Raw genomic sequence first — 70,178 nt, forward strand, 5'->3', positions numbered from 1 at the left:
TAAATCTCCACCACACATTTTAAAATATGTGGTCTAGATTTAATCTAACAAAACTATCATTTTATCATATAAAACTATCATATTTCGATTATATAAGGGCAAAATTATCATTTCGTTTCGAAAGAAAACGTGAACTAGACGCTGAATTCAATTTCTCTCACACTCAAACCCTTCGAATCGCATCCAAACCCTCCGAATCGCATTCAAACCCTTGTTTCTTCAGTTTCGAAGGAAAAACCATCCAAATTCTGGAATATGACGACGGAAAACGCTCAAGCATCATCCAAGAAAGGTCGGATGAAGTGTTTTACTTATTTCACTTTTGTTTTTGCTCGATTTTATCATTTTGCCTGCGATTCTCATTTTTTTTAGATTCTATAGTTTTTTAATGTAGATTTAGAGTTACATATGACAACATGATGAATTTACTTTGAATTTATTTCATACTTGGTTTTGTATCATCAATTCATACCTTATTCCATATCCTAACCTCCTGACCTTTTACACTTGAGAAGCCATGATCTGCTACTATTAAAACGCTTTGGTTTAGAAAATTGTATGCAGCAGTAATGCAGATTCGAAGCAGTTTACTTGAGTGTTGATTTTGTGTAGTGTTTTGTTCTACTTAAGTGACAAGTTATGCTCTATCTGCTGTTTTGAACTCATTGAAATTTAGTAAATGATAGTTTCAGAAGGTAAAATGATAGTTGCACTTAATAAAATGATAGTTTCAGGGGATAAAATGATATTTTCAGGGGATAAAATGATAGTTTCAGGGGATAAAATGATAGTTGCACTTGATAAAATGATGGTTTCAGGGGGATAAAATGATAGTTTCAGGGGATAAAATGATACATTGACTTTATATAATGACATTAATCGTTTAACACACTGAAATCTTTTGTGTATTAGGAAAGAACATTCGTGATACTGCTGCTGCTGCTGATGATGATGATAGACTATTAATGATGGTTTCAGAAGGTAAAATGATAAATCTTTTGTGTATTAATGATAAATCTTTAAATTGAAAATGATAGTTTCAGAAGGTAAAATGATAGTTGCACTTGATAAAATGATGGTTTCAGGGGATAAAATGATAGTTGCACTTGATAAAATGATGGTTTCAGGGGATAAAATGATAGTTTCAGGGGATAAAATGATAGTTTCAGGGTATAAAATGATAGTTTCAGATGGTAAAATGATAGTTTCAGAAGGTAAAATGATAGTTTCAGAAGGTAAAATGATAGTTGCACTTGATAAAATGATAGTTTCAGGGGATAAAATGATAGTTTCAGGGGATAAAATGATACTTTGACTTTATATAATGACATAAACCATTTAACACACTGAAATCTTTTGTGTATTAGAAAAGAACATTGGTGATGATGCTGCTGCTGATGATAGACTATTAGCAGATGAAATAGAATGCATAAGAAATAACAAGAAAAGAAAGAATGATGATGCAAGTAATAGTAAGGCAGCTTCAAAGAAGGGCAAGAAAATAGTTGTTCAAGATGATACAGCCATTCAGACACCGACTTTGGCAGGAAGAAGGAATACTGACTTCTTCGTTGACATGCTTAAATCTCTAAACAAGAATCAAAGAAGAGCTGTTCGAGAGATTGGGTTTGGCGCACTCCTAAACTTCAATATAAGTTCCCAAGATCATTGGCATATTATCTGATTTACAACTTTAACCATAAAAGTTCATCAATTATATTGAACATCGGGGAATCACTGTTTTTAGATGATGAAGATGTTCACATAACTCTTGGGTTGTCGATCGGATCTTTACCTATGAATAGGATCAAATTTCAGAAAAATATCAACATCAAATCTCAAATTGCTAGATTCTGTAAATGTGGAGAGAAAAAAATGGTGTCAGCATATGTTGTAGAGCAGATGATGAAAGACGAAGATGGTGGTGAGTGGTTCAAATGGAATTTTATGGTTCTCGGGGAGTATGCTTTGATTAACACTCTTGTTGATGGAAATTTGAGTCCACAAATTTTAGATTACATAGCTGATGTTGAGAAGATCAAACAATACAATTGGTGTAGCTATGTCATATCTAAATTGCTTGAAACACAAAAAAGATGGAAAAGAAACACAGCAAAGATATTTACCGGACTAGTTATCTTTGTAGTGGTAAGAATATATTTGTTTTCCATTGTCTGTGAATCTATTTACAGAAAAACTAATATTTAGTTTTTGTTAATGTAGGCTTGTTACGTGGACATAATTGTCTTTGAAAAAAAATGGTGCCAAGATGTTATCCAACAGTTAAAGGATGGACTGCCGAACTGTTGAAAGAAAGACAACGAGCAGAAATGAATGATTCAGATTTTGGTCTCGGTCATAAGTATGACCGATATAAAAAGCAACCACATGAAGAGAATGATGAAGATGATGAATCTGAAGATGAAGATGATGAACCTGAAGATGTAAAAGCTTTGAAGATGAATGATCATGATGAAGAGGGGACAACCAGTGGAAGTCAAGAAAAGACTTTCATAGATGAATGGAAGGAAGCTACCAGGGATTGTAAAGGCTCAATGTCGAAGATGCTTGATGTCCTTGAAGCAGCGCCGGATAAACTAAGGAACCTTGATGGCTTTAAGATAATCTGTGATACAACAAGAAATGCATTGGGATTGAGAGAGAAATGTTTGCAGAATGTTATAGAAAGTCAGAAAACAATGTCACATGCTATGAGCAATGATGAAATTGATGATCCTGAATGGATTGATATCATGATTGAGCTAACTAAAGCAGCTGAGAGGACATTTATACTGAAAAACAGGAATGAGTTCCCAACCTTCACTCTGATACCGGAATATGACCACACTCCTGATGAGAATCAAAATTTTAATCGGAAAAGGATATGGAGAAGTAAAACGATGATGAGGTGGAAAACGAGCAAGAGAAACAGAATGAAAGCGAAAAGGAAATGGCTAATAAAGCAACTCGAGAAGAGAAGGAAAAAGTTCTAGAGAAAGAAGTTGAATTTTTTCTCAATGATGAATATGAGGTAACTTTTAAAAATGATAGTTTAAGTACATAAAATGATTGTTTATATGGTTAAGATGATATAGGTTTGATGATGTTTTTTGGTTGTTCTGTTTTATTTGAAAAATGATACTTTTGCATCATAAAATGATAGTGTAAGGGGATAAAATGATAGTTTCAAATGATAAAATGATACTTTTGCATAAAATGATAAAATGATAGTTTCGGTGAATAAAATGATAGTTTCAGTGGGTAAAATGATAGGTTCAGTGATAAAATGATATTTTTGCATCATAAAATGATAGTTTCAAATGATAAAATGATACTTTAGCATAAAATGATAAAATGATAGTTTCGGGGAATAAAATGATAGTTTCAGTGGGTAAAATGATAGGTTCAGTGATAAAATGAAATTTTTGTTTCATAATGATAGTTTTAAATTTTTGGCTGATAAAATGATACTTTTGGCTGATAATATGAGTTCCATTGGGTAAAATAATATCCCTTATGTCAATAACAATTTATATTTTTGAATGAAAGCATGACAGAGTATGTACCATAATATCCACTGTTATGGAGGATATACATGGTGAAATAGGAGATGATGAAGTTTTAAAAGAGAGAGAAGAAATTTTGAAAAATGCCAAAGGGAAGAAGATGGTTTCCCAAGAACCTCCCGTTGAAAAGGAGAAAGTTGCCAGAACCACAAAGAAAATTGTTGAAGCACTGTGCTCTCCCTATAATGTCAGAGCAGTAAATATAAAAGGAAAACTGAATAAAGAAGAGAAAGAAATAATGTACTGGTTGATGACACATGAAGAAAGCGAATAGTAAATTTTGAATTACATAATTATATTCTTACTAAATTCTTTTAACTAACATTAAATATGATTTTGAAATCAGTTATGAGATGGTTTATGAGAACAACATGATGAGCATGTTCAAGATTGATTTCCACAGCCTTGCTCCACGTACATACGTCAGTATCAACATCATAGATGCATGGGTTGTGTACCTCAACTACCATGAAAAATTCAAATCAAAGGCATCACCGAGTCGTCTTTTCATCAACACCACACCTACGGTACAGTAAACGAGTAAATAAATAATAGTGTTACATTAAAAGTTAAATTTATTTACAAAATGTAAACATGATAGGTATACAATATTACTGCAAGAAAATCTGAATGGACTGAAGCCGAGGCTCAAGAAAGATTCTGCTCAGCGTTAAATGAATTTGTGTCAAAGATTGAAAATTTCAAATGGGAAAATTATGACATGGTAAGTCATAATGAGGTATACATTACAGAACAACATACCTATATTTTTGAAAATGACATTTGTATATAATGTTTTGAAAATTAGATATTCTTTCCGATCTGGGCGTACGAACATTTTTATATCATGTGCTTCAATCTCAAAATGCAAATGATGGATGTGATTGACAATGCTCTGATTAGTGAGCAGTTGATTAAGAAGAAATATGGAGATGCACCAAGTATGCTGGTATATTTAGTTAAATGCATTCAATATTTATTAGTTAAAATGCATTGAATATCATTTAGTACGGAACATAATATCATTTTTACCAGTAATAAATATCATTTTTAATCAACCTCATGTATGTTTTGTGTTATTTGAATAGAAACATTTCTTCCGCATTTATCTTGGAAATGGAGTTAATCCATCAATGGAGAGAATTGTCAAACTGTCAAAAACCAGACACATGACTATGCCATGGCAGAACGATACAAATAAAGTTGACTGTGGAGTTTATGTGATGCGCCATTTGGAGACTTACATGGGTGGTGCTGTTCGTAACTGGAATTCGGGTTTAACGAAGAAAGGGACAGAGGCTTTCATAAAACTCCGTGCCAAATATACTGAAGCATTGCTTATTGGAGATACTAACAAGAAGGCTTTTGAGACATTTACAATGATACAGCAGAAGTTTCAGAATGATGGCAAAAAAGGGGAAATCGATGTTGAAAAGATGATTAGAGAATTTGAACCCCCTAAAGAGAGCTAGTAGTGGTAAGACTAACTTGTATGACTTGATACTATTGTTTTGTAATAGTGGTGTCGAATATAATCACCTAAGATTATCATTTTATCAGTCAGAAGTATCATTTTATCGACTGCAAGTATCATTTTGTCATTTTATAGGTCAGAAGTATCATTTTATTTGCTGTGAGTACCATTTTATCAGCTTATATATCACTTTTTCAGGTTAAACTATCATTTTATCAGTTTATATGTCATTTTGTCACGTTAAAGTATCATTTTATTAGTTTATATGCCATTTCATACCAATCATTGGCTTCAAAGCATCATCACAAACAGGAATATACATACCTACAAATCAGTAAAAGTATCATTTTATCAACTCATAGTATCATTCTATCCGGCAAAACTATCATTTTATGCAGTAAACCTAACATTTATAAGCCAAAAGTATCATTTTATCAACTCAGAGTATCATTCTATCCGGCAAAACTATCATTTTATGCAGTAAACCTAACATTTATAAGTCAAAAGTATCATTTTATCAACTCAGAGTATCATTTTATCCGGCAAAACTATCATTTTATACAGTAAACCTAACATTTATAAGCCAAAAGTATCATCTTAACACTAATATAATTAAATAAGAAGTTCAATACATCATAAACATAAACCAATCGACAACTAATATTAATCTAATATCAAATTCAATACATGAAGCAAAACAATCAATAAATTAAAATATGAACACAATCAATAAGCTAAATAATAGATAATGATTGTTACTTTCGTTATTTGCTACATACTCCATCGAAGCAAATTCTGACAACAATTGAATAGGTAATAAATGAAAATAAGAACGCAAAATTGAAAACATCTCACCGGTCACAATTCACAATTATGCCAGAAATATGGAAACAAAATCTGGAGATTATGGAATAATGAACCAAATCGGAAGAAAATCTGGAAACAAAATCGATGAGAAGAGGAATATGGAAACAAAATCGCTGAGAAGAGTAGAGAATCGAACTGAGGGAGAATGAAAGAATGGAGCGAAATTCAGAAATTAAATGAAAGAAATGACATATTTACCCCATGCGCCTTTTTTATGAAGTAAATCTAAGTTTGAATCTCAACCACAAGGTTAGAAAATATGTGTGGTTTGAGGGTTATTATGTGATTTGAGGGTTATTATATGATCACAACTCTATATATATATATATATATACATACAGGAAAATGATCAATACAAAACTTGATCTCAATACAAAATCCAGACCAAATCCTGACCATGAGATTTGACAATCCAATGGTCAATAATTAAACAAAAACACGGAGGGTCATTGTAAAGCAGTTTTAGGTCATATTATAAACTTTGAGTTTGAGGTCATGTTAAGATCATTTCATGTCATCCTTACTATAATGACGTAAAAATAAGCTTACAATGACCTAAAAATGACTTTTGTATGCTTGGTTCTGCATTTTGTATTAAGAATGGTTTTGCTTGGATCAAAACCCTATACATACATGCTAAAACATCTCAAATTTTACAACAATCAATCATTCGATAATTGAGAACTAACGAATGAATTATACTAAATTAACAAAGACAATCCCAATAATTCTATAAACATAATATCTATAATTTTAAGATTCTAAATAACCAATGCTAATAAAACACAAAAGGATCAATATCTAGAGTCTAAAAGTCAATATTGACTCCGCTAAATATTCACTTGCTTTAAATGGATAACAATTTCAAAGTTTCGTGATTGAATTATTCTGGCATCACGGGCATGGGTTGGGCCTGCATAGCACATTTGACCAATTTATCTTCACTATCAAATCATCCATTTTATTAAATATTATCTTCGTCTATAAAAACTAGTCTCACGTCTCTATTTCCGACCATCCATAAAAACTAGTCTTATAATTAAAATGAAAAATGACTTCTATTTATTACTCACTTTTTATCTTGTTCTCTTTTACTTTATTCACATTTGATCTTGGTCTTTCATATTTTACTCATTTTATTTCTTTATGTCATATTATATGAAATTCGCATCGGATGCAATTTGCAAAAATGACTTTTCCATAGTTAGCGCAAAGTTCGGTTAATAAAAGGCAACACAAATTGAACCAAACAAATGTATACATTGCTTCAAAAAATCTTATTAACACATTCATCTCACTGATTAAATCAATCGAGCATCAATGCAATAAGATATATACCATTTGTTTTAGCTTTTAACCTTTTTCAACCATGACAACTATGATTTGACAAATCTAACAACACTTTTATGTCATATATCTCATACTATAAATCTTGTATTAATTAGGGGTGGCAAATCGTGTGTGTTGGGTCGTTATCGGGTCGACCTGTTAACCACCCAACCCAATAAGGACAAACACGAACATGACCTGTTAAGAGATTCTCAAACCCGAACACGAACACGACTTGCTGCCTTCAAACCCGAACACGGCAGGAACCCGACACAAACCCGTTAATGACACGAACTACCTTGGGTCAACACGACACGATAACAATACGTACATGACACGACACTATAACAACACGACCTGCTAACACGGTTAGAACCTGATAGCACGGTATGAACCTGATAATAATTGTTCTAGATTAACAAAAGTTACATATCCTTGAATCTAATTATTAAGAGTCTAATTAAAAACCTAAAATCTAATTACATAATCTGATCTGATGAACACACATCAATAAATTCACAGCAATAAAATCTAACGAAAACCAACAAAGAAATATTAATTTTAAAATATAAGAAATTAATAGTATTATATAATATTATTTCTTAACGGCTAACAGGACCCGACACGAACACGACACGAAATTTTGGTGTTCTTAATGGTTCGAGCCGATAAGGACACGGACCCAATAAACTTTGACCCAAACCCATTAATTTCGTGCGGATTCATATCGGGTTATCGTGTCGTACCCAAAATTGTCAGCCATAGTATTGATATCCAATAGTGCATGCTACTATAATTATATAGTTAAAAAAATTCATAAAAAGGGGAAAACAAAAATTTTCGCAAGTTGGCCTTTATATATGTATAGATTATATTATAACAAAATTTATATATGTATAGATTATAGTTTAACAAAAATTTATGATAAATTATAAAAAAATTACAATTTTTTTTAAAATTAAAAACTATAAGTTGCAACAATTAAATACAAATAATATTGGGATGACTGAAATTTGGGAATTAGAAAACATGTCATTCTCATCATCCATGGTGAATAATTTTTTTATAAAAAATGAGAAATAATAAAATTGAAGACAGATTACATGTAGAGAGATATAGAGATTTTTTTTAATAGAACTATAGCAAATGTGATCTCAATTTGTAGAGGATGAAAAAATATGAATTTGGTATATTTTTTTTATATATTTCATTTAATATATAAAATATATTTGAATAATAAAAAATATTTATTGACCTATGAGAATGTAACAAATGACATAATCTCATTAGTCAATAAAATAAATTGAGAGAGACCACCTGATCTTATTTTTATCCAATGATCAAAATAAGTGTGATTTGACTAATTGACATCCCTTTATTCTCTTTATCAAATCAATTATATATTAATATTGTATATTATATGCTAATACAATTTTTTAATATACTTATCAATTTTTTATGAAAGTGGAAAAAAAACTTTTTCATGGCTTTTATATACGTGTAAGATTCCCCAAAGAAATGCATATGACACTTTAAGTTTAGGCACATAATTTATTAACTTATCATGATTCAATTGATATTGATTTAAATGATAGTAATAATTACTAATTGTATAGTAATTATTATTTTATTCTAATTATGAAAACGAGCTAGCCCATCACCATGCATGCATACACCCGTTCCAAAGTTTTTCTCAAATAAAATAGGAGAGACTAAAAATCTTAATTCTTATAAAAAATGAAATATATGTATCTTATATTATCATGCCCCAGTTAAGAATACAAATCATTTAATTTGAGACGAATTGGCAATAATTTATCTCTTCAAATTGCAAAAACAAATAAAGTTAGAATATCTTATGATGCTGAATAACACAAAATTTGATTATCATTATTTTATAAAAAGGTAACTGAAAAAATATATTGAAGATTATATTGTTGTACTGTGAAAGGCACGTCATTGTAATATCGCACTATAATCTCAGTAAATATTAGGTAGATATAATTATCGAAATAATAAACCACAATTGTGTCCCTTGTATATATTGGAAGCGATGGACTTCAAGGGGACACATATGAAACGTCCTAAAAAACGAAAGATTAAGATAATTTGTCATCAATTTAGGATGTTTTCTTTTGCGTATCAAATTGTACTCCCCTCATCCCAAAAAAATAAAGACAATTGAGACGGCACGAGAATTAATGCATAATTGGTAAAATAAGAGAGATGAGGAGAAATGTAGTTAAAATAGTATTAGTGGATAGTATGACCCGCATTATTGTTAGTCTTTAATAATGGACCCTTTGTAAATAAATTGATGTGTATCAGTAATGGTTTGGAAGAACGTTAAGTGTCCTTATTTTTATGACGAAGAGAGTATATTTTAACACAAGTACGGCGTCTCTGTTTTTCTGTCCTTAAAAAATTGCCGGAACCAGTGCCATTGCCATCATCGCTGCACCTGAAAAAAATACTCTTTATGACAATTATACCTCATATTTGAGTCAAATCATCTTCTCAAATAAGTAGAAATACATGATGATCTAAAGATGATTGAACATTAAATAAGATAATAAATATATTAATTATTATTCGAATTTACAAACGCACACATTGTGGCTAGTCATAATGTAATTGCATGACTTCTATACATTTATATAGAGAAATAAAGAATGTATATAAGCAATAAAATTATTACCATTATGTGGATCGACTTCTTCAAGGTTAAACAATACAATTATGTATACATAATTGAAGAATGCTCAATTACTTTATTGAGTTACTAGCTCTAATACACACATCAAAGTTCACCGAAACAAGGAATATCATTAATATCATCAAATAATAAGTGGCTTGAAGAAGAGTGTGTGTTCTGTGCAATATTTTCTAGATTTGCGAATAATGTTTCATTAGCCACACCCTCCATTTCACTTCTTGATCCATGATCGTCGACTCGGTCTTTTGATTTCTCCTTCATAATTTCGGGCATGGACCCGAACCGACTTGTCTTGTGGCTTGACCCCTCACCATTGGATGACTGGTTAGCCATCCTTGCTTAAGTAACCATCCCTGATTCAGTAACCCTACCCTCCATCTCACCATTCGATGAATGATTGCGGACCCACTCTTTGAATTTGGCCAGCATGACCTGTGGCATGCGCCGGAACCGTTTCCCCTTGTGGCTTGACCTCTTACCATCAGATGACTTGGGATCCGTTTCGGTTGACTCTGGGTCTTTGCAGTCAGCTAGGTGAATTTTCTAAAAGTAATTTTAAAAATTAGGGTTTTCTCAATATACTGTCCCATTTAAATAATCTTCATCAAGTTTACAACCATTAGTTTTTAATAGAAATAAAAAAAAAGTTAACAAGTAAAATTAATTTATCTAAGAGTGTAAGAGAGAATATTAGTTCCAAAAAGCTAGCAAAACAAGTAGGCTATAAAAATTGAAATGTCTAAATATTTTAGATATAACTTATTGTAAGTTTAAGTTGTTGAAAAACAAACCTGAAGATGACTTGCCACTTGCATTCTTGTTAGTCCAGGCACATTCATCTTCTTCACTATCTCCGTTGGAAAGATATCTAAATTGAAGCAATTATTAAATACTAAATGTTAGCTAGTTTCAATAGCATGCAATATTCATGTTTCAAAATTTTATATTTGTGACTACATTAGTGTTAGGAAAAAAATTTTACTTCCATCCCCTAGTTGATAACAAGCCTCACAAAATTTCCAGCGTAGCTCATCAGTCCAATGGATGCACATCTTTCTTTTCACATTTCCTTGGCTCATCATACTATCATCGAAGCTATGTTCGTTTTCAACATATTTTTCGTTATAGTAATCGTTTCGTTTACGCTTCCCTTTGTCCATACTGAACAAGTTGTTAGGGTTTTCCATTTCCCGAAACTCGATGCCACATGGTGGCGTAATGTAGCTGGCCGCCAGCCTTTCGCGCTCTCTCATCACGCGCATGGTCTCCCTCGCCACATCCTGCCATAGGTATCTTAGCATCTCGGGGTTCGCTGGCCTCTTAATGTAGAGAAAAGCCCCGTTCTCAATCACAATCTTGGCCATGCTCGGGTCGTCATCGTTCGACATCACTAGATGTGTACAAAATGAAATATTAGAGATAATTAGGTTATGAATTGAAATAAATATTGATATGAAAAGGTCCAAATATGTAGAAAATTAAATAGCTTACAAATTGTTGGTATTTCCATGCTTACTGCTAGTTGAAGAAGGTTGCCTACTTCAGATGAGGTGATGTTTGCTATGATCAAATTGATTTTCGTATTTCCATTTGTTAACGTGAAGATAGCATCGCCACCGGATTGGAAATGAGTAACTAATGTACCAAAAAAAGATGAATAAAATAAAAAAGAAGATAAATTTAAGTTAATTGAAAATATTTAGGGTTTCAAATACATAATTATAGATTGAGTTAAGCTTATCAAATATACATAAATAGATTTTGTAGGTGAAAATCAAGATTATTTATAGAAACTATAAATTAAAATAATCATTATATATCTAAAATTTATGACATATTATTGGATCTATTTCCTTTTTTTTATATGTATACAGGTGTGTAATCCAAAAACAACTCAATTCAAAAATTGTTTAATTGTTACCGATATCTTTTTCTTAGGATTATGGACGATCATCGCCAATGCAAATTTTCTTTATATAGCAACTTATAAATCAATACTTTGCAATATTAAAAAATTGCAAAAAGGATGATGTTGATTCTGATAGAACCAGAGACACGTTGTGGAGAACCAAAAACCAAGTTCAGCGATAAAGGTCTTAGGTTCGAATTCACCATGATGAGACCCCTTAAGTTTATTTCCACTTAACTATAAAAAAGAGCATATATATAAATATATCGATAGAACATACATAAATAATTAAAACATTAAAAATATAATTACCTCTATACTGACATGCTTCCATCAGGTTTGCGGTGTGTAAAAAATTCAATTCATGGTCCACAAGTACAGCATTAAGTTGATTCCTATGAATCGAAAGATATGATGTCATTTCGAATTAGGCTTTTTGCACTTAATTTATTGCAACAAAAATCTGCAAAGAGGCAGATAAAAATGTATAAGTTTATATTGAAATAAAAAGTTAAAAAGACAAGAAACTTATGCAAGAAAATATGTATTAAGACCTCAAGAGAATTGAGTTCTATTTTTTTTGTACAAATAGAAAGTATGACAAGGTGGTATTTATAGTGTGTTGAAGATTTCAAATAACTGATTAAAATTGTTTAATTAATTGGGTGTTTTTGCGTTTAGTTATTTTCTACTCGTTTTCACACGGCTGCTTTTAATAAAAGTTATTTTTTTGAGGTAAATGACAGTACATAATTATACTTACCATTATAAGTATAATAACTTTTATTTTATATACTTACCCTTCAATGCAACAACTTTTGCTTACCTAGTTCACGATATTAGTCGCAATTCTTTTGTCAACTTTCCTTGTAACGGGATAATTTGCATTACCTTCATCAAATTATAGTTTTGCTTAACATATTTGAAATCCAACTATAGATGACAGAACTATTAATATATTTTGATTTTACAAAAAATTAATATTTCGGCGTTAATATAGCTTGCATTATCAGGCGTCAACCAAATCATGTCATGTTTTACGCAATGAATTAATATCATTTTATATTTAATTAAATAATTTATTGTTAAAGCATAGTTTATGTTAAGCCATGTCAACACCAAAATTGTAATTAGTTGTAAAAACAAAACAAATCAATAATTTACTAATTTATAGTCAGATTTCAAAGCTTCAAAGTTGGTGTAAAAAATATGAATTTGACAAAAGTTTATAAAATATACAGGAAAATATCCTAGAAAAAGTCTAAACTGTTTTTAATATATTTAAAGATCTAATAATCAGTTGGTAACCTAAAAAATTATTATTATATTATATTTTGATTTAATCAATGTATAAAAGATGTTCTAAATTCATGAAATTGAAAAAGTAACACCTACGCATGTTTAATTTCTTCGTAATGTTGAGATTTTATATATAAGTCTTGTATTTCTCTTTTTAATCAATCAATTAATCTTTGAATTCTTGACACAATTCTATATGAGTGTCGTTAGATTATTGATAATCTACAAAATAGTGCTAAATAATTAAAATCACATTTTATCTTCCTTCTAAAATAAGGTCTCAAGTTATTCGACACTTTTATTTTAGGCACAAAGTTAAGTAATTTATCAAGATTAAATTGATACTAATTTAACTAGTTCTAGTCATAATTATTATTTTATTCTAATTATAAAATTCTACAGATTTTTTCAAATAAAATAAGAAAACTAATGAATAGGAGAAATTAAAAAACTTACTTTTTATCAAGTTAAAGATGAGATGTATTACTCCCTTAGTCTCCCATTAATTGGCACGACTTGACACGAGTTTTAAGAAATGTATTGGAAAGTTAGTTGCAAAAATTAGTGAAACATGAGTCCTACTTTTATATATTGATTTTATAATAAAATATGAGTGAATGAGTTATTGAAATATGAGGTTTATTATCATATGTTGTAAAAAGGTAACTAAAAAAATATTGAAGACCATATTGATGTAATATGAAAAGGTATGTCACTAATATCGCGACTATAACCTAAGTAAATATTAGGTTGATATGATTAAAATAAAAAATCGAAAGTAAAGCCGAGCAAAAATTTATAGTCTTACCATACCTCAGTGGCATAATAAGTTAGTGTGTCACACCTAATTCTCTGACAAATGGAAGCATAATTGGACTCAATACAATTATATTAGAAATAGCATAGTCTTAAAATGGAAATTGCTAATTGATGTGTTAGCCTTCCACGTATAATACTGGCCTCATAATATATAAATTCTATATTACACATATTAAAAATAAACATATTTCAGCACTTTTGATGCCAATTAAATTATAACTATAACTTAATTTTTGTATATTAATAATTAATTTAAATTTTCAATATCTTTACAGTAGCATGTCAAAAATCAAGAAATATCTCAAACAATTACTAAAATAAAAAATAAAAGATGAAATATTCTTTTATATATATACTTTATAAAACAAGAAAAAAAAATTCATATCTATCAAATCCCAAACTAAGTACTCCTACTATCAACGTGTTGTAATATGATCATTTCTTGTTGTCGCGAAGAGTGATGCAAAATTAATACTCTTTTTTTTATGAAAGCCTCTTACTTCTCCTTTAGGATGTAAATCCATATTTTCCTAGAGAAATCTTCAATTATGCTCATGTAATATCTTCCACCTCCAATGGATTTCACCTGAGCATGCCCCCACAAATCACTATGGGCATAGTCAAGTGGGTTTGTAGATGTGTGTATTTCCTTCGGGGTAGGTTAGTTTCTTTGCCTTTCCCAATATGCATTCCTCACACTTTACCGAATCACCATCACTATCATCACAATGCACAAGTCCTTTCTTGATCAGTTCCTTCACAGTACCTATAGCTGGATGATCAAGTCTTGAATGCCAGGTTTTCAGACTTTCAGTCACTAGAGCACAAGCTTCCTCTGTACTTCCTCTCATGATATTAGCTATCATGTAATACAAACTTCCTTTCCGTTCTACTTTCATCAATATGTTTCCTGGCCTACTGATAGTCATTATTCCACCTTTAGAAACAAATTTGAACCCTTTGCTTTCAAGAGAGCCCAGTGAAATCAGGTTTCTTTTCACCTCAGGAACATACCTGACTGAGCTCAGAACAATACTGCATCCATTCTAAACTTTCAATCTAATGGTGCATATTCCTTTTACTGAACATATTTAATTATTCCCCAAAATGACAGATCCAGATATTTCCTTTAGATCTTCAAACCAAGACAAGTTGGGGCTCATATGAAAACTGCAGCCCGAGTCCATGATCCAAGATCCACCTTCCCTCTTATCCATCACATAAGGCTTCTGGAATCTCATTCTCTTCAACCTCTTCGGCTGCATTTACCACCCTCCCTCCATTTTCTTGTTGTTTCCACTTCCAAGCATAGCAATCTTTCTTCAAGTGGCTGAGCTTCTAGCACCAATGGCAAGAACAGTCTCCTTTTGATCACTATATGTGTTTTTGGAGGTTTCATTGAACTTCTTGTATAGCTTCTTTCCCTTGAACTTCTTCACATTCAAGCTTTCAGACATTGAGCTTCCTGCTTTCACCTCCATATTCTGCCGCTCCTTTGATCTTAAAGCAGACTGCACCTCAAGAAATGTTACAGTTTTCTCACGGCCATACAAGATCACATCACGAAGCTGATCATAATTTGATGGGAGTGCATTCAATAACAGAATTGTCTTATCCTCATCACCAATCGACACATCTATATTCTCCGGATCGTCGACGGTTTTATTAAAATCCTCCAACTGTTCTAATACCCCCTTCCCTCCAAAAACTTATAGGAATATTGTCGTTGCTTCATTAGAAACCTATTTGCAAGCGATTTAGTAAGGTACAAGTCTTCCAGTTTAGCCAATATACCTGCAGCGGTCGTTTCTCTTGTTATTTCCAGCAGAACCTTATCATCGCGGCAAAGAACGATCGTGCTAAAAGCTTTCGCCTCAATTTCCGCACGTTGTTGAACATTCTTCTCGTCAAGATCCTCATATTTGGTTTCCTTCCCCTTAATCGACAAAGAAGAAGTTGGTCTTGTTGAGTGAGCATGGCACGCATCTTCATTTCCAAAGTGCGAAATCGTTGTTGCCAGTAAATTTTTCTTCTTCAAATCTTGATGCCATCGTCGTCGCAGATCTGTCTCCTCCAAAGAAGATTTATCCCCAAAATCGATTCCCACAGCGCCAATTGTTAGAATTGAGGAAATTGTGTGCGTGTGTGTGTGAATCAGATATGGTGAGAGAGATGAATTGACGAAAGGAAATTTTATTCAAGACGCAAGAGAAATCGAGCTACAAAACAATACATCTGACAACATAATACAACAAACTATTTATACACTATTGGGTCCCAGTGGTGCACACCCGAACTCCACATTAATATGATATTGTTCGTTTTGGGCAAAGCACTCACGGTTTTGCTCTTGGGGTACTCCCCAAAAGACCTCATACTAATGGAGTTGGGATAACCCATTTATATGCTTGCAACTCTTGTTCATTCTCTGATGTGGGATATGATTTGCTTCACCACATACGCATTTCAAACCCAACTGTCAAAATGAAACTAACGACTCAGATTAGAAGACCTGGATGAAAGCTTGATCCAACGATCACTGAAGCTTGTCAGCAGTAGAAATGATCTTGCAATCTTCTTCAGCTCCTATCCGAACCAATATGCAGCTGATCCATCAATACTTCCACCTCATGGATAACACTCCCTTTTAAATAAAGTAATAAGGTCATCGATATTTAACTTGCTATGTACATTTGCAAAATTCTTCGAACCAAAAACTTTGGACATGTGGCAAAGCCACGGTTCAAATAAAAATCGGTTTATTTACAATATTTGATTCACCTAGAAAATATACTTATGACAAGACACCCTCTTATTTGAGTCGTATCATCTTCTCAAATAAGACGAAATAGATAATGTTATAAAGATAATTGAACATTAAATAAGATGATTAATTTATTACTTATTCTTTTTAATAAATTTACAAAGACATATATATGTTGTGGCTGGTCAATAATGTAATTGCACTACTTTATTTTTATTAAATATATTCAGCTAACTTTCCACTATTTAAAATTCTTTTTCGAACTTTTCCTTTTCTTATTGAGAAATAACCCACACCCGTACAAACATTAATAAATGTATAAGCAATAAAAAATTGTCGTCGCAGGACATGAGTGTTAGGCTCCATTCGGTACTGTGGAATTCGAACTCTAGAATTGGAATTGGAGGCTCGAATTCCAAATCTGATTCATTACAACAAAAAAAAATTAATATGGTATTGAATTCTAATTCCATCAATTCCATATTTAACAAGAGAATTGTAATCCAACTAGGGTCATATAAAAAAGAAAAAAATATGTTGTGTGTTTCTTTCTCCTCTCTTCGCTGCCGTAGCCCTTCTCTCTCTCTCCAACAACTACTTCATCTTAAGCAGGTAATAATCCAAATTTCTTACCATCAATCCGATTTGTTGAGTTTCGTATATAATGAAAAGTAGTTGGAAATCGAAAGTGAAATTCTAAATCTTCTAATTTCGATGTATTAAATCTTATTAGCACACTCTTTCTCTTCGGTAGAGATGAGGTTTCCGTTTCGGGAAAGGCTCCGGATGAGCACCACGGGCTTGACTCCACCTGATTAATATTCTAATAAGGACGTAAGTATTTACTTTGAGGTATATGATAATAAGACATTGATTTGAGTTTTCAAAGAATAAAATGATCAATGAATCAGCTTAACATTAATCAATCTTTTAACTTAGGATTATTTTTATCAATACATGATACTCCCTTGGTCCGTGAATAAGAGTGCCATTTCTTTCCTGTGCGAGTTTTAAAAAATGTTAAAAAATAGATGGAAGAAAGTTAGTGGAATATAAGTCTCACTTGTATATATTAACTTTTAACGCTATGTGAGTGGAATGAGTTAATGGGATATGAGGTCTTTTTACCATTTATGATAATTATGAATTAGAACTCCTATTTGAGGGCGGAGGAGTATCATTTAAAATGAACTCTCCTATAAATTGATGGTTTTTTTGATAATTAGTTATCAAAAGTGGTTAGAAAATTCTTGAAAATTACCGTCATAAAGATCTTTTTTTTCTTTTAACACTACAAAAAAATCATCATTTCATCACACTTAAAAATATCAGGATATATATTTTTGAGTAAAGGCTAAAATTGGTCCTGAACATATGTCCATTTTATCATTTTGGTCCTAAACTTTATCTTTTGAATTTTTTGGTCCTGGACATTTCAAATCGGATCACAATTGGTCCTCCGTCAACAATTCCGTTAATATTTAACGGTCAACGATTTTAATCACAATTTTAACCAACCTAAACAGTTTTTAATTATTTAATCATCAAAATTATTTTTTTAAATAAAATCATAAATTATTTATTAGAAATAATTAAATAATTTTTAAATAATTAAATTATTTATTCCAACTTAAACAATTTTTAAATAACAAAATTATTTATGATTTTATTTAAAAAAAATTTAATGATTAAATAATTAAAAATTATTTAAGTTGGTCAAATTGTTTTTATCATAAAAAAATCATAAATTATTATTACAACTTAAACAATTTTCAAATAATTAAATTATTTATGATTTTTTTTTAAAAATAATAATTTTGATGATTAAATAATTAAAAATTGTTTAAGTTGGTCAAAATTGTGTTTATCATCAAAAAATCATAAATTATTTATTACAACTTAAACAATTTTTAAATAATCAAATTATTTATGATTTATTTTAAAAAATATTTTTGATGATTAAATAATTAAAAATTATTTAAGTTGGTCAAAATTGTGTTTATCATCAAAAAATCATAAAATATTTATTACAACTTAAACAATTTTTAAATAATCAAATTATTTATGATTTTATTTAAAAAATATTTTTGATGATTAAATAATTAAAAATTGTTTAAGTTGGTCAAAATTGTGATTAAAATCGTTGACCGTTAAATATTAACGGAATTGTTAACGGAGGACCAATTGTGATCCGATTTGAAATGTACAGGACCAAAAAATTCAAAAGATAATGTTTATGACTAAAATGATAAAATGGGCATATGTTCAGGACCAATTTTGGCATTTACTCTATATTTTTTATTACACTTCATCTATAATCACAGTGGGTGCAAGTGTGATAACGAAAGATGTAATAATAGTTTGAGCGAAAGGATAGAGGGTCTACTATTTCACTTGAAAATGTAATGTAAAATTACTTGTAGTGTCATTCGAGAATGTCATAAGACATAATCTGAGATTACACTATCTTAGTACGTAAGAAAATATTTAAAAATACCACATGTGAATGGTTCTAATTACATTACCCCCTGATTGTATGTAATTTACAATTTTCACCTATGAATTTCCATAATTTATACATTGGTCCTTCGAATATTAAAAAATATAATTTCATCCTTTAAATGCTTAAAATTATATTTTTTTAAATATATAATTATTTTTGTTACTTCCATATACAAAATACAATAATAAACTAAATTTAATAATCCAACAAACTTTTATCAACAAATCATGTAAATAAAATTAACATTCAAATATACAAAAATCCAAAGTATTTCAAAACTCTAAACATGCATTCCAACAATATGAAATGTCAATTCATTTTCTTCTTAAACTACGTGAGCATACTAGTACAGACTATAAAGCATAATCTATTATAAAGAGCATAACACATTTGTAGGTAAATTGCTTCTCTCTTTATATATGTGAGCCTCGTCTTCCTATTGGTCGAAAGAACAAGTTCCTCTGCAATGTGCCCTGCAAAAAAATTTAAAAATTTTAAATTACTATCATGAGTTGAAAAAGTTGAAAAGTTACATGTGTTCTATAGAATAAAACCTCAAATAAATCAACTTCCTAGAACAAATTAATTAACATTGAAAGAAACACTAAACAGAAAAGTTAATTAACATTGAAAGTCTACTTAATATTAAACATCTAAACAGAAAAGCCTACTTAATTAAAAAAATTAATTAACATTGAAAGAAACACTAAACAAATAAAATATAAAATATTGCAGTCATAAATAAAACTGGTGAAAAAAAGTAGGACTTAACATGAATCTGTAATATAAGTAACATAATTAAAAGTATAAACCAAGATTGATCATGTAATCAATATAATTAGTTAACTAATTAACAATAGATTACCTTGAATCCATATGTGAATCAAGAAATTGTCACTACTCAATGGGAGTCGCCTACATATATAAGATGAAAATATACTTAGAATCAAACTAAAATGCATTTAGTAATACTATAGTAGTAGTAAATAATTGATAGAGAATACCAAGGAACATGGCCAAGCAATCATATCACCAACTGTCTGGGAAAGCTCTTGAAAGTTGTCGTAAGGCCTAATCAATTGTTCCTTTGGCTCAATCACAACTTTAACATTAATTTCACACCAATTCAATCCTAACATTTGTACCCCAACTTTTTTATTTGGTGCAATGCTCTGAATAAATCCTTTAGCAACGATTTTCTTCGTGAGAATACTTCTCAAAGAAACATATTTTCCAACCTCCATGAAACCAAAATAAATAAATAAGTATTTTAAATCTATATATATGACTGCGATATATATTTCAGAAGTCAGAACTGTAAAAAAAATAAAGATACCTGATCAGTTTCAGCCGTCGTAGAATATAGTGGAAAAACAATGCGCAAAATGATTAAGGATATATCTCCTTGCTACATTTCACATTCAAAGTAAAAAAAATCAAGTTCTGCACTCCATCAATTAACAACCATATAAAACTAGCAAATACATCTCAAACAAGACACCCACGACATGAATCCATCTCTTTTTCACTAAACGCATTCAAGAAATCATCAACATCCAAAACACAAAACCCACATATCTACAAACAGCAGTGTAATGTGTAAATAACCCTATTTGGAAAAGAATATCATACAGCAAAAATCAAATAAAACCAACTGATGAGCATGAGCATGCTCTATCCAATTGTCTTTTTACCTTCAAGATTTGTCAACCTTTGATGTGATATATCTTATTCATCTTGTAAACGAACATTCTTTTTACATTGCCTTCGTCCTTTAGAAGCCTTAACTGCATATATTACAGCAATAAAATAAGCATAGAAAACTTTTAGGATTGAACGATTAGAATACTGAAATGAAATGGAGGACTATAGTTGTCGCCTTATTGAGTCTCTACAAATTTCATGCGAATTGAACGATTCAAAAATTCAATTACACAACAAAATGTAGAGAATTAAAAAGAAGCGTCATAACAATCTGTAAATAGGGCAAGGATGATAAAAATACCAGAACACTCCTCACCTTTTCTGAGTAATCTGAAGCTTTTTTTTCAGCCGAGAAGGTGCAGAGACAAGACGAGAGAGATAGGGTTTAGGGAACTGTAGGCGGCGTGATAAAATATTGATTAAGTACCGCCACTATTTCTAATTCTATTTTAGTGGGAAAACTGCCACCACTATTTTTAATTATTTCACGCACTTTTTAAATTCTCTATTCCTTCAACATATTAGTACTTAAATGTTAATATTTGACGGATTGTCACTTTCTAATTCCTATGTAGTACTCCCTCCGTCCCAAAGAAGATGACCCCTTCTTTGGGCGGCACGGAGTTTTATTCAGTTTTATTTTGTGTGTTAGATAGAGAGAGTAAAGTAAGAGAGTGGGAATAAAGTAGAGATAAGGGTGATTCTATTTATGGTAATGGGTCATCTTAGAGGAGACAAACCAAAAAGGAAAGTGAGTCATCTTTAGTGGGACAGAGGGAGTAATATTTTTAGTGGGAAAATTGCCGCCACTTTTTAAATTTTCCACTCTTTCCACAAATTAGGGCTTAAATGTATTACTACTATATATAATAATTGACGAATTGCCACTATTTCTAATGCCAACGTAATATTTTAGTGGGAAAATTGCCACCACTATTTTTAATTGTTTCATGCAGTTTTAAAATTTTCTATTCTTTCATCAAATTTGTGCTTCAGCCTTCACTGTACTATTATAATAATTGACTAATATACATATTATTATTATCACTAATTTATAATTACATAAACTTTGATTCGGTTTTTTCATTTCCAAATTTTAAATGAATAAAACACATCAGATATATTAATAATATAAATAATGCAATTAATTGTTAGAGTATTAACATCAAAATAAATTTATATACAATAAAACAAATAATTTCTACTTTATTTATTTTTGTAATTTCTACTCAATTTATTTTTGTCAATTATCTTTTTAATAAGTTGTTTTAATTAATTTCTTCTATAATTAAACTTCATTAGTAATTTGAAATTTTCTTTTTAGAATCATGTTTAAGTATTTGCATATAGCAACTTTTGTGAGTTATAATAGGAGCAAATCACCATTATTGTACTCAATAGAAGTGTGAGTATAGGACTGTTGAACTGACATTTAACTCTAGTGTAACATTTAACTCTAGTGTAACATCAACTGTATGATATAAATGTGAAGAAAGATCAATGTATTGTTTGAGTATATATCCTCACAGTTTTAATAAAATGTGATTAATTTAATGTGATAACAAGCCATTTTTTTAGTAGTGTAAGTTGGATTCATGTAGTACCATATTAGTCTTGGGCATATTCTTTATTGGAATGTTTTACTAGAGTTGTATCATTGGAAAAATAACACACTTATCTATTTTACTTTATTCTCAATCATCCCACACAATTTTTAAAATATGTATTCCTTAATCTTCGTGCTCAAAAAATGCTCCTACACTAGTGGCATGGATGGAGTTAACTAAGCATTAAAACATGGGGAATTCACCTGTAAATTCCTAAAGCTTTGTCATATTCTGGTTTTGAATACCAATATTAAAATTAGTCTATAAATTGTGTGATTTATTTTGATTGTGTGACCAATCAAAATTTTGTCTTTAATATGCCTTATTGTAAATTCATAATTCAACAAATTAGTCATTTATGTTAGTACTAAGATGGAGTTTTGCTAACTAAAACGTGACATTATTTTAGTTGACATCCAATAGTGTTACATAAGTAAATCATCAAGCTCTATGTTAGCATCGAAATCTCGTTGCAAAATAAGATGATCGATACACAGATTTTAAAGTTGGTATGCAAAATAATAATTTAGCAAAAGATTAAGAATTTACATGAAAATTACCATTAAAATGTTGAAAAAGTAAGAAAGAAAGATGAATTAGAAGATGCAATGGGACCTTAAGTGGTCTAAGTCGAGCGTTGTAAATATCGTATTCAACAGCATGGGCCATACAGTCAGTCCTGTTAAGGATCAGTCTGTCTGTCCCCAACTCGAGTGGTGCAAAGGGTGGATCATTCTCAATCTCAGACAGCCCATTGCTGGTGGAGTCATCCCATACAGCTTTGTTGTTAGGCATCAACTGTATGTGCATCGCAGAGAAATTCCTGCATTTTTGGAATGGATCTCTCAAGAGCCAAGTGAGAACACGGACCTGGGGTTTCATTGGCCGGGAATTTTCACCGGGAATCCGATATTGAATCCATTAAAAAATCCAAATTTGATTTCATGGTTTTCTACATATCTCTTTGGCATCATCTCTATTGTAATATGGTTATTTATTTAAGATTAAGTTTGAGATTATTTAAGTTGGAAAGGATAACTATAATTTAGAGTAAAGGTCATTTTTGGACCACTCCGACAAGGATTTCATTTGTTATGGACCTATTTTTCAAAAAATTAATGTATTGCACCAAATTCGTATTTTGGTCATATGTTTAGCACTAAAATTGACCTTTACTCTATAATTTATTATCGTATGATTCACTACAAAAAAGGAAATTAGTGACGGACAATGAAATTTCAAGAATTAGTGACGGAAAATGAATGAAAAGCGTCAGTCACTAATTCGTGACAGAATATTCTGTCACTAATCTGAACTTACCAAGGCAGCTGCATACCACTTCCGTCATTGTAATTTTAGTGACGGACGAATCCGTCACTAATATTTTTTAGAGACAAGAATTTTAATGACAAGCACGTATCTGCAGATCCGTTATTAAAATTCTTGTCTCTAAAAAATATTAGTGACAGATTCGTCCGTCACTAAATTGCAATGACAGAAATGGTATGTAGCTGCCTTGGTAAGTTAAGATTAGTGACAGAATATTATGTAACGAATTAGTGACTTACGTTTTTCATTCATTTTCCGTCATTAATTCTTGAAATTTCATTGTCCATCACTAATTTCTTCACTAATTCCCCTTTTTTTGTAGTGATTATCATCCATTTATAATTAAGTGTGAGATTTAATTCCATACAAACAAATATAATGCATATTTAATCATGAGATATAATATTTTAATCCGAACAAGAATTTAAAAGGTTCTAGCAGCTCAAGTAAGCAGGAGAAGCAACATTAGGCTTCATTAGGATATATATATAATATATATATATATATATATATATAATATATATATATATTAATATATATATATATATCTATATATATATATATATATATATATAATAATATATATAAATAATAACAGTTGGCCAAAATAACATAGTAACAAGGCACAATTGGAATACAGTACTTATTGTAAACTACATAAATTTAATTAACAAACCTACAGTCCTTCCTAATTTCTTGGCCTCCATTGAGGCTGCTCATTTTGATCATAGCTTTGGCAAAAGCAGTGTGGAAAGCCCTTTTGGAGGTTGCAATTTTTAAACCAAAGCCTTGGTTTGCGGAGAGGTGAGGGTGACTGATCGAGGCGAACAACGCCTGCCGGTTGAGTATGAGCTGTAGTGGTTGGTGTCGAACGTCGTGGAGGAAGGATCCATGGCGACCACCGCGTTTGGGGCCTTGTTCTTGAGGAGGCACACACCCCTCAGCGCCCTCGCAAAGGAGGGGCGGATTGTGGGGTCCACGTCGTGGGTGGAGTTGAAGTTGTGGATCCTCTTCTCGAAGGAGGAGCAGTGCGGAGCCGAGCGTGTGCGAGCCTAAGAGGGCGACTAGCTCTTGCGGGGAGAGGCCCCTTAGGGCGAATGATTTTTCGAGCTGGGAGACATTGAAAAGTGGGGATGGGAGTGTTGAGGTCTCGCTAGCTTTCGATGTCCTCCCGTCTTTTCTTCCTTTCGATACATCCCATCTCGGCCCTCCTGACTACGAGTAAAAATTTAGTGGTTCAGACATACTGCTACTAATTAATTTGCTAAAATAGCATTATTTTAGTGTTAGTAAAAGAGATAATTGAACAATAGATAATGGAAAAATAGATTAATTTTATGTGAAAATTGAAAGGGCTATTTTTTAAAATGAAGGCACTATAACATAGCATGTTACAGTACTATCTTAAGTTAAACTTTAAAAATACAAATTGATTTTATAAATCAAGGTCATTTCATAAATAAAATGTATTGATATAATTATAGGGACGTGAGCTACGACATAAGACGTTTGAAATAAGCAAGCATCGTTTACTTTTGGGGTTTTTTCTTTCTTATTTTGACATTGAAGTTACTAATGATAGAATAGAATAAAGTTTGTTAGCATATTGTAAAGGACATTGATCATTGCAACTCTTTTATTCGCGTGCTTTACCATGATTGATAATTGAATAGAACATGCAACTATAATGAAATTGCAAAAAAAAAAAGAGAGAACGTTGCTAAGTGATTATTTCATATATGATTTTTCGTCACTAAATCTTGTAGTATGTCAGGATCCATCTTATAATCTCTCATCCGTCCTCTAAAAATATCATTATACAGAACGAAACGAGTTTAACTCACAATTGATAAGTTTAATTGCGATAAATTAATATCTAATTGGAAAAAAAATATGTGCAAAATAAAATGCTTACGAGGACGACGCATCTCTAGCGGCGAAGGCCAAAATATCAGCACATGATACAACGGCCGGGCATACAGCTTCAACAGCTCTCTTGGCACCTTCAATCACATAAAATGCATGTAGAGATTGTTTGGTGGTGCATCTCTTCTGCTTATTTCCGCCTCGAGACTCCAGCAGTATCGATCCATCACAACCCTATTAATATTTTCAAAACAAATAAATAAACTAGTTCTAATAACTATTCTCCGATATGTATTGGCCCTGTAGTGCAATGGTTAATGCCCGAGGCGACAGGTGATCTCAGGTTCGAGTTCACAAAATGCTAGTAGTAGTAAAGTACTCCCCCGCCCAATAATACATGTACTCGGCACGAATTTAAAAAATGGAAGGAAACATTTAAATGAATACTTACCCTTATGAAGCAATCATGAAAATGCATTCTAAGAAGTGTTGCAGGAACTGTTTTATCTCTAGAAGTTGCATCTCTTACAACCTTAGCAACAATAGCCTCAACATTGGGACTGTATACATCGTACCTATTCATGCTCAATGCACTCCCCATTGAAACATATGATACTATTATTAAAATGTAGCACCAAAGGCCATACTATATACATATTCTCTAATTTTTCTTTGGTTGGAGAAGAGGGAGCTTCTTCTTGATATATATATTGTTGTGATTAACAATCATGGACTAGTATTTATACATAAAGGAAGAGAAAATGATAGATGGTGAACCCAAATGATGATCATTGAATTAGATTAGTAGCATGCTACATGCATTGTTTGATGAATTCGTGATTTCTAAGTAAATATTAATTGGTTGATTGGGTATTTTACTTTATGCATTATATCTGTCACTAATTTGGCTGGGCATGCAAACATAATCACTACACCCATGAAAAAAGGAGCATATATCTTTGTCGATATTCATAGTGTAGCTAGAGAGGAAAGAAATTAATCATCATACATAAGCATGCTCTTTGCTAGGTAACTACTTTTTAAATGTGTGCTAGACTAGTAGTAGTATTAGTGAGTGTTTGGCCTTATTTCGTATTGCTTGTAGTTTAAGTGGATATTTAGATTTATAGTGTTATATAGTATATATATAGCTTTGTCTAATGATTGCTTAAGTGGAAGCGATAATTAGTTAGCTAATCTATTAACGGTTGGGAGCTTATTAGTTGGACAAATAAATCTCGTTGTATGAAATGTGGTGACTTAGTTATTCGCATATTATGAAAGCATTTACTTTGTTGATTATGACTTGTTAATATTAATGCAAGCTAGTTGTACGAGGCTATATCAATTGTATGAAGAGAAACGTGTATTGTGTGCAGTATGTGATTATTGTTCAATAACACTTAATTAAAAAGTACAAGGGATTTGATCAAAATATAAATTCTAAATATTATACCAACTTCAAACCATGATCTGGACCGTTAGAAGATGTCAACATATGACAAAATAATAGCGACAAAAAATGCCAACAGAGTGTCAACAGTTGATGTTGTGTTGACATTTTTTGTTGATATTATTTTGTCATCTGTCGACATTTTCTAACAGTCCAGATCATAATTTTGAGTTTATACAATATTTAGAGTTTGCATTTTATTATTACCCGAAGTAGAACATGTAAACAATACACAGAGTGGTTCGAAGTAAATCCTCACACGTTTGCGATCCACTATCATCATATAATCCACTAGTAGGGATCTTTAGCTTAGAGATGCAAGGAATTTAACTTCATGTTTGATTGGAAAGTGCTTTTAGTCAGCAAGCACGTACTTTCTTCATCTCATGTTACTTGCACTTTTCATTTTAGGTCGTAAATTTATGATTAATTTTTTAGTATAATTAATTTAGTATTTTTTTAAGTGTATTGAGAGATCACTTAATAAGAGAATACTTAAATAACTCTAATATATTAATTAAATAAGAGTATCCTAATTCTTACTTAAAATAGAAATATGTAAGTATTTTGGGACGAGCCGAAATAGAAAAGTGTGAGTAACATAGGACAGAGAGAGTACCATATTATAGGCTCGATGTTTAGGATAAACTCTATTTCTTTATCATCGTATGTCTAATTAATCTGTTGACTCCATAGACCATAGGCAATAATAACAACATTTGTCATCTTATGGAAGAGAAAATTTGCATGAATTGGTTATTTCATACAATCAAGACTGAACTTGCACGCACAGTGCTTAGTGCGTATGCATGGGATGAATTGGTAAAATCTACATGTGACATGAATCATGTATACCATGTCTAGGTGCGGACAATGTCGGTGACAACGTGCATTTATGGGTATGTGGTATGAATTCGGTCAATTCATACCACGCATGCCAAACCTACCTTGGCTAGCGCTGAGGATGGTCGTATGTGCGCAACTTTGGAATACAAGTGTAAATCAACCAATTCGTACCACGCATACCAAAAGTGGTGTGTATGATTTGAATTTGGAAAATTTATCAAATAAAATCATTCCAGATCCGGAATTCACAATCATTGAAAAGAGAATTTATACAGAGAAGATGGCCGAAACCCGAAAATAACAAAAGGTTTTGAAACCCTATTGTCGTCGATGTTGTCTCGAAATAGAACTCAAAAAAATTGAATAGAGATATAGGAGCATTTCATAAATTTGAATTGAGATGGGTAGCGTAGCGTGGTGAAAATGGATGAGATGTTGAAATTGACAAGTTATATCTTTTATATATATATATATATATATAGTGTAGTGCTCTAGGGAAAGTGCCCACTAATGACATAACTAGAGAACAAATCACAGCCACAAGATTAAGAAAATCAAGGGCTAGTATTAATACATGTAATTTTAGAATTTAAAGGAGAAATTAGTTCTCTCTCTCACAAATTTACTCCACAATAACCAAGCGGGGTATAATGGTCATTGTCGGCATTCTCCCTCCATTGTTGAATATACATGGACTCGTCTTCTTTCCACACCAATACTATACTATTACTAGCCTCTCTCTACTGAATAATCCTATGATTAATTCATAATTTCAATCAATTTCTACTCAATTTGTCATTACTCAACCATGAGGCCTCTGCAGCCGCCGCCGAATCGGCCAATCCGGCAACGGCGCCGCCCTGACCTAACCCTGCCGATGTCGCAGCGAGACACCTCCCTGGCCGTCCCCCTCCCTCTGCCGCCGAGCTCGTCCAATCTCCAATTAGAGCATTCGGAGCTGGAGCGCGTGAGCCGCATCGGGAGCGGCGCCGGCGGCACCGTGTACAAGGTCCTCCACATCACGATGACGAAAGCAAGCAAGCAGAGTGATTGCCTGAGAGGATGACATTGACAGGTTAAAGGAAGAGAACGAGAAGCTGAGCCAGGTGATTGAAGCCGAGACTTAGGAGCATGTGTGTATGAATAGGGAGCTTGATTTTACTGTTTTATTGTGATTGAATTCTGCACTCGCCTCTTATATATTTTTCGCTCTTTACATTATAGATTTGATCACTACTTTGATCAATCTATTTAATCAGCCAATAAAAACACACAATCGCAAACATATGTGATTAAAGTGAATAATTATAACAATGTTGTCGGTTTAAAAAATGATACTCCCATATACTCATATGTAAACAATATCCTATACATAATTTTACTTCATTTTCACCATAGAATACTTTATTACAATCTGATGTTTTTTGTAAACAAGAGTGAAGTAAAATCATAATACGAGTGATGTGTTTTGTAAACAAGAGTGAAATAAAACAGAATAAGAGTGATGTGTTTTGTAAACAAGAGTGAAGTAAAATCACAATGAAGAGTGATGTGTTTTTGTAAACAAGAGTAAGTAAAATCAAGCTAAAGAGTGATGTGTTTTGTAAATAAAGTGAAGTAAGATAATGCTAAGAGTGATGTGTTTTAGAAACAACAGTGAAGTAAAATCATGCTAAGAGTGATGTGTTTTGTAAAAACAGTGAAGTAAAATCATGCTAAGAGTGATAACGTTTGGAGTTTGGAGGCGCATGAGCCAGGTGGAACCAGCTATTAACCAATGGGGAATGACTACTGATCGGAGCTTATTGGAAAGATTATCGCGAGAGAATGCAAACATGTTTTTGAAAGGTTTGGAGACTGTGGTGGATGTTGCCGGGGCCGCGGCGCGCTGGCGAGGCAGTGGCGGCCGGTTTCCCGGCCATGTAAATTGTGTTGTGCTTGATCTTCCACAAGTGGTTGATGGGCTTCAAGGAATTTGAGAATGTGACTTTGTGGAGTGGAGATATGTTCAAGTAGTGTTCCTCCTGCCTGACGCTGTTATACTCAAGGTATGAATCAAATCAACCAACTCTATTTATTTCAGGTCAATGCTACATGGGTTAGCAGATTAATAGGGTACGGGCTAATCAAGTTGTGATTTATCGAGTTAGAAACTTTCTACCCTAATCTTACACGTCCGGGGTTTGAGCTAATTGGGCTGCTAACAATAACATTAACATATGATGAATCCAATACAGAACAATGAAAATTATTCATATATAGTGGTGTTCGGTTTCCTAAATAAAATAATATCAAGATATAATCTAGGATTGAGTTGTGAGATTATTTTAGTCATATGGGGTTTGCTTTGACTAGTTATCTCATGATTTTCCATCTAGGATTGAGTCGTGGGATTGAATCTCATGTGCCAAACACACTACATATTTAATCATAGGATACAATCTTGCAAACCGAACACCCCCTATATATATTAGTGATTAATCTAGCGCATATGTGGAAAATTATTTTTTTGTATGTTTATTTATATTAAACTTCCTCCGTCCGAATGTAGTTGGGGTATTTCTTTTTGTTCATAAGATTTAAGAAATGATGTGTTAAAGGTTAACGTAGAGAGAGAAAAGTAAGAGAGAGAATAAAGTGAGAGAGATGAAGAGGAGTAAAGTATGAGAGGGAATGGAGTTTTTGCCAAAAAAGGAACTGACTTAACTATCTTGTGACAACCCATAAAGGAATACAACTCAACTACCTTGGGACGAGGGAGTAAAAATTATTAACCAAGTGTCGAATTAGTTATCAAACAAGAAGGAAGAATAGACAATAGTTACACCTAGGTCCAATCCACCAGGCCAACCCATTAGAACCTGTGCAAGTCGAGTTACAGGCTAATCGGGCTAGAAATTTTCCAATCTCAAACCCTTAAATTTAGCGGGCATTTTAGGCTAACCCAGATTTCAGGCTGCACTGACATCTCTATTTGTTTTGTCTTTTGTTCAAATATTACAGTGGATACTTCACGACTGGAGTGATGAAGATTGTCTAAGAATTTTGGAGAATTGCAAAGAAGCAACCGCTGCAGGTAGTGGCAAAGTGATTATTTTGGATATGGTTGTGGATTGTGAGAAGCAAGAACACAAGGCCATTGAAACTCAATTGTTTTTTGATATGGTGATGATGGTTGGGCTTGGAGGAAAAGAGAGAACTGAGAAAGAGTGGGCTAACCTATTTTCTATGGCTGGCTTTCAAAATTATAAGATCACTCCCCTTTTAGGATTAAGGTCTGTAATCGAGGTGTTTCCTCGATGATTGTTTGTTAGTACCAAATAATATTTCATTTTGGTATATTGTACTGCATGTTGCCATATTTGATTTGTCATGTATTTCCTCCTATTAATAAGATTGCCATCACTTTTTATGGGCATGTCTCACTTTATATTTCACTTTTTGTTGTTTCATATAAAATACTCTAAAGGACTTATAGAATGATAAAAGATAATGAATAAAAAAATTAAGTGAAATATGAGTATTTTTTTTATAGTACTTATAGAACTAAAAATGAAGACTTAGTAACAACAGCGGAACTGGAATTTACTCGTGGGATCGAACACAATGAAAAATATTCATATGATGTTTTGATATGATGTCATCCACTTTGTCGGCTTCCTCAACTATCATATATCGTCCCTGTTATCCACACTAGAGTAATCAATTATATTGTTGAGAATATCATTGTCGTTACAAACTTTTCTTTTTCGGCTAAAATGCAATGACGAAATACGTGACTTAGAGAATTGCAATTTGCCTCAAACAAACATGTTTCAATTTGAAATTATAAGATAAAAATTAAAAATCCCATGAAATGCGCGGATTGAGTAATATATTATTTTGTCTTCTATCATGTCAGTGCATGTTGCTCATAACGTGGTCATGCTGTATACATTTATTATTCTGGGATTATAGGTAAATTTGGCTATATAAATTAATGGAGGCCATTTTAATTTTGACACCTTTATGATTAGATATGCCCACAAACCTAACCACGAAAAAACCTAACTATGAACTTATCATATATAGGCCATTAATTATTTGTCACTAGACTTACTACCCATCCCAAAAAGAATGTCTAATTTGCTGCTTTTGATATTCAGAATTTAAATATCACTTACTGTTCTTTTTTTTTTGACCCCTCACTTCATCAGAATCAATACTCATATTCTATATTAAAATATATATCTCTATATATCTATACATGGTTATACTAAAATAACAACCATAATTAAATGACAACGTACTAAGAGAACTCTTAGATTTAAAAGCAGATTCAACCTTAAGTGTGTCGCATGGTAGGCTTGCTTGCCTATATCGCAGATTGTTTGATTGTCTCTGATTTCGTATCATATATACCGAGTTGCTTGTATAAGTTGTCATTTTAACTATGATATCACCATAGTGCTCTGATTTCGTATTGCAGATTGTTTTGAACCATATGTTGATTGTTTACCTATGTATCATAGACTCTTGAACAATGGGCAGCACTTGTCGCCCGACAGGGGCTCTCCGGTCACCATATTCACCAGGCTGAGGAGCTCAGCGCAGGTGCCGAGCATAAGCATGTAGCCAAGAATATTATTTTGCATCGTCCCGGAAAGGAAATTGACTGCGGCCGCGATTGATTGCGTTTTTGGTATAGACTGAGAAATTAGTCGTTAAGATCAACTGCACATTAATTTTGTAAAAAATCACTTATAGCAAATTCTAGTATTTGTTTTTCGCCGCTTTGGGATGTGGGGCTGACTTAAGACAGATGATATGTGCTCATAAAAATTCTGTAATTTCATTCTAACATGACAGGGTAAGTATTAATTTATGGTTCAAAGTAAAATGAAATAATTTGATTGGTCTGATATGCCTTGCAATTTCTGTCGACCAGGTCGAGAAGGCATAAATTAGGCATAAGTACCACCAAAATTGAATTCCTAAAACATAGACTATAATCAAAATAGAATCCTACCATATGTCCGAAAAAAATAGACAATGACACAAATTTTATTACGTAATTGATAAAGTAAGAGAAATGAAAATATGATGAAAGTAGTGTTACTGGATTATGAAGTCCACATTGAGAATTATATGTAAGGTTAATATTTGTTTAAAAGTTTTCATATTTAGAATTGATCTAATTTTGATGGATGACCCAAAATATTAAAAGTAGTCTATTTTTTTTAGACGGATGGTGTAGTACTTTTTTCCACTTTCTTCCCCTCAAAATCCTTAGTTCTTCTACAACTCCTATGCAGAATACTAGTAATCTCTCCGTCCCCAAAGTGTATGAACTATTTTTTTTTCGTCCTTCCCTGAAAAAAGTATGAACTTTCTTATTTTGGAAAATTCAAACAACATATTACTCATACACATCATTTTATTTACAACTTATACCATTACTATTAACAACTTATATCATTACAATAATGTGGACCCCACTCTCCACTAACATTATTTCCACTATCTTCTCTCTCTCTTTTATTTTTCCCCTTATTTAATAAAATCTGTGCCGAACCTATTATTCATACTCTTTGAGGATATTATTCATACTCTTTGAGGATGGAGGGAGTATAAATTTTCAACGTGCAACACCTGATCTCAAGAGAGTGATAATTAATGATAAATTAGTTCCTAATACTAAAACATTATATTGACTTTATTTATTTTGTTTTAAACATTTATTCTAGTACTTAAATTATTATCGATGTCATTAATTCAATTTACTAAATAATCATAGCTCAATATGCTCATTTCTACAACTTCAAATAATAAAATAAATTAACTATTTTTAATTTTTTTAATAATAATAATGTCAATAACATTTTTTAAAATAATAAAATTAAATTAAATATATAAAACAAACAAATAACATTAATCGTGGAAGCATGACGTGTTAACTAAACATACATCACAAATACTTGGGTACATATGCAGACGGTGGCAAGCAATCAATACTATGAGAAAATATGGTTTCTTTCGCATTTTGAGACAAGTTGTGGAAGCATGAATGTTAATTGTGGAATTGAAAATAGAATTGGAGGCATGGCGTATTGTTTAGATAATTCTTTTTTATTTGGTTAAGCTATTTGATGTAGATAAGTGACGTATATTTTTGGCTATCACATAGATATTTCGATTGTGAAAAACTGAAAATCTTTTAGCGAAACATTTATTTCCAAAAATTAAATAATAAGTATTAAATGATACTAGTAATTAGTAATTACCTTAACATTCAGAAATATTTTTGAGTAAAGCCCACAAATAACATTATTACAAAATCAAGTTTTTAAATTATTCTGGTTAGCCTTTTGAATGATTTATTTACTTTTTTATCGATTGATAATTTGATATGTGTCTTAATATATCATTTCTCCAAATAATACTAGAATTTATCGCATGGAGATAACGAACTAAATTAATATGAAGACAATAACTTTATTCAGTAATGACATGCTCTCTATTTATTAAACTTTTTTTGAATTATATCATAAAATGAATTTCTAGCATCAAAATGTGTATGCAACTCATATGAATTATTTCATGCAACTTCTACATGAATGGTAAGGAAGACAACATTTACTTTGTTTTTATTTGGTTAGAAAAGTAAGGATGGCGACTGACTCATGCAGCATAAAAACTCTTTCATCGGTCCTATTTCAATTTGTATATATTGAAATACCATTTTTCATCCAAGTTCAAATCCACATGAAAACCGAGTAAACCATGAAATTAGCGTGTACTATTTATTAACTTATTTGGTGAGAAGAAGGCATCATAATTGTCATTCAAAAATATTCAATGCGTGTGTACCTTCAACTTATATATTAACTCTTATAGTCAGCAAATGGCATTCCAAAATGGAGAAGCGTCCACAGATGAACTTCTTCTAGCTCAAGCTCAAGCTCAAGCTCAAGCTCATGTTTGGAACCACATGCTCGATGTCCCTAAAATGCGCGATTCAATTGGGTATACCCGACGCGATCCACAAGCACGGTGAGCCTATAACGCTTTCCCGATTGGTCGAATCTGTTAATGCTGATGTCAGCAAATCCCAATGTATCCGCTGCTTGATGCGGGTGTTAGTCCAATCCGAGTTCTTCACCGAAGACGCCACTCAAGAGGAGGTGCGGTACTGCCTGACGTCATCCTCGCGCCTCCTCTTAAAAGAGGCACCTCTCGCGCTGCTCATGTTGGACCCCGTCTTGACAGATTCATGGCACCATATGAGTGAATGGCTCACCAGCAAGAGCCACCTCACGCAGTTAAGAGCCGGTGCATGGGTCGATGTTCTGGGAGCATGTGGCACATGGGCCGGGCATGGGTACTTTGTTCGATGAAGCTATGCGTAGTGACTCAAGGCTCGTGGCCAGTGTACTTGTTCGGGACTACAAGCATGTGTTTGAGGGAATCAAGTCACTGGTTGACATCGGGGGTGGTTCTGGGACTATGGCTAAGGCCATCATTGAGGCGGTTCCCAGCATCAAATGCATTGTTCTCGACCTCCCACATGTGGCCGGCTTGGAAGGCACGAGCAAACTGAGCTATGTGGGGGGAGACATGTTCGAAGCTATCCCTCCAGCCGATGCTGTTCTTCTCAAGGTATGAATAAGTTCTTATCTCACTGTCGTTTCATTAACAAAACAATCCCGTCATTCGCAAACAATACTAACGAGCAACAATAAAAGCAGTGGATAATGCACGACTGGGACAACGAAAACTGTCTCAAAATCCTAAAGAGATGCAAAGACATTGTGAAGAGCAACGGCAGCACGGGAGCAAAGGTGATAATCATTGACACAGTCCTGGACGTCAACAGAGAAGATGACAAAGTTGCCAATGATCAACTCTACTTCGACATGACGATGATGGCTTAGTTCAATGGGAAAGAAAGAAGTGAGAAAGAATGGGCAAAGCTTTTCGCTGATGCTGGCTTCACTAGCTATAAAATTACTCATGCATTTGGTGTTAGGTCTCTGATTGAGGTTTATCCTTGAATATTTGGTATAGGTCTATTGTCTATGTGCACATATACGCGTGTGGACGTCTGAATGTCTGAACGAAGCCAAACTCTATCAAGATGTATTTCACCAAGCATAGCATAATTATAAAAACAATGAAGTATATTTACCTTGTAAGATTGATCTTCATGCCCAAAACTCAAGAACAATTGCAACGTACAAGATCAACTGTAACCCATAGCAGGTAAACTGAAGGCAAATCATAATAGAAATATATAGCAAAGGCCAATGAAATTTCATTTAGCATCATCACCAAACAAAACTTTGTAAAATCGTTTCCTTTCTTCCGCATCAAGGATGCCACCAAAATTACCTTCTTGATTGTTTAGCTGAGAGATTTTTTCATCATCATCTCTACTCCTTCCGATAGGCCTAACTTTTGCAACACCTTTTTTCTTTTTCTTTTCTAAGTTCATTAAGTAGTGCCTTCGGTTGTACTCGTGCAGGCCTTCCTGCATAAGCTCCCCAAACTTATTCTTCACGACAACGAGCGGATCCTTCTCTATCAATTCCGAACCATTGTATGCTTCCCTAAGAAGAACAGTGTAAATCTTGTATTTGTTCGAGACATAGAAAATACCAGGATGTTTAAGCAACAGAACATTCAATTTCTCAGGAAAGCCAAACTCTCTCTTAAAATGGCCTAATTTGGAGATGGAGAGTTTCTTCCACAAAGTCATCGATAGCAATTCGTGCACCAAAGCCACATTTCGTTTATCCATTTCAACTGATCCCTCTGACAAAACGCTCGAGTCTGCATAAGGTGAAATATAGGGAGTCGAGTTGAACTCTAGAAACCTCTCCCATGACTTGACCCATGTAGCTGGCAACAAACACGAAAAGGATGGCTCCGAACCCTTCTTCTTAGCTAATTTCTCAACAGCAGAAACTGCACAATCAGGATTCCAGGATATAAGCTCGATATCCATTGAACTCCGTTTCCCAGTATAGTTCACAACCCGAAACATGTCAGTGTGCTTCGGGACAATCCTTAGCAAATAATCATCAGGAAATCCAAAATTCCTTTTCAACTCATTGACCTTTGAAACGTTTAGCCTTTGGTTTCTGCTCATCATCAACAACTTTGCTAGCCGCTCAACAAATACAAGCTCCTGCGAATCCTTAATTGATTCTTCCTCCTCAACCAGAAACATCATACGCTTTGTCAATCGACAAAAGTACTCGTAGTTCTCACGATATACCTCAAAGCAGCAAGGATACTTCTTAAGCCAGTTAGCTGCCTTCCCTGAAGGTCGAGGCTCTTGAACTTCTTCTGAATGTGATTGATAGACGTGACTTGATCAGGGCATCTGAGGATTATGTTCTTGATCTGATTATTCACCATCCATCTATGGTTTCGTGATAGGGCTGATTCAAGATCGGGATCTTTCTTCATTGACCAAAGGGAAAATCGTCTTTGTAAGTTGGGATGATAAGGTGGTGCGTATAAACAAAAACTCCACCATTTTAATCTTCTGTGGTATTCAAAAATCACCATCTTGCAGCATTTCCTGAAAATTGAAATTATTAGCATTAGAAATAACCAAAGGCTAAGAAGTTACAACAATATTTTTTTTCTTTTTGAGTAACTGTAGCAGCTAAATAAACTGTCTTTAAATAAATTTAGGATTGCAAAAACATTGACATAAGTATCAGTGAACAAAATGCAAAAGGCTTCATTGATCTGCTAGTACACCTCAATCTACTGTTTCACCTAGTATTTCACACAGCTAACAAAATGCATTAAAGAAGATTTTCAACAGCTCCAAATTCCAAATTGGCAAAGAGAAGCTCCAGTTCAACAAATAATGCCAAAAAATGTGCCAAATTCAATCTAATACAATCACCACTCGATTAATTAAAACTATTTAAGTGGCGTCACATTTTGGTGCACTCTACTAAAAATTATCAAAAACCTGCCAATTTACCATGTAACTTCAATATAATTGGGAAAAACGCCTGTAAAGTATAGCTATATCTCGGCCATCCCAAAAATACAAACCCCAAGATTTACTCTTTCTTTAAACTTCATACACATTCATATAATGAAATTCATTTCCAAGCTACATTGAAAAGATAAAACATAGTATTTCTCAATCTTAATCTTTAACACATCATTTTGTTACTATCCAACACGTAAAACTATTTTACCTTATCCGTTTAACAATTCTCAGTCTGTATACGCAATAACAAACAACACAAAACTGCATTAACAACGCAGCCCCAAACTTTATTTTATCCTAGTTTGAACGAGAAACTATCTTTCTTTGCGCTTATAATCCACAACATACTAACTTGAGATTAAATCATGACCATGTTTTCAATAGTTAAAATATAACTTTGAGATAGTATAAAAACGAATCAAACAATTTTTCAAAAGCAATTTAATCAAACATCTCAAACTTTATGTAAAAAACATTAAATTAACACATCATCCCCAATAATCAGATTTTGGTATCAAATTCCAATCTTTAACCATATATATAACCTCAATTGCATAGTTCCGAACTCAGTTTACACCAACTCACCGAAAAATATAAAATCCTCAGATTCTAAGAACCCTAAATCTAGTTACCAACACAATCCACACTGAAAATCCATTTTCACGCCTTAAGTACAAAGTTGTGGTTCAATTATCAGCAACCTAGAATGAATTCTTATCAATTCTTCACAATAACTAGCTCCAGGAGAGTAAAAACAAGATTCTAACCTTAATTTTTGACAAAATCCGAAATGGATATCTAAGCTTGAAACCCAAAATCTGAAACTGGAAGCATGCGGAGGGAATTTGGGGGTGTCACGGAGAAGTCGTCAGTGAGTCGGGCAAAGGATGAAGCGGCGGAAGTAAAGGGGTGAAGAGAAACTGGCGTGAGAGGGGGTGAGGAGATAGATAAGTTACTGTAAAATTTTACAGGGGTAAAACAGGGAAATCAGTCAAAACAAACATAAGAGCATCTCCAGTGGACGGATGTCCGATGTCCCACTCGGACATCCACTAGGACATCCCAAAAACACCTCCTGCCAAGTCACTAGGACTTCACATCCCACTGCCACGTCACTAGGACATCCCCTGCACAATCTGCCCTTCCCATCGCCCTTTCCACTAGGACTTCCCGCAATAAAAAAATCACAATAATGTAATTATGTAAAAACGGAATTATAATTTTGACACGGAATACTGGAAAGCAAAATACGGGCAAAAATACATAGTCATAAAACATAAAAAAACATAGTTAGAAACTGTTGTCGGAACTGTTGTCGCATTTCCGCTAACGTTTCCCTCCAGGTCGATGGGAAACGCCGGAGTCTGCGACTCGCTAGTGGCATGTGAGTTCCTATCGTTCTCCATTAAGTAGAAATGAAATTTGTAGTAAAAGAAGAGAGAAACTTGTTAACACAAGTGGTGCGAATGAAATGAAGTTCAACGAGCCGTATATATAGAGTTAAAAAAAAATTAATTACCGGACGTCCGACCCACTCCACAATGGCGGACGTCCGCCCGCCCGTCGCCCGCACGTCCGAGGACACCCGACGTCCTCACGGGACGTCCGTATCCGACCTTCGACGCCACAATGGCGGACGTCCCGGTCGTCCGTCGCGGACGTCCGACCGGACGTCCGCCATTGGAGATGCTCTAAGGCTCGGCTCTCAAAAGGATCGGCTCCCAAACATTTATTAATTGACCAAATTATCCACCAGAGAATGGTTCTGCCAGTGTTATTCACGAAGTATATAAACCTTTTGCAGATCTCATTACTTGTATGATCTTCCCATTGCTATTCTTTATATGCAAGCATGTTGCAAAATCATCAATCTTACCCCGGAAAACATACCATGACTACTTGAGTACAATTCCAATTTCAAATAAGAAATCGTTCTACGGCAACATATACTGTATAATTCATTTTGTGAATAAGATTAGCTTGAACAATTGAATATAGTTTACTTCATTTTCTGGTGGATCTACTGCAACAGCGAAGTCAAGGAAATTTCAATCGAATTGTCTCGTCGGTTTTTCAAAATTTGGGTTTAGTTTTGAGAGGATAATATAGTCATTTATAAATGTTGGGAGATGAATAATAAAAATAAAGAAGAGAAAGGAAATAAAAAAGTAAAAATCCCTTATTCTGAAAAGTTCACATGTCTCGATCTCATATTTCGAATGGTCGGTAAATTGAATGTCAAATTTCGAATGGTCAGCGAATTTAATCATTTTTTTCGAAATCTCTCTTGGAAAGGAAGGGAGTGGCAAAAGCAAACCCCTTGTAAAATTTTAAAATCCGCATCCTCTACGCCGTCGCCGTCGCCGTCCACGATTGGCATTGCTCTTCATCAATTTATTTATAGTCTCCATGGAGGTGGTGCCAGGCGCCTCTGAATTTCCGCTGCCCGAATCGTTTCTCGAATTTCTCAATCAAAACGGCTTGGATCCTTCGATTTATGCCGCCTCTCACTCCACTCCTCGTTACATTAGGTACTACTCTCCGGAAACTGGTTTATTCTCAATTTTCTTCCTAATTTGAACTTCAATGAAGTAATGAATTTTCCTTACAATTTTCGGATGATCAAAATATGTTGCTTCCGTTGGACTAGAAAGTGAGTGGAATCTGGTAAAGATACTTTGATAATTTGTTCTTTCTTCAAGGTTAAAACCAGGATGTAAACTCGAGAGAGAAGAAATTGAAGATGAGATTAAATGTAGACTTGAAGAAGTTTATTGGCTGCCTGATTTTTATTATCTTCCACCTGATGTTCGAATCTGTTGCATGCATGATCATTCATGCGTAACTATATGCATGCAACGTAAGAAGTTAATTGATCGCGTAGGAGTTCGTTGAGTTAGTTGATCAATCCAGCTGGAATTAACACACGTGATATCTCATGCTACATGTGAAGTGAAGTGACGTGGCAATGCAGCACCAAACGCGTGAAGATCTCAAGTATAAAAAGGGAAGCGCAGCATCTTTTGAGGGGGGTTATTTTTGTGTTGATTGTTCTCTTAGCTTGGATCGTGGATTTTAAGCATTCCTCTTGTATTTCCTACCTTTTGTTAAACCCTATCATCTTCAATATAGTTCCTATTGATTCTTCTTAGCTCATGCGATCTTAGCTCGAGTGTATGATGTTGTTGTGAATTGTGTGAATTCATTGAGTTGCGGTCACGATTGGGAAGCCACGACGTCGGATCGTAACAAGTGGTATCCAGAGCAATCGATCTCCAGACATCGGAACGGTGACGCGAGGTACTGAAATGGAGAAGAAAATGATGGAATTGATGGAACAGAGGCTGAGTGAGCTGCGAGATCAAGTCATACAAGAGCAGGAACGCAAAATTTTGGAACTAACGCAATCGATTGCTACTATCAATTTGCAGAATCAGAAAAACAAAGCAGCAATGGATAATGGTGAAGGAAGTAGTGAAGGAAAATCGGATTGGGGAAGATCGACTCGATATGAGTTTCCTAAATTTTATGGTGAAGGATTTGAAGGTTGGATGATGAGAGCTGAGTATTTTTTTCAGGTAGCAAGGGTACCGGATGAGGAGAGAGTGAAAGTAGCAACTATTCATTTAGAAGGAAAAGCTCTCCAATGGCACAGAGGCTTCCTGACTCTTCATGGAGATGAAGCGTATGTGGACTGGAGATATTACAATTCATGCTTGGCAGCTCGCCTTGGAGCTCAAGCTTATGAAGATCCCTTGGCAGATCTGAGAAATCTCAAACAAAGAGGTACGCTGCAATCATATATGGATGCTTTTGATGAATTATATCCGAGAATCGGTATTAGGGAAGATCAAGCACTTAGCTTCTTTCTATCTGGCCTTATTGATGAACTACAAATGCCAGTAAGAATGTTTAGACCTAAGAGCTTAGCTGAAGCATACTCATTAGCTAAGTTACAGGAGTTAATTGTGAAAGCTTTGGGAATTAAATCTAAAGGAATGCTGAATAATGCTCCTACAAGCAGCAACTATTACTCTAGTAGCAAACCTATGACAGTAACAGCCACAAAAAACCAGTGACAAATGTGAGTAATTGGAGTGGGAATAACAGAGATAATAATCGTTTTGGTGGAGTTAGAGCTAGCACCAATCTGTCACCAAAAGAATTAGATGAAAAAAGAGCTAAGAAAGAGTGCTTTTGGTGCACTGAAAAATTTACTCCCAATCATCAATGCTCTAAGAGGAAATCTTATGTGATACAACTGATAGAGTGTGATGAGCAAGAGGATAAGTCAAATGAGACAGATGAGGAAGAGAAATCAGATCTTCAGTTATCTCTCCATGCTGTTTGGGGGAAGGATGGTCCTCAGGTGATGAGAATTAGAGGCCTATGTCAAAAGAAATCCCTGAAGATTCTGATTGATACTGGTAGTACTCACAATTTTTTGAGTATCACCATGGCCAGGAAGATCAAATGCCATCTTACTGATGTGAGCTCTAAAGCTGTTGAGGTTGCAAATGGACAACTGCTACAATGCAATCAGAAATGCACTAACCTGGAATGGGAAATGCAAGGAGCTAAATTCCAAGCTGAGGTTTATCTTATTAACTTGGAAACTTATGATTTGATATTAGGTGGTGCTTGGTTGTCTACATTGGGAGAAATTACATGGAACTTTAATAAGCTGAGTATGGTGTTTAAACTTTCTGATGTGGAGGTGAAGTTACAAGGAGAATTATGGTCACCAAAGGCTGATCAACTTCACTGCCTACATGTGTGTAATCAACAAAAGATGGATGTAGAGGAAAGAAAGATAAACCGCTGATGCCTACAGTGGAAGGTGATTTTTTTGGCTGCTACAAGGCTAGTGCGGAGGAGGTTTGGCCTGCTCTCAATTTAATTTTAACAGAAAATGAGAGAGTTTTTGAAGAACCTAATTCATTACCACCTCAAAGGGAACATGATCACAAGATAATATTGAAGGAAGGTTCTGATGCTGTGAACATACGGCCTTATAAATATGCAACAAAACAAAAAGATGTGATTGAAACCATGATTTCAGAGATGCTTAAATCTGGAGTGATAAGGCACAGTGAGAGTTCCTTTGCTAGTCCTATTGTCTTGGTTAAGAAAAAAGATTCTACATGGCGCATGTGTATTGACTATAGAGTTTTGAATGCTATCACGGTTAAGGATAAATATCTTATACCAGTCATAGAGGAGCTTTTAGATGAGCTAAGTGGAGCTACTTGGTTCTCCAAAATAGATCTGAGATCAGGCTACTGGCAAGTGAGAATGAGACCGGAAGATATCCACAAAACTGCCTTCAAGACACATTCGGGTCATTATGAATTTTTAGTGATGCCATTTGGATTGACAAATGCCCCAGCCACGTTTCAAAATCTGATGAATACTGTGTTTAGAGAGCATTTGAGGAAATTTATCTTGGTTTTCTTTGATGACATTTTGATCTACAGCCGAAGTAAAGAAGAACATGAGTTGCATCTGTCCACAGTGATGGCTTTGATGAAGGAGCACAGTTTATTGGCTAAACGATCCAAATGCAACTTTGGCTGTAGAAGAGTTGAATACTTGGGCCATGTAATTTCTGAGGAAGGGGTAGCTACTGATGATGGGAAAATTGAAGCTGTCAAGAATTGGCCAAAACCAAGAACTATTAAGCATGTCAGAAGCTTCCTTGGTTTAACCGGGTATTATAGGCGATTTGTACATAATTATGGAGCAATTGCCAGACCCTTGATAGAAGTAACTAAGGGCATTACCTTCAAATGGACTGAGCAAGCACAGGACGCATTTGATAAGTTGAAGGCTGCTATGATAACTGCACCTGTTTTGGCTTTGCCAGATTTTTCTAAAGACTTCATTATTGAAACTGATGCTTCTGGTTTTGGAATAGGAGCTGTGCTTATGCAAGATAAACATCCTCTAGCCTTCATCAGTAAGGCATGATCTCCAAGACATCAGACACTATCTGTGTACGAGAAGGAATTACTAGCAATCCTATTGGCAGTCAAGAAATGGCAGCATTATTTGCAATGTAGGAGATTTATCATCTTAACTGATCATCAAAGCCTCAAATATTTGCTGGAGCAGAAGCTAACCACACCTACTCAGCAAGCTTGGATGACTAAATTGATGCAATTTGATTATGAGATCAGATACAAAAAAGGTAGTGAAAACACAGTGGCAGATGCTCTGTCTCGGGTGCCTGATGCTACGGTATGTGCTCTAACTTCTTTTGTAATTCCTCTTGAGCTTATTACAAAAATCAAGGAATCTTGGAAGAATGATCAACAAATTCAGTTAATATTGAATGCAAAACAACAAGATGCTACTACTCATCCTAAGTTCAGTTGGAATAAGGGAGAATTGAGGAGAAATGGGAAGTTAGTAGTTGGCAATGAGTTGCTATTAAAGGCTCAGATTCTTTCTTTATTTCATGAATCGGCTATGGCTGGACATTCTGGGGTATTGAGGACTTATAAGAGAGTTTCAGCTCTGTGTTATTGGCCAAAAATGAGGAAATATGTTAAAGAATTTGTTCGAGTTTGTGTGACTTGTCAACGTTATAAGCCCGGGAATACTTTTCCTGCTGGATTGTTGCAACCCTTACCCTTACCAGCTGCTATATTCTCTGATATTACCATGGATTTCATTGAGGCATTACCTACTTCACAAGGAAAGGATACCATCTTTGTTGTGGTTGATCGGTTGAGCAAATATGCTCACTTCATGGCTCTTTCTCATCCTTTTACAGCCAAGAAAGTGGCAGAGATCTTTCTGAATTCTGTTTTTAAGTTGCATGGTATGCCTGCCAAGATTATCAGTGATCGAGGAGCAATTTTTGTGGGCACTTTTTGGAAGGAATTTATGACCTTGTTGGGAGTGGATTTGCTCTTTTCTACAGCTTACCACCCTGAAACAGACGGCCAATCTGAGGTTGTCAATCGTTGCTTGCAGTGCTATTTGAGGTGCTCTATGGGTGAAAAACCGCACTCATGGTGTCAGTGGCTTGGATTAGCAGAGTATTGGTATAATACTACTTATCACTCCAGCATTCAAATGACTCCATTTGAGGCTCTATACGGATTTCCACCTCCCTTACATGTGCCATACGTACCAGGAGATTCTGAGGTAGAAGCTGTTGATTTAGCATTGAGAGATAGAGAGGAGATGATTTCTGTCCTTAAACGACACATTCAAAAGGCAGCTGATAGGATGAAGAGGCAAGCTGATCAACATAGGAGTGATAAGGAGTTTCAAATTGGTGATTGGGTATGGCTGAAACTACAAGATTATAGGCAGCGATCTTTACGGGGTAAACACCATAAATTTGAAGCTAAATTTTTCAGTCCATATCAAATTGTAGACAAGATAGGAAAGGTTGCTTATAAGCTGAATCTCCCTTCATCTGCCTCCATCCATGATGTGTTCCATGTCTCCCTCTTGAAGCCGGCAGCTCCACCAACTGGACCAGCTACAGACTTACCTACTGTCTCTCACATTAATGATGCGGTACCTCAGGCTATTTTAGATAGGAAGATGGTTAAAAGGCACAATCACGCATCGACAAAATGGCTGATTCACTGGAAAGGCCGTTCTCCCGCTGATGCTTCATGGGAGTTTGCAGAGGTGATTAAGGAACGCTTTCCTTGGTTCCTTGAGGACAAGGAACCCTAAGTTGGGGGTATTATTGCATGCATGATCATTCATGCGTAACTATATGCATGCAACGTAAGAAGTTAGTTGATCACGTAGGAGTTCGTTGAGTTAGTTGATCAATCCAGCTGGAATTAACGCACGTGATATCTCATGCTACATGTGAAGTGAAGTGACGTGGCAATGCAGCACCAAACGCGTGAAGATCTCAAGTATAAAAAGGGAAGCGCAGCATCTTTTGAGGGGGGTTATTTTTGTGTTGATTGTTCTCTTAGCTTGGATCGTGGATCTTAAGCATTCCTCTTGTATTTCCTACCTTTTGTTAAACGCTATCATCTTCAATATAGTTCCTATTGATTCTTCTTAGCTCATGCGATCTTAGCTCGAGTGTATGATGTTGTTGTGAATCGTGTGAATTCATTGAGTTGCGGTCACGATTGGGAAGCCACGACGTCGGATCGTAACAGAATCGCAAGCACAAAGGCGTATCAGGAAGGAAAGGTGCAAACGAGACTCCTCATATTTTTCGATAATTCGATAATCTGTTTCCGAGATATTAGGGTGCATCTTGTTTAGTGTTTCCTTGTTGCTGTTTTGTGTTGTGAAGAATTTTTGCAAAATAGAATTTGGATAGAATATTGAAGTTATGTTACTTAAATTTATCTTGTAGATATATGGCATAGATGCAGCTTCAGGAGCTGCAGTTTTAGCTTTGGATGTTTCACCGGGTGATCACGTCCTTGATCTCTGTGCAGCTCCTGGTATGTGTTCTTTCATACTGCTTATAAGCTTCTGATTGTGCCTTGTTATGTGTGTATATGTTACTCTCTATGTAATCTCTTCAAATTTCCACGACTTATCGATTTCATGTGTTTGCAGGTGCTAAGCTATGTATGATACTGGACCTTCTTGGTTGTTCAGGTTCTGTGACTGGTGTTGATATTGCTAGGCATCGGCTAGCAGCTGCAAGAACTATGCTGCAGAAATATGCTATTGGTGACCAATGCCGTCCCTTTGCTGCTGATGGAACGACATTCTCTCTTACTCCGCTCAGGGCTCAGTCAAATTCTAAATCAGGTGGTGAACCAAAAAAAGAATACGATCCTTCAATTTAGTTTTGAACGTTTGGTCTATGCCATGATCATACTGTGCTGACATGTGAATATTTCGTCGTTCTGTAGCCAATACTGAGGTGGGAGAAAAGACTGAGGTATACAACAAGTGGACTCCTCGGAGACCATGGAAAGAACGGAAGAGGATAGCTAAAGCTTCTAAAACATTTTCACAAATTCAAGAACCAGAACTTATATTTTATGGGCAACATTCTGGGGTGGTTTGTTTGAGCAAACATAATGTGTACAGAAAAGTAAATGACCAAGAAATTTCGCAATTCGGCTATGACAAGGTGAATCATAATCTGTTAGCCATTTTTTTTGCTCTTTTATATTCTTGCAAATGTAACATTTTGCACCATTATTCTGTCTTGGAATTCACTTCAGGTCCTTGTGGATGCAGAATGCACTCATGATGGCTCGATAAAACACATTCAGAAATTTGAACAATGGGGTTGGACAACACTTCAACGCCGTGTACTGGAGGCTGAGAGGACTGATGACTTGTCTGTTCTTCAGGTACATGTCTGCTTTTATTTGCGCAGGGTGTTCTCGCATAACTCTACTCGAGGTCACTCTTAAGACCTAAGCCCGTAAGGAAATCAGGTCTGAGAAACTGATTTTATTTGTTTGTATGTCTCTCCATATGCACATGTTTATCCTTACATTAGGATGGGTAAAAACTGTATACTATTGGTATTTTTTTGATTTATATGTTTTATGTATCATTCTGTCTCGTTCCAATTTGAATAATTCAGATAAAAGCTTATTGACTTGTGGTGTGACTTAACCTACTTGGTTCCGTATTCCCTCTCTCTCAGACACAATTTCCCTACATTTTATTAAGGTAATATTCTCTCTATTGCAGTTAAAATTGCTAGTCAATGGATTTAGATTGCTTAAAGTTGGAGGATCACTCGTCTACAGCACATGCAGGTTTTTTCACATATTCTCGGGTGAAATTTGCAAACCTTCCATCATTTTATCACTGAAATTACTCTTAACCATATGTTCATGTTTTCTGCTGTGGTGATTAGTTTGACCGTTGCTCAGAATGAAGATGTGATAGAACGTTTCCTCTCAGAATGTGCATCCGCTAGTAAGATTAAATATCCCTAGTTACTTTGAGACCGATTCACCTACTCATGACTCTGCCTAAACAGTCTCCTTGCTGGTATAATTGTTTGGAAATTGTAGTAGCATAAGTTAGTAACCCTTAACCCGCAGTTTTCAATAACCAAGTCAAACGATGTAGATAGTTGTTCCTCTCGTTGCCTGAGATGATGATGATATTCGAACTTTTGACTTTCCCTACTTTGGGGCCTATTTCTTCGTGTCTAACGTTATGATCTCTCACACTCACACTCACACTCACACTCACACTCACACTCACACTCACACTCTCTGTGCCGTTATGATCTCTCACACTCGTCCGTGCTGTGTTTTGCAGAGTTGCTGGAGATAGATGTTGCAAAGAATTGGCCTTGTAAGCAAGCTAGAGTAGCAAATGCTTTACGTTTCGATCCGGTGACTTCATCAACAAGTGGACTTTTTGTTGCCAAGTTCACCAAGTTGTTGGCTTGATCTTTCCTCAAAGCTTAGTTTTGAGAAAGAATAAAATTTTACATCCTTGCGCCTGTAATTTTTCAGTATTAGATGAGTTTTACATTTTATATTTTAAAATTAAATTTGTTTCCCGTCTTGACTGAAGTTATGCTTTTATTTGTTCTCTTTTGTAGTAAAATTTTACACCCTTGTCACTTGCGGATCTAGCTAGGGGGCCGGAGGGGGCGGACAGTCGTCCCCTCCGGCCGTTCAGAGAGTCTAAACTTTCCCTTGAATCGAGCCAAAAATAGCATATCCGCCCCCTCCGCAGAGTGTACAGATCTGTTTATTTTCAATAAATGTCATATAAAATGTAGGAGTACAATGGTTTGGTTGTTGGGTTTTTAACTAAGAGGTAAACTTTTACTAATTTGTATATATTATGTTGTTATATTTGTTCTTTAGTTAAAATCATTTTTAATCTTGTGTTAATGTTTTTTTGTCCTAAAGTACTTATAATTTGTATTGCTATATTCTACTAATATATCTAATAACAAAACTAATTTGTAATATAATTCAATTCTTTTAAAATTTATTGTTTCTTTATTCTTTTAAAATTTCAAAATTCATCCTCAACCGTTAGTAAATACTCCCATTCGGTCCCCATTAAGTGTCTCATATATGGTTGGTGAATGAAAGTGGGTGAAAAAGTTATTGGAACATGAATCCCTCTTTTATACAATAATTTTATAATAATTATGAGTAAAATGAGTTGGTGGAATATGAGGTTCACTTCCAAAAATAGTACTCTCTCCGTCCCCAAAGAATATGCACTTTGGGGGCGCCACGAGTTTTAATGTAAAATTTGTAAAGTAAGAGAGATGTAGAGAGAAAAAGTAAGTAAAGTATTGTTAGTGGAGAATGAGTCTCATCTTATTAGAGAGAAGGGACTTTCCAAAATTAGAAAGTGCATATTCTTGTGGGACGGAAGGAGTAAAAATGAAATGTGCATTTATTGGGGACAGTTGAAATAAGAATATACTCCCTCCATTTTTTAAAAATATCAACTCTTTCCATTTTAGTCCGTTCTTTAAAAATGACAACTTTCAAACTTTCTATTTTATGAAATCTTTACACACCTACACGTCAATTTATTTACCACTTATACCAATAATAAAGTAGGCCTCATAGTCCACGAACATTAATTCCATTACTTTTCTCTCTCCATCTCTCTTACTTTACCAATTTTTCTCTCCATCTCGATTAATTTATCAAATTGTGCATTAAATCCCGTGTCATTTCAAATGTTTCTAATTTTAAAAAACAGAGGGAGTATAGAATATTTAATGGAAACCAGAGGTAGAAAGAAACAACAATTTTCGGCATCACTTATGTTTAAAAAAAAGGATAATAGACATTTAAATCATGAAGTTTGGTCAAATTCTAGTCTTTCTTATGAACTTTGAAATTAGTATATTAAATCATGAAGTTTGAATTTTTCTTAATTGTCCCATCTATGCACAAATCGACATTTTTTTATGTTAAAAAAGACTATAATTCAATAATATAAGAAGAGAAATGAGAAAAGCTAATGAATATAAAAGGAAAAGATAAATATAAAAACGACCAAATTTCATGATTTAAATAGCTATTAACCCTGTTTAAAATAATAAATTTTATTTCTTTCTACCTCTCTTTTACTTTACAAATTAGGATTTAGAGTTCCGTCTTAAAAATTTCTAATTTTTATAGGACAGAGGAAGTACAATAACTGATGGTGTAAACATTGCATGTTAATTTTCATCCATGTAACTTATTTTGAATAAACATAAATTAAAAAAGTCATAAACCTACTATATTAATTATTCATTCGTATCCTATTAAAAGTCTCGGTTTGTCATTTTGTTTCATTCGCAATTAAGAGTATTAGTTCTTTTTTACTATAAATGGTAAGTATGTCTCATATTTTAATAAATTATTTCACTCATATTTTATTATTAAATTAATATATAAATATGAGTCTCACATTGCACTATCTTTTTTTCCACCCAATTTTTATTACATTTTTTAAAATACGTGCCAAATTCAATCAGTATAAGATATACTCCTCGCATGCTATATTTTATTATTAAATTAATATATAAATATAAGATAAACGGACTAAAATAAACCTCTACTAAGAAAATTTTCAGCATCAAACCCTGCCTACAGATGCTGAAAGTTTATTATTGAAAAATTGATGCGGGGTGAATTTAATTATTATTCGAATTCGAATAAGTGGTTTTATTGCGATGGAGAATTTACAATTTGGAATCTAAATAATTCCTTTTCCTGAAAAATATATCGGACTCAATTCCGTGTTGGATCCGATAATAAATAATACAAGTAAAATCTTGTGAAATATAAATTGCAGGATACACAATTTAAATACTAAAATACACGATTTCACGCGTTAGTGTTACTCCCATAATCTTCAAAATTCTTTCCCAAAACTAAATCAGTCCATTAGCCTTAAAGTCCCAATTGATTGGAAATCAATCACCTAAAATAATCCACTCCAAAAACGGTTTTTATACCCTAATTCCACTACCGCTCTCAATCAGAACACAATCATCCACTATCTCAATACTCCAATTGAGAGGAACCCGGCAGATAAGAGAGCAGTGAAAGAGACGTCCATCTTCGGTTCTCAACCTCTGTAATTAATCATCACCGTTCACTCTCTTTCACTCACTACGTGAAACTTCTTGTAACTTACCAACATGTTTCTCTTAAATCTGCGAGCCACAAGTCACTCTCTACTTCACGCCTTCACCAAGATCAATTTGTTCTCTCATCGTTGCGCCGATCCCACTGAGGTGATTACTCGCAAGCGAGTTGTGATCGCAAGGGAAAGAATCAAATTTCGGATTAAGCACTCGAGGTGGACTTTCTTTCAAATAAGGATAATGTCCTAACTATTTTATCGATGAGAATGAAATGCAAATATGTTTATCATGCCGTATTTTGGTTTTAACGTGCCTATTTGAAATGGCTTTTCCATTTATTATATAAATTGAATTCGGATCCTTATAGGGCCGCAAACCCTACTTGGATTAGTGTACACCTATGGTAGACCGTGTGCCATCTTATGGGTTGGCCGGTCTAATGACTTGGTTTGTGGCCACATTCCAAGTCATGTATGAGCAGATATGGTAGACGTCAATGGGAAAATGACTGCGCAGTCGTGATTTTGAATGATGAAATATTTTGGTGCCTCGAGCCTTTCTAAAGCTAAAACCCTGATGGTTACTTGATAATGATGAAATATTTTGATAAGGCTAATTTCATGCATCGGTCTAGGGGTTCATTTCATGAAATTGCTGGGTCTAACGCATTGAATTAAGTCAGGTATGTGAAGTTTTTCGCCAGATCCAGGAAAAGAAGAGGACGCTTGCATGGTCCTAGGAAACTGGCGAAAGGGTGAACAATTGGAAGAAAATTGCTAGACGGAGGAAGCCTCGGAGTTGAAGGGTAGAATAGGGATTTCTACGAAAACTCTAGAAGGCTATGTCCGCATCTATAAAAGGGAGAAGCATGCAGGCTGGAGGGACCTTCTCGGCTGGAGGCCTCACTAACAGCTCCTTGCTCGATTCACCTTTCCACACACTTGACTCCGAATTCGCGAGAGATTCCAGTTAACACTTGGCTGGTGGTTCACGTTTAGCTTTCCGACAATGGTTCGAGGGTTGTAACACCGTCCTAGTTCAAGGGCGAAGAAACAATTTACATTTCCGTTGCTATTTACACTGATTCCGCCGAGCTTCGCTGTTCGAAGCTCGGTTTTCTTTTGACAACCAATATTTCCGGTTTTATTCCAGATTTTACTTTCGCTTATGTCTATTGTGTTCATTACTGGTTTGCTGGTTGAGTTCGATTGATTTCGAGTTAGGATTGTCGGAGTTGTTATTTTTGCAGTTGGTTCTGATTTGTTGCCGATACTTGGTGTTTGGATCTGAAGAATGGTTCTGCTTTTTGGATGAATCGGAGGTTGGGTTTTGCTGGAGTTTGTGATTTGTTTGCAGATTGTTCATGATTGATTGAGATTGGAGTAGATCTGTGAAAATCGGAGTTATGGCGTTGGTTTTGCTATTTGTTGGGTTCGGATGGCTTGGATCCGGAGTGGATTAAGTGTCCGACGTAATCTGAGAAGGAGTACTTGATTTCCATGCCTAGTTTACGTATTTACATTTCATTTCGCCTAGTTTACGTAGATCTGTCGTATCTTCGAGTTATTGTAAGTTTCCGTCGACCAAATCTGTTTATTATGTTTGAATCTGGGCATTTCCTCTGTTTTCTCCATTTGCGAATCTGAATTAGTTAGAAAAGTTCATGAAGATTGTTAGCTGCAGCTTTACCGTACGTTGTCAGGCTTGGATTTCATGGTCCCTACTGTTTATTTCCTTTGTTTAGTGGTTATCGGTAGTTATGTACTCGGTCTAGGAATTGTTTAACTTTTTCTGCCTGTTACTTGGTTTAAGAGTCCTTTGTTCTTCGGTCTAGTATTTACGTTTTGTGCCTAGGTCTAGTAGTAGTTAAAATCTCAACCCCTTTTGCGTGGCAGCAGCCATTTTGTCCAAATTCTCTCAATACTAGCCTACGAATCCATCTCTGTGGGATCGACTCCACTTCCCTATACTAATCCATAGTATTCGGGTTGAGGAAATTTAATTGTTGAAGGAGAGTCGTGAGTGCCCAACGACCGGAGCGCCATTCGATCCCTCGAGTTACTGGACCCTGTGATTCAGTTAATTCGGAGAAGCGTGGTGTCTCGACCTAGCAATTGCTTAGATCGCATTTTGCAAGCGCATAACTCATAAGACGAGACTACTCACACACCTCTTACCTTCAAATGGCGCCGTTGCCGGGGATGGATGGCGTGCTTAGTGCTAGTGTTCAGAGTCTGTGGTGTAAATAGTTTTGATTTGTTTTCTTTCTCTTTTTGTTTGCAGTTTATGAGCAGAGGCTCAAGGTCTACCTACTGGAGCAACTCATCTGGGTGGACACACGGCCAGTTTGGTTGGCGGGTTAAGGATACAGTCTCTACTGTGACCACCAGATCAGGGTTCACCACGGGAGGCCCGTTTCCGAGTGGATTTACTAGCGACGAATCTTGGACGTCATCAGGACGCGAAGATCCAGAATCACCACCCGAATCAGAAACAGAGTCAGAAACAGGGGAAGCAGAGGAATTAGTCATGGCGCAGGTGGTAGACCCAGATCCAGAAATCGGCTCTCTCACTGCCCATTTAGATGGAGAACCAGCTCAAGCTATAGTAATGAATCCACGCCAGAGGACTATCGAGATCAAGACAAACGTACTCGGCATCTTGCCGACGTTCTCTGGGCGTAGAAATGAGTGCCCGTATGAGTTCTTAAATGAATTCAGTAAGTATGTGGTATTCAGAAGAGGCCGAATGATGCAACAGAGGAGGATTATCGCTTACGAGCGATTCCGTTTACCTTGAAGGGGAAGCTAATACGTGGCTATTGAGGTTGCCTCCGGATTCTATCCGCACGTGGAGGGACTTCAAGTTGGAATTCTTAGATTATTTCTTCCCATCCAACAAGACGAATGCACTTAAGAAAGAAATACTAGAGTGTAAGCAAGATTACGATGAATCGTTGAGTCAGTACTGGTCGAGATTTAAGGGGTTGTTGGATGCATGCCCGAATCACCGGATGATAGAGGCAGAGACCTACTCTCTGTTTTACGAAGGAGCCACTCCCGAGTCAAAGGACTTAATGAACTCCCTCGAGTGGGGGAAATTTCACAAGAAAAAGGGGAAGTGAGGCAAGAGAGATCCTAGGGAAGTTGATTGACGCTAAGAAGGCGTACGATAACCCTAGGAATGCAGTGAGAAGAGGATCGGTGCATGCTGGGAGAGAACAAGAAGATAACAAAGTCGAAGCGAGGATTGATAGGCTCGAAAGGCTCTTTTGAACGCGATTGAAAAGACGATTCCACTGGCTTCACAAGGGAAGGAGAAATCTCCTGGTCCAGGAGATAATCAAATGCAACAATATTACGGGACCCAGGAAGGAGATTATCAGGCCCAGGTCAATGCAATGGGAAGTTGGAATCCCGATGGGAGCTGGAATCCAGGGAGACAGAGAGATGCGCCTTGGAGAAACCATCCGAATTTCAGATGGACTGACAACGAACAGAATCAGCCGGCACCACAACAAAGTCAGCAGTTTGCACCTCAGCCCGAAAGACAAGGTAACTGGTCAGGAAGGAATCAAGAGGGGCAGGGCAACTGGATTAATCGGAACCAAGGAGACCACTCGAGCTGGGGAAACAGGAATCAGAATAATCAAGGGAACCCTTATGTACCACCGCACCAAAGGAATTTCCAAAACAATTACCAGGGCCAAGGAAATCAATACAATAACTCTTCAGGCGGTCAAGGAAACGCTCGTCAGAATCAAGCAAGTGGACCGACTCTGAGTATAGGGCCGGGACCCAGTCAACCACCAAAGTTAACAAAGAATATCGATGATATGGTGCAAGACCTCGTCAGTTCTCAGCAACATATGCAAAACAACCTGCAATCGAACAATGACGTAGTGCACAAGCTGCAAGATGCTCAACAGGAGCAGAAGCAGCCATGGATATGTTGGCTAAGCAATTGTCCCAAATAGCCACTTCTTTGAGTGACATGCGGGGAAACGAAGGAAAAATTCCGGCCTCAGTAAGGCCACCTGATAGAGCTAATATAAGTCAGATTACCTTGAGGTCCGGGAAAGGATATGAGGGACCGGTGGTGAGAACAAAGGAGGGGACAGATCCTAAGGAAGGCAAGAAGAAAGAGGATACAACTCCCAGACCCAGACACTTGGAGGGAGGAAGTCCCTTGGTCAAGGATGACCTTGAGGAGAAAGATTTGGAGAAACAATTGCCTAGACCGACCGAACCATTCTTCCTCGATCCAGAGCCGGAGTTGGAAGATGAGGCAGTGGGAAAAGAAACTGGAGAGTTATCAGCTGAAAGTTCTACCGGAGCAGGGAAGCGACTGAAACCCTTTCCGAGTCGGGGGGAAGCCAAGAAACAGAAGGAAGAACCGGTAGACTTCATGGACATTTTTGGGAAGTTGGAAATCAATCTGCCATTTTTACAGGCCCTGAAGATGCCAGTCTTTAGCAAGTTCATCAAGGAATTTATAGCTGGGAAGGCTAGGCCCAGTGGGAAAATTCTGATAGGCGAGAATGTCTCCGCAGTAATTCAGAAAAGGAAGATGCCTTCAAAATGCAATGACCCAGGTATGTTCACCTTACCCATCTCTATTGGTAATGTGAAAATCGAGCATGCTATGTGTGATTTAGGTGCGTCGATAAACGTGTTACCACTTTCCATATACAAGAAGTTAGTTGGGGTAGGCATGGTAGATACGAAAGTTGTGATTCAATTGGCGGATAGGTCATGCATCTGTCCTGAAGGGTGCTTGAGAATGTGATAGTCAGGGTACATGACTTCTTGTACCCTGCTGATTTCCATGTGATTAAGATGAGTGATAATGAGTCTGCTGAGTCGGGCGGAGTACTTTTAGGGAGACCCTTCCTACGAACCGCTAAGACTATCATTGATGTTTTTGATGGAACAATTTGCCTTGATTACAATGGGAGAAATATACATTCAGCATTGATGAGGCAATGAAGAAACCTCTTGACGTTGAAAATTTGCATGCTATAGATGTTATTAACCCTTTGGTCCAGGAATATCTTGAGACGGAATTAATGCAGGAACAGATTGAGAACTCCGAGATGAGTCTTGACATTGATAGAGAGGTAGCCAGTTGGTGTCAAGCAATGAACACAAGTGAGTTATCTGATGAGGAGTTAGCTGAAGCAATTCTGGAATTCTGTGCAAATCCGGAGCTAGCCAGGTCAAGGAATACACCTTATGTGGCGAGTGTGGAAGGTTCTGCTGGGTCAAGGAAGGGAATGACTACGGAAGTAACAGAGAAAAATCCCTTGCCCCAGGAAAAAGATGTTCCCAAGAAAGAGCTGAAAACACTTCCACCAGGCCTAAAGTATGCTTATCTAGAGGAGAACGAAACTTTCCCTGTTATTATCAACAGCAGCTTGACCGAGGGACAAGAAGAGGAACTGCTGAAGGTAATCCGAAGAAACAAGAAGGCTATTGGGTGGACACTCTCTGACCTGGTAGGAATTAGTCCAGATTTGTGCATGCATCACATCCGCTTGGAGGAAGGAGCAAAAGCCTGCAGAGACCCTCAACGCAAATTGAATCCTAACATGAGGGAGGAAGTGCTGAAGGAAGTATTGAAACTACTCTCCCTAGGAATCATTTATTCCATACCAGACAGTGAATGGGTGAGTCCAGTCCATATGGTACCCAAGAAGTCAGGAATACAGGTGGTCAAGAACGACAAGAATGAATTGGTGCCCACCAGACTAGTCACTGGGTGGAGGATGTGCATCGATTATAGGAAGTTAAATGAAGCGACCAAGAAAGATCATTTCCCTCTACCCTTCATTGACCAGATGCTGGAGAGGCTAGCGGGCAAGCAATACTTCTGTTTCCTAGACGGGTATAGTGGGTATTTTCAAATCTATGTGGATCCCGAGGACCAGGAGAAGACAACTTTCACGTGTCCTTTCGGCACGTATGCTTACAGGAGGATGCCGTTTGGCCTGTGCAATGCGCCAGGCACTTTTCAGCGGTGTATGATGAGTATCTTCTCGGATCTTTTGGAGGACTGCATCGAGATTTTTATGGACGACTTCACTGTGTACGGGAATTCATTTGACTCATGTTTGGCTAGTCTGGATAAAGTATTGAGAAGATGCCAGGAAAAACATTTGGTTTTGAACTTCGAGAAATGCCACTTTATGGTCCCTAAGGGAATTGTCCTAGGGCACGTAGTCTCGGAAAAAGGTATACAGGTAGACCAGGCAAAGATTGAGGTGATATCAAAACTGCCTTACCCGACGAACCAGAAGGAGGTAAGAGGATTCCTAGGGCACGCAGGATTTTATAGAAGATTCATTAAGGATTTTGCGAAGATTGCTCAGCCACTCACTCATTTGCTGCACAATGATGTTGAGTTTGTTTTCAATGAGGAGTGCATAAAGGCTTTTCAACTACTGAAAGATAGACTAGTATCGGCTCCCATTATCCGAGCGCCCGATTGGAGTTTGCCATTTGAAATAATGTGCGACGCGAGTGACTATGCAGTAGGGGCGGTGCTAGGTCAAAGAGTTGACGGAAAAAGTTACGTAATTTTCTATGCGTCAAAAACGCTCAACCAGGCCCAGAAAACTATGACACCACGGAGAAGGAAATGTTGGCAGTCGTGTACTCTTTTGAAAAATTCCGACCATATTTGCTTGGGTCGAGGGTGATAGTCTTCACTGATCACGCTGCGATAAAGTACTTGCTGGCGAAGAAAGAATCCAAGCCGAGATTAATCCGTTGGGTGTTGCTTTTGCAAGAATTCGATTGGGAAGTTAGAGATAAAAAGGGAACTGAAAATAAAGTAGCCGATCATCTGAGCAGGATATTTCAAGGGGAGACCGAGGAAGCAATACCGGACGCATTCCCTGAGGAACATTTGTACTACGTGAAAAAATTTCCTCGACCTACCAGCTGGGAGGAGGTTATGGAGTTAACAGGTCAGGGGATGACGAAAAAGGAAATGCCATCAAAACGCTGAGCCATGGTTCGCAGATCTGGCAAATTACTTAGTCACTGGAGAAGTGCCCAGTTCGCAAGTAATCTCCGGGCCCAGAAGATGAAATTGAAGAGCGAGGCCAAGTACTATTTCTGGGATGACCCGTATTTGTGGCGAATGGGAGCCGACCAAGTAACCGGAGGTGTATCCCGGAGTGGGAACAGAGGGATGTGCTGAATCATTGCCATGCCCTAGCTTGTGGAGGTCACTTTGGACCTAGGAAGACAGCAAGGAAGGTGTTAGATAGTGGTTTTACTGGCCTACGTTGCATAAGGATGCGTTCGAGTTTTGTCAGAATTGTGAGAGGTGTCAACAGACCGGGGGAATATCCAGGAGGGATGAGATGCCGCAAGTCCCAGTGATTGTGTGTGAGATCTTCGATGTTTGGGGGATGGACTTCATGGGTCCATTTCCGTCTTCATACGGGAACACCTACATACTTGTGGCAGTGGATTATGTGTCAAAATGGATAGAGGCAAAAGCAACCACCTCGTGTGAAGCTAAGGAGGTAGCAAAGTTTCTTAGAGCTAACATTTTCAACAGGTACGGAGTGCCCAGAGCTATAATATCTGACAATGGGACACACTTCCGCAACCGGACTATTGAAGCTCTGATGAGAAAATATGGCGTCCATCACAGACTGTCTACACCTTATCATCCTCAATCCAACGGCCAGGCGGAAATATCCAACAGAGAAATAAAGGCGATACTGGAAAAGACGGTTAATCCGTCCAGGAAAGACTGGAGTAAGAGGCTTGGAGACGCACTATGGGCTTGTGTTCGGCAAAATGTGTCACTTGCCAGTGGGAGTAGAACACCGAGCATATTGGGCGGTCAAGGAAATAAACATGAGACCCGAATCCTGCGAGGAAGAGAGGAAATTGCAGCTGCAGGAGTTGGAGGAGCTAAGGCTGGAGTCATATGAATCGGCGATGTGGTACAAAGAGAAAACAAGACTCTGGCATGACAAGAACCTCCGGGTCAAGGAATTGCAAGTCGGGCAGAAGGTTCTCCTATTCCAATCCCGGCTCAAGCTAATGCCTGGTAAGTTAAAGTCCAAATGGATTGGGCCATACACTGTTGTGAGTTTGCGTGCAAATGGAGCTGTAGAAATCAGGGAAGTTCTTCAAACTCTACTCCTTTTCTTGTTAACGGTCATAGGGTAAAGGTATTTAGGGATAGCTCGGAGATGTGTGTAGTGGACGAAATGCCACTACGCGCACTCCACGATATCGCCTAATAGATCTGGGAAGTGAGTGTTCTTAGAGATTTCCTAGGTCCAGCATCCAAGAAGTTTTAGCATGACCTGACCTAGGGATCTTGAGAACACTTGAACATAAATTGTAAATATTCAATCGCTTTCTTTAAATCAAGAAAAACCCAAACAAATCAGAAAAAAAATAATCTTCCAAAAATATTTTCGAAATACCAGACTCCTTAAGGAATTTTTTTTGATACCGTCATACCCTAGACCCGGGGAGTCTGGCGTTTCAATTTTTAGTTTAATGTTTTTCTTTAAGTGTGATTTTGCAGAAGGAATTCACAAGGGCAAGGAGTTGTGGAGTAAAAATTTTGGAGGGAGTTGGCACCGGTTCGGATTTCAAAAGGAACTTTATGGGGAGGCGTACGGTCGCAAGCGTCATCACCTGCAACCGCCTGCCAAAAACGTCCTCTCTCCTGCCTACACTATAATCGGTTTAGCCTTCTTATTTTCATTACCTATTCTCTCTCCAATATTCACAAACACAAAAAATCCCCAATTTCCTCTCCCTTTTTCTCTCTCTCTAACCCTAATCTGCAAATTCCGCCACAAATTCTTTACAAAAATTCCACAGAACATCCATGGAAAACAAACAAGAACCGGAAGCACCTCAGGGTCCGCCGACTCTGGGGCGGCGGCGTTTATGGCCGAGCTATTCCAGAAATTTGGGGGTGCGGAGAAGGCGATGGAGGCATTCGCCATGTTTGCAACCGCAATGGGTAAATCCGTACAGGCTGCTCCGTTTTCTAGTGTACTACAACCGGAGGCCGTCTCAGAACCCGTCGCCGAACCTGAAACCGTTCAAGAAGCCATCGCCCAGGAACCCACTGCCGTACCAGAGGAGACAGTTGTTCCGGAGACCACCACACAACCAGAGGACATTCAAGAATCTACGACCACTAGCCCGGAACCAACCACCGCAGGGAATCGTGAAGACGACTCAGATTTGGTCACAGGGTTAGAATTGTTGGCTATGTGCGAACCAAGGGTAGACTCTGCAACTGAAGGGGAAACCCCTGTTTCGGTTAGTGTTTCTGAGGGGGTGAAGCCCGTACTTGCTAGTGAGGAATATGTTGAGAGAGATGTTCTGGAACCATCTGGGGAAGTCAAAGATTTTGTTGCTGATGTTAGTATTTCTGAGGGGGAAACCCCTGTTTTGGAAAAATCTTGTGGGGGGAGGCCCCTATAGTTGGTGAAGATGGGGGCGACGAGGCCTAATTTCTGAACAAAATGTGGAGGGGGATACCCCTGAGAAACCGGTGGGTACTGAGGCCCACGTCGGGGAAAGATTGAGGGGGTAGAGACCCCTGTTTACATCTCGGGGGCAACCCCATTGTTGTCCAAGGAGGGAGAAGCCCTCGATTCTGAAATTAGCCAGGAACCCGCTGACGCCGGGGTGAAGTTGATTGTGGATCTGACCGAGATCCCAGAGGAACCGACTCGCCGGTCAACCCAGAGATGCTAGGAGGCGGGCTCGCCGGAGCCTCATTGATGAGATTGATGAAACAGTGGAGCCGACGGAGGAAGAATCGCTGGGTCCAGAGACCGCAGCATCTGAACAGGTGAACTCTCCCAGACCTGGCAGGGGGGAGAGTGATGAGGAGAAGCGTCGCCAAGCGGCTGAGAAAAAAAGGAAGGGGAAACAAATTGCTCCTTCCTCGACCAAGAAGGCGAGAGGGAACTCTACTGAATCCACACTTCCGCCGGCAGCTAAGGTACCATATGCCGCAGAAACCGAGAGCCCTTCTGAGTCCAGCGACTCGGAAGAAGAACAGGAAGAGGAATTCAACTTTGAGCCAACCGAAGTGTGGATAACAAACAGCTTGCTAGATAAAATGAGGACGTTTGACGACCCAAAGCGCACGGCCATTTATAAGGAGAAGAGTACTGAGGGGAAGGTCGCTAAGTCAGGAAAGATGTATAGCTCATCGGAGCTCAAAACGATTGCTGGCAACGATGAATTCCGGACTTATATCGACGCAATAGGCTTCGATTGGTTGCTCAAGCACAGTACTACCGAGGTCCCGATTGACCTGGCCCGAGAATTCTTTTCCCTTCCGATTTAAGTCCACTACCGATTTGGATGCCGAATCCATTAATTTCAGACTTTTCAGTGAGGAACATACGATGAGCATCCGGGAATGGACCTTGCGGATGGGTTTGCAGACGCGAACGGAGGACGATGAGGGCCTGTGGAACGAGAGGATGATTGGTCCACCGAAAATGACGCCGGGATTCAAAGCGCAAAGCGCCTGGGAGTTCTTGACTCACCCGAGGGTGGGTCAGTTTAAAACAGCTTTTCGAAGGCACACCACATCGAAAATAGGGTCCTGCGATTTGCCCAGACTTTTATTAGTTACAATTTAATGGGAACAGCCAACAACGCTCTGACTACCGCCGATCTATACTTCACATGGTGCATGGCTACGGGGGTAAGAGTTCACTTGGGCTATTGGATAGCCCAAGCCTGCCATCAAGTGACTGCAAATCCTTCCCGGCACCTATACACGTGCCACCTGCTCGGAGCCTATCTGCAGAGGAATGTAATCATGAAGATCCATAAGGCATGCCGAGAGGTAAAGATGTTCACATGTCCCCCCTGAGGTTTTTAACATGGATTATTTTTTCAATAAAGGGTTGCTGATCGCACGCGGAAGGGAAGTATGCTTTTACGAGGTTGGGCAGTCAGAGGCTCAGGTGAAACAGGACCCCGATGTGGTGGAAGTGAAGGATATTGCTGCAGTAGAAGCAGGAGCCAGGATAGAGGTAGAGGAAGTGCGAAAGGAGGTTGGTTGGATGAGGTTAGAAATGAAGATGGTTCGGGAGGAGATTGTGTCCCTGCGGGGAAAAAGTAAGAATAGTACTGAGAGTGTCAGGAAAGATGTCGCTGGAGTACGAACGGAACTGGAAGAAATAAGGACGGAAGTTCGGAAGGTTAGGGAGGAAATGGTGGCCCTCAAGGGGCGCATTTCTTATCTTGTGGCGACATCGACCAGATGTACTGGGAAGATGACGGAAAGAGTTGAGTTGATGATGGCGATGACAAAGTGGCTTAGAGCAAGGTTCCCAGAGACACCGAAGGAACTTCCGAAGCCTAGCGGCGATTCTACAACGCCAGGTCAAGGAAGTCTGACTGCGCAGAAGCCACCGCATGCCCCAAGGCCCCAGACTACTCCATCTCCCTCTCGGCCCGTGATATTGAAGACAACCGTACCCCGCCCGACAGAAGAACGACATGAGAAGCCGGAGTTGCCGGCCAGAAAGAAAGCTAAGGTGACCCACCAGACAGCGCCACCAAAGTCTGGCCCTCGCGGAGGCCAGACCCCGAATTGAACCCCCACGGAACCAAGTAACCCTTATTTTTTTTTATTATTTTATTTTATTTTCCGTTTTGTTTGTGTTCTTATATGCCAAGTATGCTTTGTAATTGTACATATGTGTTGCCTTTCTTACACTTAGCCCAACTTTTGGTCTAAGTGTGAGAAGGGAGTGTTTTGTTTTTTTTTGCATGCCTTGGTTGTTTGTTGCGCCTTCTCCCACTTAGCCCGATGCTCGCTCTAAGTGTGAGAAGTTTTGCTCTGTATTTGTGTTTGTTGTTGTTTGCTTTATCAGTCTGCTGTTAGTACTTCCCTTTTCCCCCCTTCACTACGATGGCTTGGGGACAAGCTTGAGTGAAGCGGGAGGGGGGGGAGGAGTAAGTATCGTTTTTGTGTCTTAGGATGTATGCTTCGCATGAGCTAGCTAGATAATAAGGCGAGATCCCCTTAGTAAGAGTGATTGAAGAGAGAAAGCAGATCAACTTTGACACTTTCTTCCTTAATAAGCCGAATGTGATCTGAATGAAGTTAGGACGATGGAAAATGCTTTAGATAACCTAGCTGTACAGCCCTACTATAAAGTGAGTTATAAGCCTAAACACTTTTAGAGCTAACATGAAAAAAATGGGCTATCTGAAAGGGACCTAGGTGCGTAGGTGTCGTTCAAGCAAGGATATATCCTACTGATCAGGATAGAGATCCTAGCTAACCTAGACCTTGGTTTCAAAGATTCCTCAACCCACTTCTACTGATCAGTATAGTGGTGGTAAGGGTCGAATCCCACAGAGATGGTGCGTTCTTAAACTACCGCGGTGACAATCGGAAGATTTGGTTAGCTACCACGCTTGGGTTGAGTTTCTACCTAGGCTGGAACTTAAAGGAGGTGTTCTACTGGTCAGTCGGTAAGGAAAACATTGGAATGTAACTGTGTACGTGGAATGGGGAGACAATTTTGTAACAGAAAATATTTGGAAGGTACGGGTTTCTATTTTGGGCTAAACAGAATATTCAGAGTGTAGTGGAAGTTTGATGACTGGGCTGACAGGGCTTAACCAAAAGTGAAGGACAAAAGCAAAAGCATCTCGAAAAGTAAGTGGTCCCCTCCAATTGAAATAGACATCATTTCTTCAACAAACACTTCCAAAATTCAGATAACAATTCCAGATTCAACACGGAAAACTCAGATGAATAACTCACAAACACAGATCCAAAACTAAGAAATCAAATCTGAAATCAAACACTGAAACTGGACTTCTGCATACTGGTCAACATGAAAGAACGATTCAGAAATTAAAACTAAGCTTTGCATGCAACGATCTACTTTCCGATCAAACAGTACTTGTTTATCTATCCTAACGAAATTTGTTACGTAAACGGAATTGAGAGATTCAACACTTTAAACACCGAGAAACTTTAGATCTAAGCTAACTAGGCAAGGGAATAAAGAAACACCTCAATAAACAAAACGGAAATCAACTTCATAGCAAAACACGTTCGGATCTTCAACAAAGTACTTCAAAAGCAGAAAATATCCAAAGGCAAACAAGATCCAACGTAAGGAAAGCGAGAAATTTAAAACTACGAAAGCAATGTAAAAGTGTTTTGCCACTCCGGGCGATAAGACTCTAAACTACGATCTTGCTGGCTGGAATGGACGATGACTGGAATTCTGGGAACATCTGAACGTCAAGTGATCATGGCTACGGCGAGGCTAGAAGCGGGACACGGCTGAAAGACTGAAACTACCGAGAGAACTTTCTACCTAAAGATGGTGGTGAATGAGTGAATGTGTATCGTGTGTCCTCTTTCTCTCCAATTTGGCTTCCTTTTATAGGGAGGCTTCCCTTGATTTTAGGGTAAATCCTCGTTGCAATTTGACTTCTTTGCCCTTAATTGTGGGTAATCCGTCCCAGCTATCCGTCTTCTCCATCTCAAGCCGTTTTAGCACGAATACTGATCAGTATGAGATCATGCTGGCGCCTCCTTCACCTGAACAATTCGAAACATCCCTACTGGCTAGAATGCTTAACCTGCACACTTTAAACAACTGTTTTGCAAATATAATCAATTAAGCACATCATACTGACCCGTAACCAAGGCCTAGAATACGACTTATCAAACTGCTCACACTTACCACAGGCTTGTCCTCAAGCGTGAAGAACAAACAAAGAAAAGAATAAGTCGAATTCTAGCCTGGTTACTCCCCTGACCGACTCTACCTAACTTAGACTCTAAACTATGACGCAAAGAAACACAAACAAACACAGAGAAACATAAACACATAAAAGACTGAAAAACATAGATCGGGCTATATTTTCAACCATCCCTCCCCTCTGGATCAGGTGCAATCCGGCCTTAGACAGCCTTGAACTTCTGCCACCCCCTTTTCCCTTCCAGTCAGTATATCTGTTTGTCAAGATCGCCCACACTCGCGGCCAACACTAGGTTCGCTCAGTCACTCATACCTCACCAGGAATGTTAGGACTGCATTCTCTCATTATGCTCACCACAATTGCTTCGGACTTAGATTCCACGAGCGGCTACTGAAGGACTTATAGGCTTGTAACGGGGTTATTGGCTTGTAATGTTTTCGGTGGATGTTCCTAAGGCTCTAGGTTCAAAAATTTCTATTTTTATTTATGCGGGGGGACTGTGTATAGTAGGCTTCTGATCAGTTGCTTTCTTTAGTTGGCGCTTCTGGCTTTGGTCTCCACTGGTCAGTAGCATCTTGTGGCTTCGCCACCCTTATTCCTTCATTCATCTCTTTTTTTGTGTCAAATCTTTCTGACCATTTTCTTCATTTTCTCGGTTCTCTTCTTTTTTTTCTTTTTTTTTTTTCGTTCCTTCGTGGCTTCGCCACCTTATTCTTCTTCTCTTTTTTGGACTGGGAATGACTCCCTGGTCGATTTTCTTCTAACTTTTTTCGCCCAGCTGGTTTCTGCTTTTCCGCACTTCTTCCTGGCCAGTAAGCTCCATTTGTTTCATGCCTTACACAGTCCCTGTCGGCTGGGGTGTTTATCTGGGTATATAAAAGGTTAAGAAGAAAGGGTTCTAAAGGTGGTTTTTTTTTTTTTTTTTTTTTTTAAACGGGGGGGGGTCCTACTGCCTTCAGTATTTGCTACCCGTGATCACTTCACCCTAGGCGAATTGTGGCAGCCTCTCTTTTTTTTTTTTCAATATATGTGGAAAGTGGTTCCACTTTAAGGCTTATAACTCGCATTTTTAGAGGGCTTCGTGTTTGGCTCTAAGTATGGGCTTTTCTCTCATACTCACCTCATCTATCCTGACTAGGAGGTACTAACGGGGATGGTTTAGGTTTCCCAGCATGTCCTATCTCCCTCAATTCCCTCACCTTCAGCTCAAGACGGTTGAGTTTTAAGCCCAATCACACACAACATAAAACTAGACCTAACAAAACAAAACAAAAGCACAAACACAAGACTACATATATAATACATCATACTGGCCATTGCGTCCCCCCTCTCACTTCACAAGTGTCTGCCCTCAGATAAGGCTGTGAAGTGGAAAAGGTAATGGCCAGTACGATGGCACACAGACAACAAACATCAAAACTAAAATAAAAACTTCTCACACTTAGACTATGGAATAGGCTAAGTGAGAGAGGTTTTATCACCTATACAGAGATCAACAAAACATAACCACAAACACATAGATACAAACTCCTCACACTTAGACCATGCAATGGGCTAAGTGTGAGCTAACATGCATGCGACATAGAAAACAAAAACAAAAACAAAGAAAACATGCTCCAAAGAAACAAACCCTTAACTTCTCACACTTAGACTATGGAATAGGCTAAGTGTTATGAAGTGGGGTTTGCGCGCAAACACAAATTATACTACCTAAACAAAAACCAACTCATAACAACAATACGAAAAGTTAAAAGAAAAACTGAAACTTAAAAAGAAAAACTAACTTGGTCAGTAGGGGGGGTCTATCGGAGTCTCCTGCTCCTTCGTGGGGCAGGTGGTGCAGGTCGTTCTATCGGTTGGTCCTCCGGTTGGTCTGTCTCCATTCCAGCTTGGTTCTCATTATCCTTTGCCGGCTCCTCGGCAGTTGCCGGCACCTCGGCTTTCTCTTCTCTTGCTCCTTCACTACGGTCTCTGGGACTTGTGGTTCAACATCCTGGCCAGCATGGCCGCTTGTTCCTGTAGCTTGTTCTTTCTTCCGGCTGGTCACTTCTTCCAACAACACATCTATCACGGATGCCATCCGGCCATCTCCGTGATCAATCGATGGTTTTCCTCTCCAACTTAGTCACGATCACTTCCATAGACGCTTGCCTCTGTGTCAATTGTCTCCTGCTCTGCAGATCTCCTCCAACATCCTTTCCATCACTGCCGCTAGCTTGACCATCTCTGCTTTCAATTGCTTATTCTCCTCTCTAACTTCATCCATTTCCTTCTCCATTCTGGCTTGACGCTGTTCCTGGTCCGATGCCAATCCGATCATTTCTGCCCTTATCTGTCTGCTTCCCTCCGCTATCTTCTCCACAGCTTTTTCCATCCCTCTTGTCTCTGGTCGTGTGCCGGTGCTTCATGAGCTGCTGCCAACGAGCAGTGGGTGTAGCTTCCTCTCCCATCGCGTAGAAGTGTGGCACGCCTTGCCTCATGTATACCGCATTCGTCCGGACGAATAGGGGGTATCAAACAATCCTGGGCGTCACCATCGTCAAGGGGGTTAAGTTCTTCGTCCTCTGAAACGGTGACGTTGTTTCTCACAAAGATTCCAATATATGGCAGAGGGAAATATTCCGTGCTGGGTGGGTAGCGATGAGGTGACATGTGTATGCAGTCCAGAACCCTAAGTGCAACTTCTTGCCTCTCTTGGCACACCACATAAGATACAATTCCGTCATCGATGTCCGGACTGCCGAATTGACTGTCCTAAGGTTGTAACCCAAGAGAGTTTGAACCAGGCGTAGATTAGGATCGTTGAGATGGATAGATCGGGAGATAGTGGACTGAAACTGTCCTGCCCCGGGGTGAGTAAGTTCTTCCCAAGTTACCTGGGGCTCGAATTCCACATGCCTGCGGGGAAGTCCCTTGCTCCCTATCTCTCCACTCGGGCCCTATGGCCTCCTCCAAACTGCATATTCCTAGCCGAACAGTCCACTCAATCAAATCAATCCTAATCTCACCTCCAAATACTCTGAAACTGATACACTCTACATCCAAATCCGTCGTGACCTTGAATCGAAAGGTCGCGAAAAAATTCTTGGCCAAATCGACCGGAACATTCAAATTAATCATTTCTTAACAGCCATTCAAAACCCAACTCTTGCACAAGGGCGAGAAACGATTCCCGAACCATCAATTCATCTAAAGAGGGGAGATGAATTACCTTTCCACTCTTAACCTTCTTGCCTTTTGCGTTCTTGGTGCGATAGATGGATTGGAGCTCCTTGGAGTCAAAAAATTTCATCTCCTCCACCACGTCATCTGTGAGCTCCACCGTCCAACGCTTATATCGGAGTGGTTCTGCAGGTGGATGCAATAATTCCCGATGATCGTTAAGGAGTTGCTGCTCCTTGTACTCCTCATCTTCCAATGTCGTATCGCTATCGGATTCAGATTCTTCACTGATCTCATATTCACTGTCACTCTGTGTTTTGCCGGTTTGATGGGGTCCTCGGGTCAGCCTCCGTGATCACTATGTCTGTGTTCACGGTACGCGGTTTTTTTGTACTCGGCTTGTTCTTCACAACGGCTTTTCCTTTCCTTTTTCTTTCTATCTGGTACCTGGCTTCCTCCTCAGCTTGGAGTAAGGCCTCGTCCTTCTCAGATCCAGCAGACCTTCCTGACTCTGATGTGAGGTTCGGTCCCCCAGCCATTCCTTCCGTTGTCGTGCCCGGTTCGTTCTGTACTGGAGACCCCCTGTGTCTTCCTGATCAGTAGCTTGAACAAGTTCACCCTTCAGCCTTTTCGGAGTGGCTCGCTCTTCCTCGCTGCGATCTCTCTATGGGGTCCTCCGCCGTGTTCGGTTTGGCCCTGCTGGAGGCCCACTTACCTAAACAATGTTGCGATACCCTCTGCGGCTTGGGCGAGTCTGCCTTGGGGTCTGCTTTCACCACCAGTTTTTTGCCTGACCGGAATCGGCTTTACAACCTGAGGTGCCACTGGGGTGGGTGCCTCTACTTCCGGCTCTGCTGTCTCTGTCCTCCATCCTTGGCTTCCGTAGACGCAGTACCTTCCTCTTCTACTTGTACTTTATCATCCCCGGCTTTCACTTGGGGGTCTACTGGTTCTTTTTCTTTACTCGGTACCTCTCCTTCCCCTCCTACCAACTGGAAAGGTCGGCCTTCCGGTATGGTTCCTGATATGGCTTTCTCCCTGTTTCCTACTGCCCCCAATGCGAGGTCTAGACCCTCAGCCATTGGTGCAGTGTCCTCTTCTCTCCGGTTGACCCTGTTCAGAATCGAGTCAAATTCTTCATCTGTCATGAGGCCTTGTTTTCTAGCCGATTCATTCAAATCTATTTCCGGCCTTCTCATTTCTTGAAATACCGGCTCCTCCTCGGGCGTCCTCTTTGTACCTTCGCTCCCCTCCGGAGTCGTCTTGCCTTGGCTCAACTTTTTCTTACGCTCCTCAGAGTCGGAGTCGTAATGTGCGGTGATAGCGTCGAGGTTCTGCCGATTCCGGTACTGAATCTGCTGCATGACTTACCGGCGCAAGCGGAGCTTCGCTGGATGTGGTTCCGACGCCCCCCGTTGACCAAAACCAGTCAATGCCGCCGTCCAGTCCCGAGTTGGGTCCTGTTGGCGAAGAAATGCCATCATGGCATCCAAGGAAACCATGGGCGATGGCTGAGCGACGGGTGCTGGTGGGGTTGGCTGTGGTCGTGCCTCCGGGGTTTCTCGGCGGCTGGGTTTGTTTTTCTTGGCGATTGCCTTCTTACCCATGAGCGGAAATTACGATCTGGAAATTAGGGTTGGGAGTCGGCGGAGATGAAAAGGGAATTTTTCGAGAGAGAGTGTAATTGCAAAGTGAGGGTTTGTGAGGGGAAAAGGTAAAGTGGTATGGTTATGTGGGAGAGAGAATGTAGCTCCAGGTGGTTGTAACCGGTTATTTGCGGTAGCCGGTCGCGACGTTTCAGACGGGAAGGGCGGTTGAGGTTGCTGGCCTCTGATTGGTCCGCGCGTCTTTTCCCTCTGCTCACGCGCCATTTTTCCTGCTGCCACCCTGCAAAAGCTGCACAAGCTTTAATTCAAATTTTCGTCCTCTCCATAACTTCTCACATACTTACCTAAAAAAAGAAACTAAATCAAATGGGCACTTAAATAAAAATTTAAAATAGCACCAGATAAGTAATCCCTTGGTCAATGTGCACTTCAAATTAAAATTAAGGCCCGAAAATATTTTTGGATTTTTAGGAATTATCTAGCGTGCAAAGATTAATTACGTATTTACAATATTTACAACTTCCTTAGGCAATTTGGAATTCAACTTGGCCAG

The 70,178-nt window shown here is 37.2% G+C and overlaps 2 protein-coding genes and 3 pseudogenes across 2 annotated transcripts; 2 read left to right on the plus strand and 3 right to left on the minus strand.

The window, feature by feature from the left end:
* Window positions 1-10,291: 10,291 nt before the first annotated feature.
* Window positions 10,292-11,340, minus strand: LOC121781542 (two-component response regulator ORR26-like). Its single transcript, XM_042179268.1, has 3 exons — window positions 10,935-11,340; window positions 10,744-10,820; window positions 10,292-10,495 (listed from the first exon to the last, which is right to left on the minus strand). The coding sequence occupies exons 1-3, from the start codon at window positions 11,338-11,340 to the stop codon at window positions 10,292-10,294; spliced, it is 687 nt and encodes a 228-aa protein (XP_042035202.1).
* Window positions 11,341-24,549: 13,209 nt separating this feature from the next.
* LOC121781543 lies at window positions 24,550-27,611 on the minus strand (annotated as a pseudogene).
* Window positions 27,612-34,902: 7,291 nt separating this feature from the next.
* Window positions 34,903-36,222, plus strand: LOC121781868 (annotated as a pseudogene).
* Window positions 36,223-36,324: 102 nt separating this feature from the next.
* On the minus strand, window positions 36,325-38,951 carry LOC121781867 (annotated as a pseudogene).
* Window positions 38,952-40,413: 1,462 nt separating this feature from the next.
* Window positions 40,414-48,587, plus strand: LOC121781007 (multisite-specific tRNA:(cytosine-C(5))-methyltransferase trm4b-like). The gene is made up of 11 exons (XM_042178684.1): window positions 40,414-40,582; window positions 40,754-40,859; window positions 41,412-41,416; window positions 46,199-46,232; window positions 46,402-46,492; window positions 46,611-46,808; window positions 46,913-47,136; window positions 47,231-47,362; window positions 47,712-47,779; window positions 47,881-47,942; window positions 48,294-48,587. Exons 1-11 carry the CDS (start codon window positions 40,461-40,463, stop codon window positions 48,425-48,427), a joined length of 1,176 nt encoding a protein of 391 aa, XP_042034618.1. The 5' UTR covers window positions 40,414-40,460; the 3' UTR covers window positions 48,428-48,587.
* The last annotated feature ends 21,591 nt before the right edge of the window (window positions 48,588-70,178 follow it).

Source organism: Salvia splendens, chromosome 20 (genome assembly GCF_004379255.2).
Source record: "Salvia splendens isolate huo1 chromosome 20, SspV2, whole genome shotgun sequence".
Lineage (NCBI taxonomy): Eukaryota > Viridiplantae > Streptophyta > Magnoliopsida > Lamiales > Lamiaceae > Salvia > Salvia splendens.

Excerpts from the sequence above, each read along its gene's own strand:
- LOC121781542 (XM_042179268.1), bottom strand. The coding sequence starts at position 11,340 with ATGTCGAACGATGACGACCCGAGCATGGCCAAGATTGTGATTGAGAAC. Across the intron at positions 10,821-10,934 it reads TTATCAACTAGGGGATGGAA|ATATCTTTCCAACGGAGATA; the intron begins GTAAAATTTTTT and ends GCTTCAATTTAG. Across the intron at positions 10,496-10,743 it reads AAGTGGCAAGTCATCTTCAG|AAAATTCACCTAGCTGACTG; the intron begins GTTTGTTTTTCA and ends AATTACTTTTAG.
- LOC121781007 (XM_042178684.1), top strand. The coding sequence starts at position 40,461 with ATGGAGGTGGTGCCAGGCGCCTCTGAATTTCCGCTGCCCGAATCGTTT. Across the intron at positions 47,363-47,711 it reads ATGACTTGTCTGTTCTTCAG|TTAAAATTGCTAGTCAATGG; the intron begins GTACATGTCTGC and ends TCTCTATTGCAG. Across the intron at positions 47,943-48,293 it reads CTCAGAATGTGCATCCGCTA|AGTTGCTGGAGATAGATGTT; the intron begins GTAAGATTAAAT and ends TGTGTTTTGCAG.